The following is a 60,948-nucleotide window of genomic DNA, read 5'->3' on the forward strand; positions in this document are numbered from 1 at the left end:
TGTGCCAGAGGTTTTATCAGCATAGACATTAAATAGCTGATCAATTTTTTCGAATTCCTTCGATGCAGCTTTAGTTGAACCTGTCCAGAAACAAAAGAAGTATATTAAACTATTCAATAACATAATCAATTTCATTAATTACACTCAAATTAAAACCTAGTTTCAAGCACAAACCTCACCATACTTATATTTAACTACTACTAAACAAAAAACTAAAGTATATACATCCAAGTTCCAGGTAAAGATTTCAGCAGAGCAGTTTTGGCTACATGCAGCGTACGTACTATATAATCAAAACAGCAGGGCATATGATTCGTGTGCTGTATGAAGCCAAAACTGCTTTCTTAAAATCATTACCCCAAGTTCCTCCAAACTCAAACAATCACAGGAAAAATCCAGTCTAACCCATCTATCCGAGTAATTCCTAAGCCTACAACGAACAAAAGAGACTTCAAGCGTTTCACATGTACGGCGAAAATCTAGGTTTTAGCAAAATAGAAAGAGGAGAAGAGAATATACCGGCGGCGGCGGAGGCGGAGCTGGATTTCCGGTTAGAGGAGCGCCTCATCATCGCTGATTTCTAGAAGAATCGGCAAATCGGATCCTCGATCAAGCGAATTCGAATCCGATTAGTAGTAGTAGTTCTTGCCTCTTCTTCTTCTTCTTTTTCTTTTTTCTTTATCCTTTTTATATTTGCTTTGTTTGTTTTGTTTCTCGGCTGCCGCGAATCGAACTGGAGAACCGAGAGGAGCAGGAGGTTATATATATATATATATATATATATAACAAGCGTTAAGCGTTAAGGTTCAATATATAGAATAATATGGTATTTTTGATTTCTTTCATAATCCTAAAATAGTTATTTTTTTTAATAGCCTTTTATATTTTTTATTCTTTGTATTTTTCTTCTGATTTGGAAAAAAATCAAAATTAAAAAGTAGCAAATCTGGCATACCAATTTATACTCCTATAATTGCTTTTTTTTTATTAACTAGACTTTTATAATACTTTTTAAATCAAGCTTTTATGTCAGTGTCTTCTATAAGAGGTGCATGCTAAGTTATAAAATTTCTCAAAATAATCTGTTGCTTTTAATTATGATTTTTTTTTTTTTTTTTGTAATCGTAAGAATAAAATATTTGTTAAAAAAAATCCATGATTTTCTATTTCCTTGCTTTTTGGGCTGGAAGAAAAGTACAATTTCATTTTTATGATAAGCCTAAACATAATATCAGAAAAGTCCATATATATATATGAAGCCCAACAATTAATGCTCAGTGTCTCATGGCCCATATATTCCGAAATACTTAATGGCCCATCACCGGGATAACTTGAAAAAGGCCCAATGTACTTTTGGGTTCGGTACTGTCTGTGACTGGGCTTTCATAAATGCATCAAACTGTCAAAGGTTGAGATTAAATTTTGAACATTGGATATTCCTTGCGCCGTTCCGCTAACTTTTGATGTCAATTTGATCATGTTTATTTAAAATTATTTTGGGTAAAGAATCCGGTACACCCCGAATCTTTTAGATGTTATTTTTGAAAATTAAATCTACGATCTCTATAGACAGACAGAACTCATATCATTGTATTAAATCTGCAGTTCAGTTACTCATGTTTATAATCCCCTGAACTCTTGCTTTATAGTTAAAATATATATAGGGTCCAGCTAATTTGCTGCCGGCAGCATTTTAGCCGGAGGTGCTGCCGCCCTTTTTTATTTTTGTGATGTCCAAACAACAAATTCAAACCATTAGATGTTTAATCTATATTATAATATACTTGGAGACCAAATTTTACATTATTTGGAATTTTTTTACTATTTATTAAGCTAGTTTGAAAACCGCTGATTTCAGTAAATTTCTGCAGCATTGAAATCAGCGGTTTTCAAACCAGCTTAATAAATAGTAAAAAAATTCCAAAAAATGTAAAATTTGGTCTCCAAGTAGATTATAATATAGATTAAACATCTAACGGTTTGGATTTGTTGTTTGGACATCACAAAATAAAAAAAAGACAGCAGCACCGCCGGCAGAAATGCTACCGGCAGCAAATTAGCCACAGCCTATATATATATATATATATATATATATATATATATAATCTCCTACTCCAGTTCTCCAGTTCGATAAGGAAGTTTGCTATATAATGAAAGACACATGTGTAAAAGAAAATAAAGAAATGCTTGCTATTATTCAGCATTGTCCAAGAGTCAACGAAATACCAATTTCATCCAACGATCTAACTGGTAACATGATTAGTTGTCAGCATGTCAGTGCATTGACAAATTAATTATAAATTATTTATGATCATTTTTGCACAAAAACATTTAATAATTTTTCCTTAAGAATTGATTATTGGGAAAAAATGATTGATCATGCCTAGCAATTTTTAACATGTATTACTTTTCTCCTTTTCATAAAAATTATTGCTTTCCTTTAATAATTGGAACCAACAACAACTAATTAATGAGCGTCAAAGTTCTACTTTCTAATAAAGGCCAGAATTTGTTTGGATGAAGATGCCCTTTAATAAAGTAACACTAATGGAATTCATCTTTATTCGAGATGTTGTTTTGATTCCGTTTAAATTGTATGTAATACTCTAAATCACAATATTCTTAACTACTTTTTCTATTATCAAAACACAATAACTTTCTCAAGACCCACAAAACTCAATTAAAAACATCATAATACTAACTATATTTGTTCTACCTAGATTTATTAAACATATAACTCACACTAACTTATCAATGACAATAAGATTCTAAGCATATAAGTTCTCTTGACAAGCATGTTTGGATCACAACGCCTCTTGTTTCTTGGAAAACTCTAACATAAAAGTTATTATTATTTTTTTTTTGTGAGACAAAACATGGATCTAGCCTTCCAAATTTCAATGTTCATAGGAGCCTCCCAATCTGGATTTCAAACTAATGATCTCGCATACGGATAATATTGTCTTTTGCCACAAGATCAAATGCTGGTTCTTCAAAACATGAAAGTTGTAGAATATTTTGTAAAGTTTCAACAGAACTTTAAATTACATTACTTGCATTGGAGCTCCTATTGAAGCAGATATGGCCAAAATACAATGACGTGTCATCCTGAAGCGTCGACGACATTTCGTGTGTTTTTTACTATGTCATTCTGTTATGTTGAAGCATCCCAAACATATCATGGCCTGTTGAAGCATTCCAGATAGTATTATAGCATGTTGTTGGAACGGTGAGACCTATCAGTTGAAGGAGCATCGTAACGATATAATTTAAATGATGTTAAAGACTACATGCTTTACTATCTTAATATCATATTTTGGAAATTATAAAAGCCGGTAGTACTAGATTCCTTAAAAAATATATATATAAAATAGTGAGTCAAATGGAAAACACGAGGCGAATAATAGAGAGATGAAGAAGAATATATTCATAGAAATGCAGAGGTGAATATTCGGATATTTGTCATAATTGTGAATGCTTGTAAACCAACATTTCGCAATCTATAATTAGTTGAAGTATATATTAAGTATTTATAGTGGAACTATTATTTAGAAATTTTTTATTTTATTAAACATGGGAACGATGGATGCATGTGTATGAACACGAACAAAATATGGCCGGAGTTGGAAAAAATGCTATGTAGGATAGCTTTCGCTATAGCTATGCTATTCACGATTGCTTTTTTTTTTTTAACCTTCCCGCGATGATGCGATAATCACTATTTATAACCTTGATATTAATGTTAACTTGATTCTAGTTTGCTTTTTGTGTCTAGAATATTTGGAGTGCGTATCCTCTGAGATTTATCAAATTTTACATGACCGACGTGTCCGGTGTTTATCCGGGGATAGCGTAGGGGATCAATTGCTTTGAAACTGATCAAATGGATCAATATCATATGGATCATCAAGTTGGAAAAACCTTTCATCAATTTCAACATTTGTTTCTGGAAGTTCTGATTAAACTATAAATGGATTTTAAAAAAAAAAGAAGACATTTTAGCAAACCTCCAAGATTCCTGGCGGTTCTATTCAGAAGTGAACCGCCAGGTAACTTGGTAGTTGGAAAGTTTAAAAATAAAATAAAATTGAGGGCATTTTTGCAAATTTTTTTAATTGAGGTATTAAAAAGTTGGAATTTAGAATGATAAATATGAAAATTCAATGTTTTTAGACAAAACTGTTTTGTGAACAATTCATTTATCTACTTGTAAATTTACGAATAATTTAGAAAAGTTTTGAGGCCATCACTGGAATATATTAATTATGTAAAGTTTATTCAAGAAGGTTGTTAGAATCCTTGAGGACATGTTAATAAACCTTCTCATCAACTTTACAATCCGAAAACTACACGATCCAGATGCAAATATTAAAAAAAAAAAAAAAATTCCAAATCAGATACAATTTGTGATTTAGTGAGTTTTGAAGGAACTAACTTAGCTTTTAGTTCATTCTTTGTTCTTAATTAGATCTTTTCTAGTCTTAATTCATGTTCTAAGGAATCTTGCTATATAATGAAAGACACGTGTAAAAGAAAGTAAAGAAATGCTTGCTATTATTCAGCACTGTCCAAGAATCAATGAAACACCAATTTCATCAAACGATCGAACTGGTAACATGAATGGTTGTCAGCATGTCAGTGCATTGACATATTAATTATAAATTGTTTATGACCATTCTTGTACCAAAAAAATTAATAATTTTTCCATAAAAATTGATTCTTGGTAAAAAAATGATTGATCATGCCTAGGATTTCGCAAATTAAGAGTATTTTAATTGCAGTAAAATCTAGCTAGCAAGTTTTAACATGTATTACTTCTCTTTTTCATAAAAATTATTACTTTCCTTTAATAATTAGAACCAACAAGAACTAATTAATGCGCGTCAAAGTTCTACTTTCTAATAAAGGCCATAATTTATTTGGATGAAGATGCCCTTTAATAAAGTAACACTAATGGAATTCATCTTTATTCGAGATGTTGTTTTGATTCCGTTAAAATTGTATGCCATACTCTAAATCACAATATTCTTAAGTACGTACTTTTTCTATTATCAAAACACTAACTTTCTGAAGACCCACAAAACTCAATTAAAAACATCATAATACTAACTATATTTATTCTACCTAGATTGAGTAAACATACAACTCACACTAACTTATCAATGACAATAAGATTCTAAGCATATAAGTTCTCTTGACACGCCTTTTGTTTCTTGGAAAACTCTAACATAAAAGTTCTTATTTGTTTTATTTAGAGAAAGACAGAGATCTAGCCTTCCATATTTCAATGTTCATAGGACTCCACAATTTGAATTTCGAACTCATAATTTCCCACACAAAAAAAATTGCATTTTGTCACTAGATCGAAGAATTGTTCTTCAAAACATGAATGTACGTTGTATAATATTTTGTAAAGATTCCACAGAACTTTGAATTATGTTACTTGGAGTTTCTATGAAGAAGTATTGACCAAAACACAACAAGGTGTCATTTTGAAACATATTATTTAGACGGTGTCAAAGACTATACATGCTTTACTATCTTAACATCATATTTTGGAAATTATAAAAGCGCCGGTAGTGCTAGATTCATTAAAAATAATTAAAAAACTAGTTTGTCTAATGAAAAACACAAGGTGAATATTAGAGAGATGAAGAAGAACATATATTTAGAAATGCAGAGGAGAATATTCGGATATTTGTCATAATTGTGAATGAAAAAAATAAATCTAAATGCTTTTAAGCCAACATTTCTCAATCTATATTAATAATAGAAGTACAAATAAGTATTTATTGGCATTAGTTACACATTTTAATTTGGAGTTTTAGTAGATGGATATTAAGATAGTGTTTCTAAATGATGACATTAATGAAACAATTTATATGGTGTAACTAGAAAACTATGTGTCAGGAGACGCAAAGTCTATGGTGTGCAAACTTAAGAAATTCATCTATCAACTAAATAAAGTGTTTCAACAATGGTATTGCAAAATCATAGTGAGATTATCTCGTTTGGTTTTGAGATAAATTTATTGAATGAATTTATATACCTTAAGTTTTGTGGGAGTGAGTTTGTATTTCTGATTTTATATGTGGATATCATATTGCTTGTCAATATCGATATAAATATATTGCAAGAAACTAAAAACTTTCTAATAAAAAATTCAAAGATGAAAGATTTTAGTGATGCATCATTTAGCCTAGGGATTGAAATATTAATAAGGGTTAAGATCAAAAAGTATTCTAAGATTTGATTGGAGAGAATTATTTATGTAAAAATTATTAATCTTATAGGTATAAATACTCCTATTCTTAGATATAAATGCTTCTGTGGATGAAGATTAATACTTTAGAAGAAGAAAAATCAGTGCTGGAGCTTTTGTGATTCCGAAAATAGTTATGAAAGTTAAGTGTAAGAATAAATTATCAGGATCCTAAAGAAAAACACTTATTTCTTTGTTTAGTAATCTTGGATATAAATGTGATGTTTTATATTCCAAGACTACTTAACAAAGACTACTAAACAAAGAAGTAGACTTCCTATATTTTTCTTCCTTGGCCCATGGTGGTTCTATCGATCTCCGTAGTCTTCATACTGTTGTTAGCATTAGTTTGGCATTATTTTTTTGGTTTCATATATAATATTATGGTGCTGTCGTTGGTATCAGAAAAAAGGAGGAAGAACAAAATAAGTGACTGCTGAATGTCTCTAAAGACACACTAATTTATCTGTATTCAACACGAACTGATGCAAAAGAAAACGAAAAAAAAAAAAAAACCAATTACGAAATAATGCCATCTGCTCAAGAATGCAATATGGTTGATTAAATTGTGCAAATTAATTAATTAAGGGTCGGGTAAAATCAACCGAAAAGAGGTTTCGCAATTCTGTAAGATTTTTTGTGCGCATGAATTCTTTTTTTTTTTCTGTGCTTTAAAGTTAAATATGCAATAAATGAATAAATAAATTGAGCAGTAATTCACCTCTTCACCAAAAGAATATTTTGTTAATAATTTACGAAGAGAGATATTTTGTTGATTTGAAAAAAAAAAGGAGAAAGAGTATATTATCCTATTTATATATATACTGTCAACAAGACTAGATAAGGGACACCGCCTCCATTATTTAGCACCATCCATTCATACCAAGTTAAGAGAACTTGATAAGCCAAAAAATGGTGCAGGTAACGCAATCCACTATAGTAACCCCATCAGGTGAAACCCCAAAGCACAAAATCTACCTTTCGAACCTTGATATAGTTGCAGCTCGTGGCTACACACCGACGATCTATGTGTACCCTTCAACCGGCAAACAAGATTTCTTTCCCGCTGAGGCATTCAAAGCCAGTCTGGCCAAGGCACTGGTGATCTTCTACCCACTGGCCGGTCGGCTGAGCCGAGACCCAGAGACCAGCAGACCAGAGATCGACTGCACCGGAGAGGGAGTACAATTTTTCACGGCTGATTTGGACGCAACGGTTGATGATTTCAAGGATTTCACACCGTCAACAGAGATGAGGAAGAAGCTTGTACCGGTGGTCAATTCCGCAGACCCTCCTTGCATCATAATGGCGATCCAGGTTTGTTCATATATGATACTTTCTACTTCCTTTTTTGTTCACCTTTTTTTTTTTTCTTTTTTTTTTTGAACAAACACTGCCGTAAGTATCAGTGTGCCAGTAATTAGTAATACAACTTGTAAGTTAAGTGGTTCATATTAATGGAATGGACAATCTTGCTTTGTTATAAAAAAAAATAGTAATACTAGTCTTTGAAATGTATTTAGATGGACTTTCATATATGGTTTGGAAAATCGGCCGATTCCGAGTTGACTCGGCCGAGTCGGACCGGAATCGGCCGGAGACGATCTGATTTTTTCCGAGTTAACTCGGGTATATAAGTTATATACAGAAAATTGACAAAATTGAGGCTAAATCGAAACAATGAACTGAATTTTCATTCATTCTCTTCTTTCTAGAGCAGAAGTACATTGTTTTAGTTATTCAATTGGACCAATTTTGGAATTTTTTGCAATGACAAGAGATGATTTGGGGAAATCGCGACTCAGAACGGAGGAGGAGGAGGTTAAATTCTTATAAAATATTGAATAGACTTGGTGTACGTATGGTATACTGTATTGTTTTGAAAATATAACATGGTTTACGGTGGACCATGTTCAAGCCGATTATAAAATATGAAAGAGTGAAATCAGCGGATCGATGCACAAAATGTCATATTAAGCACTAATGCTATTTTTTCGTTTATACCAAACTTACTATTAATAAATGCTGTCCCATTTAATTTAATATTGATCATGCTATTAAATAGACAGTGATTTATTTTATTATTATTATTATTATTTGACTAAAGTAAATAGTGCATATAGTTGTTGACAATAGTAATTTATTTTATTTTATTTTTATTTTTACTTAAGGAAAATAAAATATTAATTGTTTATGAAATAAAATATTTTCTATGAAGATAAGTTAATGCATATAAAATAAAATATGGAAATGTAAAAGTTAAAATTAAACAATTTATTTGTCTTTTGTGAATTTATTAAGCTTTTTTATTATTTTATGGAATAGTCTATTATATTTAATTTCTAAATTAGATAAATATTAATTTTATAAGTAATACACTATAAATTTGATTGTTATCCGTTCAAATTTAATTATTATGAGGGTTATAATGTGTTATTTGACAAATTTAGTACAAAACGTGCTTTTGGTAAAAAAATCCGAGTTTCCGTTTCGATTCAGCCGATTCTGACCGATTCACCTGATTTCGATTCCCCAGTCAAATAACCAATTCCGAGTTTCAGAACCATGCTTTCAGTGTTGTTTAAATTTTCTTGCCTGAACGTCCGTCTATATATTGTTCATTAATTTCTTGATTGTTTGCATTTTTCCTCAATCTTATTAATGTTAATTATGTCTTGTTTGTTAATTTTTTTTTTTCAGTTTTTATTGTTTGTTTGCACTTCTCCACGATTTTCCTATGTATGTATATGTATGCAATATTTGTTTAGTAATATATATAAATGTAACTCACCAATCTGTTTTTTCTTCTTTTGCAAAGCAGATGACTCGCCTCAGATGCGGCGGCATAATCCTTGGCTTTGCAAACCACCATTACATCATTGACGGCCGCAGCGTCATCCTTTTCATCAAGACATTATCTTCCTTTGCCCGTGGCGACGCAAGCACCATCCCTACTCCCTTGTTTGACCACTCCCTCCTCCGGGCCCGCTCCCCTCCTTCTGTTTGCTTTGACCACTCCGATTACACCCCAAAAGTTAATCAATCCAAAGGTCCGTCAAACACCTCCTCGCAGGTCGTATGTTCCAATCTCAAACTCACCAAAGAACAAATCCACTTATTGAAAATCCTCGCGGGAGGAGAGAGGGTTTCTACTTTCCGTGCAGTAGTTGCACACTTGTGGAAATGCACCTGCATTGCAAGGGGACTGGCCTCTGATGTAGAGACCCAACTCATCCTGCCTGTTGACATAAGTGGCCGCTTCAAGCCACCACTCCCCGTAACTTACTTTGGTAACACAACGGTCCGTACCAAAGCTGTAGCTAAGGTCAAGGACCTTATGTCTAACACGCTTGAATTCACTGCAAATTTAATACAAAATGCGGTCGACAACATCACTGACGAGTTTGCAAGGTCACTTATCGACCACCTGGAGTCAACAGATTTAGAGGTTCTAGGCAAGAGTAGTGCAATGAGTAACACGAGCTTGACGGCAATAAGTTGGCTCAGTTTTCCCATGTATGATGCTGATTTTGGTTGGGGTGAACCAACACTAATGGCACGTGCCGAGATGTACGGAAGTGGGTTCCGGCAATGGATGGCAATGAGTTATCTATCTAGGGTTCCGGCAATGGATGGCGGGATATCGATGATGGTCGGACTGGAGCCTGATAGCATGCAATGCTTCAAGAAAATATTGTACGACGAGATTGAGGCTCCAAAGTCCTACTAGCTACATTATGCACGCAGCCTAATTTAGGCTAGAAACTGTGTACATTATTGGGCTCCTTTCGGCCTTGTACCTATGTATTAATGGAAATAAAAAACCGAATAAACTGAAATATAATCTGCATTGTATTTCTTTTTTGGGAAAATTTCTAGTGTGCCCATGTACAATTTTGAAATAGCCAATTTCCCCATCAAACTACCATAATATCCAAAATCTCCATCGAATCTTAGCTTAAAACTTGAATTGACCAATATGTCCTTCAATTTTAAATGGAGGTCTTCTCTACTCCTAATTATCTTTCTTCTCTATACTTTATATCAGATATTTACTCCAACGGTAGTTTCCTCTCATTCCTTCCCTCCAACAACAGTTCTCAAGTCCTTTGTCATTCTCTTCAATATTATTCTTTTTTTCTCCGTCGATTTCTGGTAAAAGGGAAGTTTCAGTATAACATCTCCAGCATATCCTGACTACTATAATACCACGCAAATATTTTTGAGATCCAATCCTCTATTTGTCCAGAGAGAATCTGGACCGTTGATTTCATAAATCTCAGCCGCTCATCAAAACAGATCTCAATCTCAGCCTTTAATAAATAATTATGATTTTATACACCTGTTTCATGTTGTCAAACGTGTAGAAATCTAACTTTAATTAAAATCATATCCACTACATGACATAGTAATTCAAGGATCTCCACGTGTTTTGCTTTCTCTCCACGCTCTCCACGCGTTTTCCCTTCTCTCCAATCTCCACGCGAATACCCTTTCATTTTCCGACGACGCCACACAGAAGAACTCTTTTGGTTGTCCCGAAAGCCACAAAAAAAAGAAAAAAAGAAAAGAAAGAATAACACCGCCGCACCTCCGGTTCTTCGATCAGAGAGGGGCAATTTGAATTTCAGGGAGGGGCAGAGGTTAGAAAAATATATTTTTACAACTATTTTTGAAAATCTAGGGAGGGGCAGCTGACCCCCCCTGTGCTACAGTGGATCCGCCCCTGCTTTCATACACGATGCCCATGGACACATTTGCTCAACTGTGTGTCATTAGCATTTCCAAGTATGCATAGTGGCCTTTTCTATAGTAGTGAAGTATTAATTTTTTGTTAATGATTAGACCCAACAACTAATTATATGCGTCAATGTTTTACTTTCTAAAATTTTTCCTGAAGATTCCCACTAATAAAGTGAAACTAATGGAGTTCATCTTTATTCGAGATGTAGTTTTGATTCCATTTAGCCGTTCAATATTCTCATCTACTTTTTCTATTCATAAAACACACTAAATAAGTTTCTTCGGAAACACAAAAGACATTTCAAAACACCAGAATATTAACCATATTGTTTCTCCTTGACACGTCATAAGTTCTCAATCTATTAGTGGAAGTTTGAAGTACAGTTGAATTATTATTAAGGAAACAAGGTTATTTATACTTTTTATTAAACATGGGTTCAACGCATGCATGTGCTTATACACACAACGAAATTACTACTGCGTGGGGCTTAATCAAGGTTTAGGGTTTAGGTTTTAGGGTACTAAACTTAGCCATTGGAAAAAGTTTCTCGAATTATATTTTAACTGATATAGCTACATATATCATAGTTGGGAATAAATCTGCTACAATCCTTCATGAGTGAATGGTAACCCAACAATCTCTCCTTCTCCGAATCCAACTATTGAATTGTTTCGAGATATGTGCACATAAAAGTTCTGAAGAAAGTTGCTTTGAGATTTGTTCTTAAAAAAATAGATGGTTGGATTCAGAAAAGGAGAAATTATAGGGTTACTATTCACTCCAGAGGATTGTAGCAGATTTATTTCCATCATAGTTTCATTATACTAAACTGACTATATTTCCATATCGGGTTGACACGTGTCGTAAACAATAGCAACAGTGAATTTGGTGAAGATTCGTTCTGTAATGAAGTGAAATTACTGGAGTTCATCTTTATCGCAATGTATTTTTGATTCCACTTAAATTGAATACAATACTCTGAATCACTTAGCCGTTGGACCATTAAATATTATAAACTACGTTTTCAATTCTCAGAACACACTTGTTAAAGATATATTCATTAAAATTATTGAAGCGGGTAGTTCTAGATTCATTAAAAGAGATGAAGAAAAAGATTTATTTAGAAATTTAGAAGAGATTATTAGGATTTTTTGTAATTTTTGTGACAGAATTTTTTTTTTTTAAATGCATGCTTGTTTGCCAACATTTCTCAATCTATTCTTTAAACTTCGGATCGATTGATGAATGCATTTGTATGAACACGGTGAATTTAATATGTTTTCGGGTATTGATCCCCGGCCAAGTCCCAAGTCTTGGTCTTTGCCATGGGATAAGGTTTCGATCCCATTATCCGATGTTGTATCCACACACGACACATATATTCCAACTGATAGCAACTACTCAACTTTGGAATATGAAGTTGTGCATATGTTTTATATATAAAGATCGTCGAAGGGCAGTAATAGAGCATCCATCCATTGATAGAAAGTAGATAAAACATTAGTGGATTACTTTTTAATTTATATGATGAGCGAAACAAAAAGGAACACTGTATTGCCAATGATATTAATCCAACTTCTCCTCCTGCAGTTGAGAGGCACTGCATTAGCGAAGAACACCATCGCTCTACCTGGATGCCCAGAAAGCTGCGGTGGAATTCCCATCCCTTACCCTTTCGGCATTGGCCGAAACTGCTCCCTGTCTGAAAAATTCAATGTCGATTGTGAAATATCTTCTGATAACCTACATAATGACTCAAATCCATTCCTTGAAATTAATTCTGAGGTTGAGATTCTGAATATAAGCCTGTCATTGGGCCAGGTACGTACAAAGAATGTTATATATTCACAGTGCTACCCCAAAGATTCTCACGTAATATATTATCATGGCCTTAACCCAAATAGTCCAGCAGGCTTGTTCTATGGTGACACACCATTCCAGCTCAACACCGAGAAGAACAAATTTACAGTCATTGGGTGTAATACACTTGCCTTTCTTCGTCTTGACTCCCATAGTAATTTCTCAGTAGGGTGCCTTTCTATGTGTGATAGCCTTGATACCCTGATTCACTATGGATCCTGCTCTGGAATTGGTTGTTGCCAGACAACTATCCCCAAAGATGCACACCGGTTTGATGGTGACTTTGACCCATCGTACACCAACTCGGAGGTATATAACTTTAGCAAATGCAGCTATGTTATGGTGGTGGAGGAGGCTGAGTTCAAGTTTAATACCACCTACGTCACCACTGATGAGCTGAGTAATGCTACTCTGCCAATGGTGTTCGACTGGGCCATAGGAAACACGACATGCGAAGAAGCACAGACTAACAAATCGTCCTATGCATGCATTAGCAATAACACTGCGTGCAGAGACGGAGGTCGTGGTTATCTCTGCAATTGCTCCGATGGTTATCAAGGCAATCCTTACCTTCATGGAGGGTGCCAAGGTCTTTCGATCTTTAACTCTCTCTTGCCCTTTATCTCTTTTTTAATTTTTTTTTTCATCTTTTATAATCTTTGTGGTGGCTGACACGCCGAATGGCAAGGCAAAATTGGCCGATTCCGAATTGACTCGGCCGAGGCAACCCGGAATCGGAGCCGACCAAGCCGATTCTAATCTATTCATCCAATTCTGATTCCACAGTTAAGTGACCGATTCCGATTTTGCCTTCTATGCTGTCCAGCATATACAAAAAAATAAACAGAGAGAATTCATAATTATGCAGGCTTATAGATGTTGTGTCATATCCATGCAGACATAGACGAATGTGCCAACCAAAATGCATGCACCAAGCCAGGAAAATGTCACAATTTACAAGGAGGATATCGGTGCTCTTGTCCTTCCGGTTGGCGTACTAATCATAACAATCCAAGAGAATGCAATCTCAGCATCGCACTGGTTATAGGTATGTTATTACTTTTTCAGGATAAATAACTTTCATCAAGTTTTGAATGTTGTTACAAGTATATAGAGAAGGTTAGAGAGCAAGGATTGCTTTTCAGGATAAATGAAAAATAAATACAGTTTGCTGAAACCATAGTTCAAAAAATCGGCCGATTCAACTTGGAATCGGACGGGACCAAGCCGATTTTTGTCCGATTCTCGGGTTTGTGCGATTTTTTTCAAAAAAAATTGATGAACAGTGACGGAATTGGCCAATTTTCTGATTTTCCGGCTGAGTTACACCGATTCAAGTCGATTTAAAGCAAATTGAGCCGATTTAAAGAAAAAATATTTTCAATCTACTAACCTGTGCCGATTCAAGGCGGAGGAGAAAGAGGAAATAGGGTCTATGCGATTCTTGGGTCTGTGCAGCAAAAGTATATTGTTTTAGTACTTTAATCGGGTCAATTTTGAATTTTTGCAATGTCAGTCGAAGAATTTGAGGGTGTGGCGAAAGGATTTGGGAGAGTCGGTACATAATTATAAAATATTGAATAGACTAGGTGTATGTGTGACGTACTACTTTGTTTTGGAAATATTAATGGTTTATTGTGGACCATGTACAAGCAGATTGTTAAATAGAAAACAACTATTCTGAACGCATATTCAGCGCTAACATATATAGTATGCTAACATAGTATTTGTTTTATTAATACCAAAATTAATGAAAACATTTAATGCCACATTTAATATTGATTATGCTATCTAAGGAAACATTTTATGTAATGGTACAAATTTGGACAAACTCCTTTAATTTTGTAAAGATCACAATTAAGGATAGGAAAGTTTTGTTACTGTTATCCGTTTATACAAAATTAACCAAAATCATTTTATATATTGATAATATTTACTATTTTTGTATTACAATATAAAATACTTCAACAAATTTACATATTATTTAAATTATAAGAACAGATTGAATTACTGTGTATAATCATACTATATGAAATTAATTATCTGCAAAAATATTATTAATTAATTTTATTATAAATGCTAATATATTTTTATTGTATTATATTATAATAGTGTATATTTTAGTGTAATCTTGTTTTAACATTATTTTATGAAAAATTATTATTTTTATTAATTTTCTGATTTTTTAGTACAAAATAAGTTTCTGTCAAAAATATCCAAGTTTCCGATCCGATTTAGCCGATTCCAACCGATTCCAACCGATTTTTCCGATTCCAATTCCATGGTCAAGTAACCGATTCCAATTCCGATTCCGATTTTCAGAACCATGGCTGTTACTATATTGCCTACATAGATTGAGGCGGAAAAATCTGATCGCAACAACCCATCTGACACACTCGAAATTTAATCATATATTTTTTCTTGAAAAGTCACTCACCCAAAGTCTGAATTACAAAATTTGGGGTCAAATTAACTTTCCAACCATCAAACAGCAATGCCGTGAACACAATTATAGCAACACCAAGCACCATTAGCTCTTAAAGTCTTTGCATGATCTCTCTCCAGTGCCTGTTTAGAGACATAAATAATGTTACACTTTTTTGGCAGTGTAGCATTTGGAGACTGGTAACTCTATGTGCCACTTGAACCTGCAATTTAGAAATTCGAACACTTATTTTTACCATTTTGTTCCAAAAACGACGTACTGTTGTTAATATCACAAAAAACAAATAATCATATCAACAAAAAAAAGTTTACGTTGACAACAGATCATTAACAATTGATCTATCAGATCGTCATTTGTTTTCTTTTCTGGATTGAGTGAGCTAATGAAAATAAAATAGAAGTTCAGTTACTGATAGGATCGAGTTATGCAACTCCTTTTAACGTAGCGCATAGTTTAATAGTTTAGTCACCTATGAAATAGTTCATATATAAAAGGATGGAAAATAATTATTCCTTTCTTTCTCTAACTTGCTTTATTTATGTATGCAGGTACGACGATAATGCTGGGATTTATAGCTGCTTGTAGCATTATTTTAGTATATTTTGTTATAGCCAAGCGCATCCAATTGTTTGAAAAGAAAAAACAGGAAAAGTTAAAACAGAAGTTCTTTTTTCAAAATCGGGGGTTATTTCTACAACAACTACTTGCTTCAAATGAAGATACAACCGAAAAAATGAGAAATTTTAGATTACAAGAGCTGGAGAAAGCAACAAACAATTTCGATAATGCACTCATTATTGGTCGGGGAGGTCATGGAGAAGTTTATAAAGGCATTTTGTCCGACCAACATGTTGTGGCCATCAAAAGGTCCAAAATTGTTGATCGGACTGAAATCGATCAGTTCATAAATGAAATGGTCATTCTCTCACAAGTCAACCATAGGAACGTTGTCAAACTCTATGGGTGTTGCTTAGAGACCGAAGTCCCATTGCTTGTTTATGAGTTCATTTCAAACGGCACACTTTTTAACCATCTCCATGTAGAGCGACATTGTTCCTTGACATGGAAGCATCGGTTAAGAATTGCTCTTGAGGCTGCAGGAGCAATTTCCTATCTTCATTCATCAGCCTCTATATCGGTATTTCACAGAGACATAAAATCGTCAAACATTCTATTGGATGATTATTTCACAGCAAAAGTGTCAGATTTTGGGGCCTCAAGATCTGTACAAATAGATCAAACGGGCGTGACCACAGCTATCCAAGGTACATACGGGTATTTAGACCCCGAGTACTATAGCACTGGCCGGTTAACCCAGAAAAGTGATGTCTACAGCTTTGGTGTCATTCTAGCTGAATTGCTAACAAGACAAAAACCACTAATCTCCTCTAGGGTGTTTGAAGGAGGTAGTTTGATTGCATATTTTAATGCTGCTATGAAAGAGAACCATCTCTTTGAGATTTTAGATCCCCAAGTTGTGAACGAGGGGCACCGAACAGAAATCGAAGCTGTTGCCAACCTTACAGAATTGTGCCTGAGATTGAAAGGAGAAGAAAGGCCAACTATGAAGGAAGTGGAGGTACAGCTTGAGGTATTGTGGCAACACAACCGACATCCAAAACATCCATCAAGGTCTCAAAGTTTGGATAATAGGCAGCTTATGCTACATGACGACAACACAGAGATTGATGCAACGTCCATCCAATGTAGTTTCGATCAAGAGCCACGGTCATCATCAGATTTTCCTCTCAGTAAATGAACTCTTTTTATTATAAATAATGTCAGTATTTATCCAATTTTAGTTACAGTGTAAGTTGCTCATTACTTCATAATTGTAGTTCTGTATCTTTTCTTATATTCCTCAATAAATTGTGTATTATTGTAAATTTTTTTCTTTCTATGATACTATTGATGTACTTATTTAGCTAATGTAATTTGAATATTTTGTTTGAGTAATTTTGAATCTTATTTATTCTGGAGTGTATCTATTCCTAATTATTTATCAATAATGAATTTTAAGCAATATTAATGCTACAATATAGTGGTGGATCTGTAATAATTCAGGCTCGGAGCTTAACCCCACAAACTCCAATTTAGCTTTAGTTCATTCCTTGTTCTTAATTAGATCTTTTCTAGTCTTAATACATGTTCTAAGGAAGCTTGCTATATAATGGAATTAAGACACGTGTAAAAGAAAATAAAGAAATGGTTGCTATTTTTCAGCACTGTCCAAGAATCAATGAAACACCAATTTCAAAACACGATCGAACAGGTAACATGATTAGTTGTCATCATGTCAGTTCATTGACATATTAATTATAAATTGTTTATGACCATTTTTGTACAAAAACATTTAATAATTTTTCCTTAAGAATTGATTCTTGGGAAAAAAATGATTGATCATGCCTAGGATTTCGCAAATTATGAATATTTTAATTGCAAGTAAATCTAGCTAGCTAGCAAGTTTTAACATGTATTACTTTTCCCTTTTTCATAAAAATTATTTCTTTCCTTCGATAATTAGAACCAACAACGAACAAATTAATGCGCATCAAAGTTCTACTTTCTAATAAAGGCCAGAATTTATTTTGATGAAGATGCCCATTAATAAAGTAACACTAATGGAGATCATCTTTATTCGAGATGTTGTTTCGATTCCGTTTAAATTGTATGCAATACTCTAAATCACAATATTCTTAACTACTTTTTCTATTATAAAAAAACAATAACTTTCTAAAGACCCACAAAACTAAATAAAAAAAAAAAATCAAAAACTCTTAACCTACAATTCTCTTGAAACGCATGTTTGATCACAATGACTCTTATTTCTTGAAAAACTCTACCATAAAAGTTATTATTATTTTCTCTTTTGAGAGAAATCATGTATCTAGCCTTCCAAATTCCATTGTTCATAGGAGCCTCCCAATCCGGATTTCAAACTAATGATCACCCATACAGATAATATTGTCTTTTGGCACAAGATCAAATCCTGGTTCTTCAAAACATGAAAGTTGTGCAATATTTTGTTAAGTTTCAACAGAAATTTAAATTACATTACTTGGAGCTCCTATAGAAGTTATGGCCAAAATACAATGACGTCTCATCCTGAAACATCGGCGACATTTCGTGTGTTTTTTACTATGTCATTCTGTTATGTTGAAGCATCCTGGACGTATCATGTCCTGTTGAAGCATTCCATATAGTATTATAGCATGTCGTTGGAACGGTGAGACCTATCAGTTGAAGGAGCATCGTAACGATATAATTTAAATGATGTTAAAGACTACATGTGCTTTACTGTCTTAATATCATATTTTGGAATTTATAAAAGCCGGTAGTACTAGATTCCTTAAAAAAATATAAAATAGTGAGTCAAATGGAAAACACGAGGCGAATAATAGAGAGATGAAGAAGAATATATTCATAGAAATGCAGGGGAGAATATTTGGATATTTGTCATAATCGTGAATGCTTGTAAACCAACATTTTTGCAATCTATTAGTTGAAGTATATATTAAGTATTTGTAGTGGAACTATTATTTAGAATTTTTTATTTTATTAAACATGGGAACGATGGATGCATGTGTATGAACACGAACAAACTATGGTCGGAGTTGAAAAAAATGCTATGTAGGATAGATTTCATTATATCTACGCTATTCACGATAGTTTTTTTTAACCTTCCCGCGATGATGAGATAATCATTATTTATAACCTTGATATTAATGTTAATCTTGATTCTAGTTTGCTTTTTGTATCCAGAATATTTGGAGTGTGTATCCTCTGAGATTTATCAAATTTTGTGTGACCGACGTGTCCGGTGTTAATCCGGGGATAGCGCAGCGGTTCAATATTATTTGTGCTTTGAAACAGATCAAATGGATCAAATCATATGGATCATCACGTTGGAAAAACCTATCATCAATTTCATCATTTGTTTCTGGCAGTTCTGATTAAACTATAAATACATTTAAAAATAAAAAAATACATTTTAGCAAACCGCCAAGATACCTGGCGGTTCTATTCGGAAGTGAACCGCCAAGTAACCTGGTAGTTGGAAAGTTTAAAAATAAAATAAAATTGAGGGCATTTTTACAATTATTTTTAATTGAGGTATTAAAAAGTTGGAAATTAGAATGATAAATATAAAAATTTAATGTTTTTAGGCAAAACTGTTTTGTGAACAATTCATTTATCAACTTCTAAATTTAAGAATAATTTAGAAAATTTTTGAGGCCATCACCGGTAAATATTAATTATGTAAAGATTATTCAAGCAGGTCGTTAGAATCCTTGAGGACATGTTAATAAACTTCTTATCAACTTTACAATCTGAAAACTACACGATCCAGATGCAAATATTAAAAAAAAAAAAAATTCCAAATCAGATGCATGCAATTTGTGATTTAGTGAGTTTTGAAGAAACTTTCTTAGCTTTTAGTTCATTCTTTGTTCTTAATTAGATATTTTCTAGTCTTAATTCATGTTCTAAGAAAGCTTACTATATAATGAAAGACACATGTGTAAAAGAAAATATAGAAATGCTTGCTATTATTTATCACTGTCCAAGAATCAATGAAACACCAATTTCATCAAACGATCCAAACTGGTAACATGATTAGTTGTCAGCATGTCAGTGCATTGACATATTAATTATAAATTGTTTATAACCATTTTTGTACAAAAACATTTAATAATTTTTTCTGAAGAATTGATTCTTGGGAAAAAATGATCGATCATGCCTAAGATTTCGCAAATTAAGAATATTTTAATTGCAAGTAAATCTAGCTAGCAAGTTTTAACTTGTATTACTTTTCTCTTTTTCATAAAAATTATTACTTTCCCTTAATAGTTAGAACAAACAATTAATTAATGCGCGTCAAAGTTCTACTTTCTAATAAAGGCCAGAATTTATTTGGATGAAGATGCCCTTTAATAAAGTAACACTAATGGAGTTCATCTTTATTCGAGATGTTGCTTTGATTCCGTTTAAATTGTATGTAATACTCTAAATCACAATATTCTTAACTACTTTTTCTATTATCAAAACACAATAGCTTTCTGATGACCCACAAAACAAAACTCAATTAAAAACATATAACTCACACTGACTTATTAATGACAATAAAACTCTAAACCTACAAGTTCTCTTGAAACGCATGTTTGATCACAACGACTCTTGTTATTCAGAACTTTAGTGATTAAACCTTCACAAATATGATGGCTGAAAACAAAATGAAAAGTAGAGTGAAAATGAAGAGACAAAGCAGAAGGTGAGAAGGTGAGCACAGCGAGGGGGGCAATTGGTACAACAAATTAATTTTGAGCAGACTTGGTTGAAAAAGCGAGAACAAAGACTACACAGTTTGAAACTATAAATTTGTGTTTGAAGATTAGTGATAACCATACAAATTGAATACTGAACAGTGCATGTTACGAATGTTGGTGACAAACCATGTACCATTATGTACTATCATTCAGTATTATAAAACTGTGAACAAAAATTGGTGACTTCCATACACGGTTTGTTACTAATGGATCGTGTGGGTACGTATGAGCTTTTTTCACGCAAGCACCTCTTATTACACTGTTAATGTGCATTTTTTTCTCGTCCATGTATGATATACCGTATGGTCACATTTTCTGTACTAGTGTTCCAAGCTTAGTTATGACAAGTACATTTTTTTTTGGCATCACATGTTTTTCATTTTAATTAGAAAAAAATCTCTATGATTTCCAGTAGGGCCCACAAATGACTCAGCTTAGACTAGTATACGAGTCTAGAATTTTGTCTTGCAGTGTTGAGATAGTCCAGAGATGCGCGCAAACGAAATTTCAAGGATAACCTAAGGCATTAAATTCAGCTGACATTATTTGTGGGTAATGAGATTCCTTTCATTTGGACAGATGATTCAATTTTTTTTTTACTTCTTTATTGATAGTGTGGTAATTAGTATGAAGTTACCTGACCTGAGGTCGATGGTGTATATCTATCTCAAGTTGGTGAATCAAATTTTTATTTTTCTTAAATATTGAAAAAATTTGTGAACATTGTGTTGGGGTTAAATCTAGAAATGCAGAATACCTGTACACCCCGTACCAACTACAAGAAACAAGCAATAGACCCAATAAACCGTATACCAAGTATAACTGAGAAATTAGAGACAAATGTAACTTTGCATAGAACCAAACACCAACAATAGAGAAAAGATGTTACCGCGAGATAGATTGAGTCCAACAAGCATATGAGAGAACAAAAACAAAGATAAGGTGGTTCGGTCGAGCCTACTTCACCGGGAGAAACACGATCAACAAACTTCACTGTTAAACAAGAAATTACAAGGAATACAAGCAAGAGCAGAACTAGAAAACTTCATAATAGAGGAGGTTGAAAATTAAAATGCATAAATGTAGCAAATGGAATTTGAACCCAAGACCTCATCTACCGGATAAAGTTCTAACCACTAGACAACAAGTAAACATTTGGTTATTATTGAGAGAGGTTAGACTATATAAAAAGTTCTAAAAAAATAAAATTTAATTAAATTTCAATAAATATAACTAAAATTTTAAAATCATAGGGGTGGCTTAGCCACCTTTCTAATACACTAAGATCCACTCCTTGATACAAGAGTGTTTCAATTGTTAGCACAAGCAATCACTATATCTCATAATCTCTCTTCCTTTCTTTCTCTCTTTCTCACTTTCTGTCTTGCACAAGGAGTAGCCACCACTAATCAGCTTAGATCACAAGAGATATAAAGAGAACAGTGAGGGAAATTGGACGGGACTGATTGGGCCTAATAAACCCAGCACATTGATGAAAAGTGTGCTGCGATTATTATTACAAACTAGTAACATTAAAAGTAGTTTGGAATAATTAAAACGAATAAAAAGCAATATTGACTCGTCATTTTGATAATCTTGGTCAGTCCATTATTAAGCGCGTCATTTTGAAGAGGTCATTTCGGAAAGCCGTAATTCATAAAGACTAGCAAATAGGGATTTAGAGTTGTGGTCCACTAAATAATTGACTCATTAATTTATTCAATTATCCACGTGCAAATATATTCTTTATAAATAGTGTCGAAATGCTGTAATGTGACATCGATCCATTAATATAAACTAGAAAAAATATTAGTAGATTTCCCGTTTATAATGGCGGTGGCAATGATAGTAACCCAATTTCTTCTCCTCCTCCACTTCAAAACTGCTGAATCTGCGAAGAGCACCTTTGCTCTGCCCGGTTGCCCAGACAACTGCGGTGGAATTCCCATCCCTTACCCATTCGGCATTGGCCGAAATTGCTCCCTGTCTGCAGAATTCAATGTCAATTGCCAACCATCTCATGATTCTAACACTACTATAATTCCTTTCCTTTGGGGTTGGAATTACCCCATTCTGAATATAAGCCTGTCCTTGGGCCAGGCACGTGTAAGCTTCCCCACAGCATCTCGCCAGTGCTATAATAGAAAGGCAAAGAAAGAGCAGGGCATGTGGTACGAAATAGACACTAGTGACTCATCATTCCGGATCAACACTGAAAAGAACAAATTTACAGTCATTGGGTGTAATACGCTTGCCTATCTCCGTCTTGACTTTACTACTAATTACTCAGTAGGGTGCCTATCTTCGTGTGATAGCCTAGATACCCTGAATAAATATGGATCCTGCTCTGGAATTGGTTGTTGCCAGACAGCTATTCCCAAAGAAACAAACAGTTTTTATATCCATTTTGATGATAGATACAACAACTCGGATGTGTATCATTTCAATCCTTGCAGCTATGCTATGGTGGTGGAGGAGGCCGAGTTCAAGTTCCGAACCAATTACGTTACCACTATGCTGAATGAGCATGATATCGATAATAAACTATGGCCTATGGTGTTCGACTGGGCAATAGAAAACACGACATGTGACATAGCACTGAAAAACAAATCCACCTATGCATGCAGAAGCGATCACAGTAGCTGCTTTAATGTCAGTGGTGTCGGCTATCTCTGCAACTGCTCCGTTGGTTATGAAGGCAATCCTTACCTTGATGGAGGCTGCCAAGGTCACACACTCTCTCTCTCTGATACAGATGCATGCACAATCTCACTCTCTCGTGCTTGTGCTTTCTTTATCTTTTATTTTTATTTTTACTTTTTTATAATGCCAGAGTTGGCACCCTCAACGATTGCCTATCATATTAAAAAAACATAGATTATTCATAAATATGGTACAGTAATATGTAGGCATCTAAGATAATGTGGCATATATTATCTCTTGCAGACATCAACGAATGTGTCAACCAAAATGCATGCTCCAAGCCAGGAAAATGTCACAATTTTCAAGGAGGATATCGCTGCTCTTGTCCTATCGGTTGGCGTAGTAATCATAACAATCCTGGTCCGGCAGAATGCGCTCTCAACATTGCACTAGTTGCAGGTTTGTTATTACCTTCTCAAGATACATAACTTCCATGAATTTTTGAAAGTTGTTACAAGTATAGAAATAGAGCCAAACGAAAAAATTATTAATACCCTCAAAAATGAAAAAATTATCAAATTTGCTCTGATCGCTCAAACGTGGGATGACCAGCTTTATTCACCAGCTGCCCCGTCTTTGGGCAGTCACCTTCTTTTTTATTTTTTATTTTTTATCAAACCAGCCAGTGGCAGGGCAGTCAGATACAGTATTTTTTTTTAGAGACCTTAATAATTTATATAAATAAAAATGAGAAATAAAAAATATTCAATTTGATAGCAAACATTCATTTCGAACAATTCTTTAATTTATAATCTTAACAATTTTGAAAATCTTTAAAAAGAAAAATTTAATTTAAAATCTGATGTTATAGAAGACCTATATTATCCATATATCATGTCTATAAAAAAAGAAGTAATGAGATTTTGTACATGCTTCACTGTATGCCAAATGATTTGGGATTTTAGTGATTTAAAAATAATATTTTTCTTATTTTACAAGTCATCTTTTCTTCAGTAATTTGTTTTGGAGACGGACCGAAATTTTAACAAAATTATCAAAATTATAATGATTAAAGACAGTTGGATAAGATACCAATCTATCTGTGATAAAGTTAGTTTATTTTTTAACATAACGATTCATTTTCATCTCTTTTTTAGCAAGAGTATAATGTTATGAGCGAGTTAATTTATAGCTCCGTCGATGGAAAAGTAGCATACACTACTAGAATCTATTTTATATTTTATTAAGGTGGATATGATAACTTAACAGTGTTGGTGTTCAGGGTAATAATTCTCTGCAAGATAACCATTGTCCTAGGGATAACTTACCCGGCCCGACATTAGTCATTTCTTTATCCATGGTTTTAAAACAAATTCTAGTGGTACTAATTTAGAATAACAATTTAATACATTCTAACTTTTCAAATATGAAAACTAATTTGAGCCGCTATCATTTCTTCGGCTGCCTTCTGTAGACTAGCTCCATGCACTAGTTAAATTTCATATTTTCGTTGATTTCGTACTTCCGTTAATTCTTTAATGTTATATCGGTCAAATTTTGTTGATTTCATATTTTCGCTGATTTCATATTTTGTTGATTTCAATTTTAAAAACAAAATTATATCACAAACGTGAGGAAAATTTGTCAACATCCTAAAATATAACTTTTTTATTTACAAAATTATATCACAGGCATGCAAAACTATACCGCATATCAACAAAAAAATATTTGAAGTCTAGTAGTGATTCTCCATCGTGTTACAAAAACATTTGATCGTCCCTGCCGAGGAAAAAACCAGCAATCATTAAACTTCCACTATTTAATATTATAATTAATTAACATCCAGGTATGTGAAACTTTTAAGTTCTTTCGATTGACAATCGACATATGCCTACTTAAAAATATTGAATAAATGCAACACAATTGACGTCTACAACAATGTAGGAGAGAGAACCTTGACAGCTTCTGTCAAGTTCTCACAAAAAACAATGTAGGAGAGAGAGAAACAACAATGTGACATTCCACTCAATAAAAAGAGCGAGGGAGAGGGAGATTGATCAAGGTCTAGGAGCATATCCAAATGTTTAAAAACAGAAGTTCCATAACAGGTTCCCTTTAATTGAAAGCTAAAAGATAACACATATATACCACAAGGTATGACATTGACCAAAAATGAAGTTATATACATATACAAGTATTAACTAGGAGCAATAATTATAAATATTCCAACAGAAGATTAAAGCAAGTCTACACTAAATAATGTAGGAACTGCTGCCGGTATTGCTGCTTTATTATTTCTTGGGGTTGCCATATATGTGTTCCGGGAGAGAAGAAACCTTTCAAAATTAAAAGAGAAATACTTTCAACAACATGGGGGATGGATTCTGTTGGAGAAGATTAAATTAAACCAAGGGTTTGGTTTTACTATCTTCACGAAGCAACAGGTAGAACAGGCAACAAACAATTTTGCCAGTGCAAATATTCTTGGCTATGGAGGCCATGGCACTGTCTACAGAGGAACTCTAAGAGATCAAACAATTGCCATTAAAAAGTGTAAGATAGTCGATGAGAGAAAAACGAAAGAATTTGGAAAAGAGATGCTTATTCTCTCACAAATTAACCACAAGAACATTGTAAAAATCTTAGGTTGTTGTCTAGAGGTCGAGGTTCCAATGCTTGTATACGAGTTCATCCCAAATGGTACCCTATATCATTATATCCATTATAAAAAACAAGGATCACATATTTCTCTTGAAACCCGTCTAAGGATTGTGCATGAATCTGCAGAAGCACTTGCTTACTTGCACACTTTTGCATCACCTCCAATTATCCATGGAGATGTGAAGTCTGCAAATATTCTTTTGGACCAAAATTACATGGCAAAGGTGTCAGATTTTGGAGCCTCAATACTTGTTCCGACAGATGAAGCACAATTTGTTACACTTGTACAAGGAACGTATGGGTACCTAGATCCAGAATACATGCAATCTGGCCAACTGACAGACAAGAGTGATGTGTACAGCTTTGGTGTAGTTCTGTTGGAGATTCTAACCAGCAAGCCTGTAGTTGATTTTGATGCACCGGAAGAAAAAAAGAATCTTTCGTCTCGCTTCCTCTCTTGTATGGAAGAGAACAAAATGCAAGAGCTTCTAGATGATGAAATTAAACATGAAGATGATATGCAATTAATCAAGGCAGTTGCTGAACTGGCTAAGGAATGTCTAAGTATGAAGGGGGAGGACCGACCTATGATGAAAGATGTAGCCGAAGAACTTCTTCGAGTAAGCAAGCTCAAGCAGCATCCTTGGGGCCAAGAGTACAATACCGTAGAAACAGAGACTATGCTCAGTGAACGATCCCAACCTGACATAGAGATTGAGCATACAAGCATGGAAGTGGAGGAGATCATTTCCATCGGTCGTTAATTAACGTTCATTTCTTCAAGTGTTGTCCTCACAATAACGCATACATCTCTTGTCCTATTTATGTCGGCTGTGTATTTTATTCTCAGTAATTTCTCATTATTATCAAATTTCTCATTATGTAGTAATTTGACTTTTTGTATTGTATCGTATTAGGTTGTTCCGAATGCTTTCTCTTGTATTTTATGGCATTGTATTGTATTATGTTGTAACTTTTGATTTTCTTCCTGCTTGAGTTTGTATAATTCTGTCATCTTTCTTCCAATGTATATAATCATATTAGGTACCAAGATATGTAACTGGAAATAAAATTAATCCTAACAAAGACTACTTCTTTACTAATATGGTATTATGATGTAATGTGATTGCTTGTTACCCTTGCACAGAAGTATCCTTGAGCAAGAAAATATCAGATTTCAAGCTCTTCGAGTGGACTAGTAGTGTTATTAATTTTCTTAGGTGAATTACTGGAAGGGATGGATGTAAAGAAGGGTTTGCTTTCTAGGAGGAGAAATGGGAATACCATATTACTGTAGACAACCAAATTCAGTCGAGTGCTATGGCTATTAGATGTAAATGAGACGTGTTATCATTTGGCTTTCCATAAACCTCTAAGCCAACCTATTTCAATTCCTGTCAAGTAAAATTCAAAGTTCACAATATAGAGAATAAAAAATAAAGGTATTGAGTAGCTGAGAGCTTATACTACTACATATCCAGTAAGGGAATTGTGGGGAAAAGGATAGAAATAAGGTTTTAAGTAGCTTGTAATGATTTTATTTTTTTTGTATTGATATAGTATTGGACTATACGGCCTTTTCATTCGAAAAAAAATGAGGATCGTAACTAGAAATTTTCAAATATCAAAATCTATGCCATCTGACAAACTTTTGTATAAGTTAATGCTTGTTGTTTTGGTTTCTATTGGAACAGATTAGATGTGGAATTAACAAAATTCATTTTATAGTAACTCAGATTGAAGGGGGAAAAGTTTACCAAAAATCTGACAAGGCAATGTCAAAGACCGACCTAGTTTGTAAATATGTGATGTAAGGAACATGTCCCTATTATCTAAATAATTGTTTCCTCACATTTTCTTCTATTTGATTTCAGAAAATGGCATGCTTGTAAGTTATTTTGGTTTTAATCATCCTCAAATGAGAATTTAAACTGTACTGCAATACAATCCTACTAGAATATATTTATCTTTATACTTTTTGGTGCTTAATAATTTGTAATTTGCTGAAATTTTACTTGGAAATAGCTATAAATTAGGTCCTACTTAAGCTCCCAAAAGAAGCATTTATTGTTTGCTCCTATTTCCGGTCAGTACGAGATGGATGAAATGAGGAAGATAAACACAATAAGGTTGTTACGGTTGATGTTATTTTTGTGCTTTGCAATCTATATGAAGTTGTACTATGTTCATGTTCTTAGTTTATCATTGTTTGGTGGATATAATCTGTATTGCTTTTTAATTTGTATAATAGGATCTGATATGTTACTGTGATTAAGATAAGAGATATGCTTAACTTACGGAGTTCTGGTCAAAAATGCAATTTAGTTTGGATTTCACATCTATTTGCTTCAATAGCCAATAAGTGATGCATTCTCTTTTTCTGTCTCTCTTTTTTTATGCTTTATTCTAAGTAAATAGATTCGTTCTCTCTTCTTTTTCTTTATTCTTTGCTCAAAGGAGTGGCCAAATAGAACTTTAATTAGTGGAAAGTGGAAACTATATTCCACTAAAACGGGACATGTTCTTTGCTTCTCCTTTTGATTTCCTTAGTTGCATGAAGATATTGTAGTTCACTTTTTACTGTTTTCAAGTGCTTCTCTTAATGAGGCGATTTTGACATCAAACTTGAACTTCATATGTTGATATGGCTGTCAATCTGCAAGTACATTTTCATGTAAAGATACTGTGAAATGATTCAGATTAACTATTTAGACTTTAGAAACGATAGAGATGCAAATTTAGTTTTTCGCAAAAATAAATAAAAGAATGTTGGAATTAGGATAATTGAAGGAGAGATGGTATGGAAAAAAAAATACACTCTCCATCTTTCAAATATTGGTATCTTATAACCTCCAAAATAAACCACAAAAATGGTAAAGAATAGTAATCATCATTGCTCTTATTCCACCTTCTCTCCTTCCTCTCATGAATATTTTGAGCCTAAACTTAGCCGACAAAATATACTTGTTTCAATGAAAATCTGAAATAGGGCTTGACTGTAAAATTACCAATGAGACAGAGAGACTGACAGATAAGGATTTTGTATGGTTTGTGTTGCATCGAAAAATACCTAATGCTAAGAAAATATCCTCAATAAATAGATAACCCAGATTTTCTTCTGCTATTTTTTATTCATAGCGAGCAATTGTTACATTCAATCTGGGCAATTGTTACATTCAATAAATAGATAACCCAGATTTTCTTCTGCAATTGTTCGATTCAATATGAACTGTACATATTAAACAACCTTAAGTTAGTGTAGGATAATCTTAATTCTATACATCAGCTATCCAGACACGAATTGTGGAAGATGCGGATATGTGCTCTAAGAATAAATAGATTCTGTCTTTTCCTTTCTCTCACTTTATTTTTATGCTTTTCTCAAAGGAGGGCTAAAGTGGACTTCAATTGGTGGAAAGTGGAAACTATATTCCACTAAAATGGGATATATGCTTTTGCTTACACTGATTATTATCTCCTCTCTCTTTTTATACCTAACTTTTTTTCCCATAATTGTACCTAACTTTTTTTTTCCCATAATCTAAACTAGCTTTGTCACTCACTACGTTACACCACACAAAATTTACCAGAAAAATTTGAAACTCACTCAATTGTGCCAGAGGATTTGTCAGCATAGACATTAAATAGCTGATCAATTTGCTGATCAATTTTGTCAAATTCCTTCGATGCAGCTTTAGTTGAACCTGTATAGAAACAGAAGATGTATAGTAAGATATTTAATATCCAAATCAATTTCATTAATTACACTCAAATTAAAACCTAGTTTCAAGCACAAACCTCACCATACTTATATTTAGCTACTTCTAAACAAAGAACTAAAGTATATACATCCAAGTTCCAAGTAAAGATATTAACAGAGCAGTTTTGGCTACATGCAGCGCACGTACTGTATAATCAAAATTACCAAATTACCAGAGTAGATATGGGTAAATCTGCTTCAATAGCTGCTTCTGAGCTGTACATACTCCAGATTTTCTTCAGCTATTTTTTATGCATAGCCAGCAATTGCGACGTTCTATCTGGGCCATTTGATTTGATCGATCGGTCCAGCCCGATTCAATATGAACTGTATAGATTGAACACCTCAAGTTAGAGTAGGATAATATTAATTCTATACATCAGCAGTTAGGTTGCATGGTTCGAACTCATGTGGGATGACTCAGCTATCCAGAAACAAATTGCTGCAAATGAGGCTATTTGCTCTAAGAATAATAGATTCTTTGTCTTTTCCTTTCTCTCACTTTATTTTTGTGCTTTTCTCAAAGGAGGCTAAAGTGGACTTCAATTGGTGGAAAGTGGAAACTATATTCCACTAAAATGGGATTTGTGCTTGCTTGCATTGATTATTATGTCCTCTCTCTTTTTCTTTCCATGTGTTTATTCTATGCTTTGCTCCCGAGCATCTTTTCTATTTTTCCCTTTTCATTTTCAAATATAATAGTGGCCCCACTAAAATCCTAGTAATCAAGGAAACAAACAATTCAGACCCGATTGTCATCACATGTGCCAAAGGATGCTATAATATTACTTCGACACCATCTCTTTAGTTCGAAAACACCAATTTTCAACTATCCCCATTAATTCCAATCTCCCTTCCTCTAACAACTAACTTCAGCTCTCACTCAAACAAACATGGTGATGATACTCGATGCCTTCCTATCAAAGTTTAGCGCATTTCTCGGTCAAATGGTGAACGATGAGGTGGGCATGCTGCTTGGCATCCCTGGCCAGATTGAGAAGCTCAGCGAGACCATTCGTGACATTCAATGTGTCCTTGCCGATGCTGAGAGAAAGCAGAGGAAGGGCAGTTCCATTGAACGCTGGCTCATGCAGGTCAAAGATGTCATGTATGATGCGGATGATGTAATCGACCTCTGCCAAATCAAGGCAAAGGAGAGCCTTGCCAGCTCCAGTTTGTATTCCTCTTCAAATGCTCCCTGTGGCTTCCCTTTTCTGTCTTGCTTCCGCAACCCCTTCTTTGCTCATGAGATTGGTTATAAAATCAAGGATATCAATATGAGGCTAGAGGGGATAGCCAAGAGAAGGGCTTATCTGGGTTTGGCAGAATCAAAAATCTTTCCTACTCCTTCCGGTCGAGTCCGTCAAGTGGACTCAATCATCAACCGCAAGACTGATCCCTCAATTGTTGTAGATGATATTGTGGGAGAAAAGATTGAAGAAGATACTGAGATGCTAGTAAACTTTCTAACCGAAGAAGAGAAGGGGGTGAGAGAAAATGTTTGTGTTGTTGCTATTGTTGGGATGGGCGGAATAGGCAAGAGCACTCTTGCCAAAAAGATCTTCCGTGATCTGAGAATTCAAGATGAATTTCCGTTAAAAATTTGGGTATGCATCTCAAAGGAGGTGAAAGTAGTAGAATTGTTGAAGTGTGTGATCCGTGAAGCAGGAGGTGAGCATGGTGATGCCAATGAAAGATCAGAGCTGGTGCCTTTACTCGAGACGCTCGTCAAGGGAAAAAAGTTCTTTCTTGTTCTCGATGATGTTTGGGAAGAGAGCCGAGCAGTTTGGGACAGCCTGTTGCGGACTCCCATGAGTAGGGGATCACATGGGAGTAGGTTACTCGTTACCACTCGAGATGAAAGAGTTGCGAACAGAATGAGGACAGCAAAATCACATCGAGTGGAGAAGTTATCAACCGAAGATGGCTGGTCCTTACTAATTAAACAGGTATTGCTGAAACTAAGATGCCACTTTATATTTTTCTCCTAATTTAAATTAAAATTAGATGTGCTAACTTGTTCAGGTTTTCTCTATTTTTGTTCTTAACTGCATCATATTTTTTTTCTTGACTTTTTGGTATTTGAAGCCGCAGGCCCGACTAGCTTTTCTAAAAGTATAGTTTTACATGTACTTACAGTCAAATATAACATTCTTTATAATTTTCCAACACACAACATTAGTTTTCAATCATTGCAGCTAAACTAGGTTATTCATTTACTGTAAAATTCACCGTTTGCTAATGGTGGAGGGTGTTGGGTAATTCTCTAGACTAGGAGGTACATTTTAAAATTTTCTAGTCATCTAGAGATGATCTTACGATAGAACATGCAATCAAACCCAAACAGTTTAGGGATCGTGCCACACGCATGATCTAGCAAAGTGTTATAACACATACCTCTCCAACAAGTGGAGGGAGACAGTTGCCAGCTCCATAGTCACCTTGATTAGTCGCCTCGCTAGTTTCCCAAACAAAAAACCTCAAACTTCGTATACCATGGTTTAGTCGAGAAAAGAGGAGATCGAATGCTAGTTGTACAATCCTTTTTCCTTATGAATCCTTGAGCTTGTCTCACGACTTCACAGCTAGTTGAATCGATCTAACGCAAGCTCGTTCAAAGCTATCAACACACGCCTAAGTGCTATTCCAAATCTCAACTCGAAAGGAGGTAAGGAAGAGGCTCAATCAATCACAAGGTTGATTGGCCTCCTAAGAGCAACGATGGTGATCAAGAACAGGCGAGATGATGCGGCAGTGACACTAGGCACTCGGCCACGTGAGGAGGAGCATCCACAAGTCTGAATCTGAAAATAGATCAGATTACATCTCTTCAAATAATCAAGTCTAGCTCGATCTAAAAGAAGCGGAAATAGCTGACCCGAACCCGCATGACTTGGGTGGTTCGGTTATGGGAGCGGCGCACGGCCTAAAGGCGGCTCAAACAAGGTGGGCAGCGTCGAGTGAAGGCACACGACATGGTCTAGATCTGATCCACATCTTCATCTAGGCGAACGGATCAAGATCCCCAAGCTTCAAGCCGATCGGACCTCCTTAGGGCGATTGGTTTCGGTTGAAGCGGCAGCTGGTGGGTAGAGCGGCGGATCGGCTTGGATCAAGGTGAGGTCAATGTGTCCCTTATGGTCCCCACTATGACTTTTTCTCCAAGCAAACACTCATCTCTTCATTATGTTGACCAGGTCAACATAACTCTCATCCTTTGGTCAATCTCGTAGTTGATCAAGTTCGACTTTCGTCAATCTTCCTTCTTTTGGCCATATCTTTTGATCTACAAGTCTGTTTCGCACATTTCGCATATCCATCCTCTATAATTTGATACAATATAATTGACCAAAATAGCAGGATTAATTTATATCATATAATCAAAACACTATTTGTACAACTAGTTACAAATTGCTTTGATTATGTGCTCATATCTCTCGTAGTGTTGAATTGTATAATAGCTCATATTATTTGATGAGGAGGGCTCAAATGCCCCCATTGCTTCATGCCCCAATAGTATTCCAACATCTTTCTCTTCAATTTCAAAGTTCAAATGGACAATCCGAACTGCTCAACATGATATCCATATTAAAATATGATAGGAAACCAAATTTTATATGTTTTGAATTTTTTTACTATTAGATCCAAATGGAGTACATAAAATAAAATAAAAAAAATGCATCTTACGTTTATAAAAAAAAAAATGAGCTGACTTCAGACCATTATTTCCAGTTGTTGGGGAGGTGAAACAATTATAGCTCATATAGAAGTCAAACACTTCGATCCGAAGAAGGAGAAACAATTACCCACCTTAATCCTAAGGACCATTCTATGCAAAAATCAACTCAAAACTTCAATAACTGCAGTGTGGAACTTAATACTTGATTCGATAGAAGATACTATGGAACAAGTCGATCTCTTGATAGATCACCAACCATCTCCGTGAGCACGAGACTTATTTCTAATCGCAAGTAGCCCTTCTTTCCGTGCTTGTCACGTGAATATGTTTTCCAAGACTACAAGACTTTCCCTTGATAAACCCTCCAATTTCCTTATGGATCTCTCCAATATTTTCTTAGATGGTGCAAGAAATAGAGAAGGCCACAAATCTGTATTCTATAATGTATTTTCAGTTTCAGTGTGTTGGATTCTGATGTCTTGTTCCTTGGGGTCCAATAACCTTGAATAAGGAAACAAATTTTGGCAGCACACCTGCGGCCAGCACTAATTTTGTGTGACAAACACTACCAAAGATACACATGAGAACCAACATACATAAAACTTCAAGAGCATTGTGCGGACCGCACAACTCTTTGGAATTCGACTAACTCAATCTGTAATTTCTAGATTTAATTGTGCAACCCACAGGAACTCACGTGTAGCTTGTAGGAATCCTCATGCGGCCTGCACAACTCTCTAGAAATTGCCGGATCTACTATGTATATATGTGATTCTCCTTAATTGCAAATCTCACAATTAGTCTATCAATGATTTGAGCTTTGTCCATATAGGTCTACACATTCATGGACCACATCCTAACGAATACATTGATTGTCAAATATTCTTAAACCATAGAGATTAGTTTAGTAGGACAATCATATATGACTATATACAATTCATAATTATATTACATATATGCTCAACTTTGGATACTATGATCCAACAATTCAAACTATAGTTGTTTTACACATATCTAATGATCAGCATATGATTACAACTGTATCACAACTAGTGGCCTAATTTGAACTTAATTCTTTAATATTTATAGCTGAATTTTTTTAATACAATTGGCGTTAATTTTGAAGACTTCAGATATAAAAATAATCGAAGTTACTAACTTCATGTTCATATCATTATATGATAGGTACTTCCAAATGGGATTGACAGTGAGATTCAAGAACTGAGGGAAATTGGGATGCAAATTGTTGAAAGATGTGATGGTCTGCCCCTTGCCATTAAAAGCTTAGGAGGTGTACTTTGCACAAAAGGTAACTCCAGAGAAGATTGGCAAGCAATTCTTGGAAGCAACGTGTGGTCTATGGATGGACTACCAAAAGATATCCATCGTGCAATCTATTTGAGCTACGAGGACCTTCCACCACCTTTGAAACAGTGCTTCATCTATTGCTCCCTCTTTCCTCAAGATTTTGGGTTTTACAAATTTTCTTTAATCTATATGTGGCTAGCGGAAGGCTTTTTGCAAGATAATGATGATTTCTGGGAGTTAGGAAATGAGTATTACACTGAATTATTGCATCGCAATCTTTTGGAAGATACCAAGGCATACTATAATCAAGGAGAATGCAAAATGCATGACCTTTTGTGGTCTTTTGCCCGTCAATTAGGGAAAGATGAGAATTGTCTATTACGAGGGGGCCAAGCTTTATCTAGGTCTGACAGTTCAATGAAAGTACGAAGGCTATCAATAGAAGGAAATGAGGTAAACATTGATGTCATTAAAAAAGAAAAAGGATTGAGAACATTTATTTCTTTTGAACACAAAATTCCACTCGATGAACTGTGTAAAGCCTTTACAAACCTTCGCACCATAGATATCGGTCGGTCCAAATCCAATTTGTTAAGCCTACCTGATTCCTTGTGTGACCTTGTGCATCTAAGATACTTAGATGTGAGTAATTCAGAGTTAGCATGTATTCCAAATTCCATAGGAAATCTAAGAAATCTAGTATATTTTGGTTGCTTCTGCTGCAAAGAGTTGTCACATGTTGCACCAAGCATTGGTAATCTACGGGAACTGAGGCATCTTGATTTTCGGCATACAAAGGTGGAGGCAATCCCAACGGCATTAAATAATCTAGGAAAGCTCTCCCATCTATTTGGCTTCGTGCCATACAAAAATAGTTTGGAGGGATTTAGTAGCCTAGATGGGTTAGAATCTTTATCAAATCTCATTTGTCTTACGCTAGAGAGATTGGAGAGAGTATCTGATAGGAACATAGCAGAAAGAGCCAACCTTAGAAGCAAGAATCTGTTGCGTACCTTATACCTTAGGTACACCTCATTGGGCTCGGAAGAACAACTTTCCCAAACTAATGAGAAGAGGAGAACAATAGAGGATGTTTTAAATGAGCTTTGTCCTCCAAGTTCTATACATTGTGTTACAATTGAGGGTTACTTTGGTAGATACCTTCCTAATTGGTTGAATTTGGGAGCAGCCCTTCCAAATTTGCGAGAGGTTGAAATTTGTGATTGTGCTTGCTTTGAGGTGCTGGCCATGTTAGGCCAACTCCCCAACTTGTATAGACTTCGAATAAAAGGTGCATATTCAGTCGTGAGGGTGGGAGAAGAGTTCATGCTGGGAGATATCAAAAGCAGAGATCCAGTAGTCCATACAATGAGTTGTTCTGCTATACCGGCTTTTCCCAAACTAAATGATCTAACCTTTAATGGGATGCCCAATTGGAAAGAGTGGCAGTGGAATGAGGGACAGCCGGCCATGCCGAAGTTGAAGAAATTATTTATTTCAGCTTGTCCCCAGTTGAGATCTCTTCCAGAGGGTCTTTTACTCCATGCTACTTCTTTGGAGTACCTGAAAATATATGGTGCTGATAATCTGATTACCATAGAGAATATCCCATCACTCAAAGATATTCGGGTTCTTAGAAACCCAAACTTGATGAGGATTTCAAATTTGCCCAGCATCTCGCATATTAAAATCGAAGACTGCCCAAATCTAAGGGATGTTATGAACTGTAACTCTTTATGGACCATGGTGTTAGGTGATTATAAAATAAAATGCCTACCAGATTACTTGACGACCTTAATGACACATAAGCTGATAATTGGGTGTCATGAGAAGCTGTTCCTGAACATTGCAAACCAAAGAGAAAGTTGTTCTGAGTGGCACAAATTCAAGCACATTTCCAAGGTGAAGATTCACACAAGGGATGAATCCCTCCATGCTACCTATCAGAAGACACCATTCAGTTTCACCACCAATGCCAGCACAAGCTCAGTTCAGATGAACTGACAAGAAAAGTAGAAGCTTGATCTTGGCATATTTATTCAGGTATATTGTTCCTCTGCTTGGTCTAACTAGCTTTATCATATCATGTATTCTATTGGGATTTCTGATTCATTTGTCATATTTATAAAATGTCCATGATACTTCTATTGCATCTGGGTAGCCAATTATATGAGCTAATTTATTGTTTTTATTTCGTGCTTTATTTGATTGCAAATTCAAGAGATCTTTTGATAACCCATGGAGTATAGTACTAATAATTTAAATTGGTCTGGTCTGTTACTTGGTATGTACCATTAATACGTCGGAATCACTGCAATTTCCATACATTTGAATAAGTCTGGTCTATTACTTGTCCTTAAAAAAAGAAACTTATTTTTTTTAAATTGTTTGTCATTCAAGAAAAACATTAATTTTCCTTACCTAACAATAGGAATAAACTCTTTAAAGGAAATGAGTATGCAACCAATAATATTAGTGTACAACCAATAACACATGTTTGTTACCATAACATGTCAACCTCATTGATACTAGTTTCAAAATTCGAAACCCTTATCAAGTCAATTTAGACTGTAATTGATAGATCATACCACATAATGGATGGATGTAATCCCAGGAAACCACTTTAATTTTGCTACGATATATATATCTTCACCCTTGTTTTGTGTGTTGAGTTAAGCTATAAGTGAGAAATTAGGATATCTAAAGCTAGGTAGTGTAAATATAAAGTTCCATAAAAGAAACAAAAAAGAGATTAAAGACTTAGAAGACTTGAGTAATTTAATTTGAAAATTTATCAGCCTAATATAATTACTGTGGAATTAAATTAATTCACAATATACAAAAAGTTCAATAACTGAAATTTCTGACCTATCTTCTGTTTGAGTTTTGTAGATTTTGCAATAAAAAGGAGTCAAAGCTTGAGAACTGCACAAGAAAAGCAGAGGTGGGGGTATCATGAAACACACATAAAGGAAATTTAATAGAAGGGCTATATATATTTCTTTGAAATGTTTATTCTGATTTGTTATTCCCGTTTGTAATTATTTGGCCAGGGTTGTGCCTTCTAAATTTTTCATTTGTCATTTTCTTTGTTTTTCCTTTTTCGTATTTGTATGTGAAAATGGAGTTTGTAGCAACTCTTAGTTGTTTTTTATTTATTTTTTCTTTTGTAAATAAACACCTTTGCAAAAATAGTGCTTGCCTGCCAGTAGAGTTATGTAAGATTTAGTTTTTCAATTATTTTCCATGCTATATATTTTGTTGTCATGTTGACTAAGGATTTACTAGATATCAACTCTTTGAAAGAATTTTTGAAAAGATAATACCGGTGATATGCGTCTTTGCAAACCCAGTATTATCTTTTCTCCGTATACCATTTTGAAGGCTTTCACATCCTCTCATACCGAAATTCAAAGTATATATCTTAGTTGCAAAGACACATGACAGACATCTTGTTGTGTGCCGGGAAAGGAAGTCAATGACCATGACAAAAAAATACGTCATATGGGTCTGTCCAAACTGCGAGACACACAAGAAAGCAGCATACGTCGCATCAAGTTGTCAATACAGACAAGCAGGCAACAGACATACTCACAAAGGCATTGTCACGAGGCAAATTCGAGCTATTCCAATTAGCACTTGGCAACTTTTGAATCAAGGGGGAGTGTTAAAATAATTGATCAAAGTTTTTTTTTTTTGAGGGTAAGGTAGCAACTTGCTGTCTTACGGATTTTCATTGATAAAAGAATATTTATAGGCCCAAGTGGCCGGTTCAATTAGCAAAAAAAAAAAAAAAAAAAAAAAAAAAAAAGAAGAGAGAAATTCATTTACAACTCGGTCGCCTACTATTGTTAATTTACATCTCGTCTTCAACATTTTTTACTCCATTGGTGAACTTCGCCGATAGTTTCTCTAGCCAGTATCAATGTTGGCTTGGACTGTTGGGAAAATATCCTTATGTTTCGTTCGCGCCATAAGGCCCAAGACACGCCGCCCAAGCAGTGTCCCACACAGTTGTGGTGTATTATGAGGCCTCAATTGCCATAGCTGAATGTGGTTTAATGCAGCGGGAGGTATGGGCCCAAGCTGCACTAACAGGAACAGGGTCCACCAGAGGGCCTGAGCGTAAGGGCATTCCCATAGGAGATGGTCTGCAGTCTCCATAATATCTCGTCCGCATAGAGTACAGCCCGAGATGGATATGCAACCCCTCTTTAATAAAATCTCTCTCGTCAAAAGTTTATTTTGCAACATTACCCAAAGAAATACTTTTACCTTGGACGGGTCCTTGATCTTCCATAGTCTGGTGTAGAAGGGGCATGTGACTCCACTAATATTGTGTAGTGCTTTGTATGCTGATAAGGTTGAGAAAAATGTAGATGCCTCCCACCTCCAAGCATCCGTGGCCGAGGTGGAATCCTGAATCACCGAGACATTATACTAAATTGATCAAAGTTGCTGTCATTAGCATTTTTTAAATCAGTAGTCAGAAGTAGTGGTTTGACACTACCCCAGGCGGGCAGCCCGTGCCCTATGCCCGGAGTACCCGTGCCCGAGCCTGGGTATAGGTCGGGTAAACGGGTACACGGGTAGGGGCATAAAACGGGCAGGGTACGTCTTTTCGGGAAAAGACCCGACCATACCTGTATACTCCACAGCCCTACCCAGACCCGCTGCCCTTACCTAATTTGACCAGATTTGACCATTTTTTTTCAATTTTTTTTTTAAAATTCAAATTTTAATTTTCAATCCCTCCAAACAAAACTCTATAAATAAACCCTCATCCCTCACAAATTATCACATCTCTATCTCAATATTTTCATCTCTCATTCTTTCAATCTCAATCTCAATATTTTCATTATTCTCTAATTTTAATTTTATAGTTTAAAAAAATATAGTTGTTAATTTAATTCATTTTACAAATACGCAAACGCAAACGGAATTACGAAGGTATTCTCGAAGATTTTCCTGCGATATTAAAGGTTACATTTATTTCATGTTACATTAAATTTTGTTAGACTGAAATATTGAATGTTAGATTTATTTTTGTAGAGTAATTTAAATTGAATGTTATATTTAGTTTATGCTAGATTTATTAAATGTTAAGTAATTAGATTTGTTAGATTTATTTTATGTTAGGTTTGTTAGATTTGTTATGTAATTAGATTTGTGAGATTTATTTTATGTTAGATTTGTTAGATTTATTGAATATGTTTAGTAAATTGAGATTTATTTTGAATATGTTAGATTTTATTTTTGAAATTCGGATTTATTTTTAATATGTTAAAAAAATAGGTTAGATTTATTTTTGTGAATATGTGAAGTAATTAGATTTGTTTTGAATATGTTAGATTTATTTTTCAAATTGTTGGATTTATTTTTAATAGGTTAAAAAAATAGGTTAGATTTATTTTTGTGAATATGTGAAGTAATTTTATTTGTTTTGAATATGTTAGATTTTATTTTTGAAATTCGGATTTATTTTTAATAGGTAAAAAAAATATATTAGAATTATTTTTGTGAATATGTGAAGTTATTAGATTTGTTTTGAATAGGTTAGATTTTATTTTTGAAATTCGGATTTATTTTTAATAGGTTAAAAAAATAGGTTAGATTTATTTTTGTGAATATGTGAAGTAATTAGATTTGTTTTGAATATGTTAGATTTTATTTTTCAAATTCGGATTTACTTTTAATAGGTTAAAAAAATTGGTTAGATTTATTTTTTTGAATATGTGAAGTAATTAGATTTGTTTTGAATATGTTAGATCTTTTTTTTGAAATTCGAAATTATTTTTAATAGGTTAAAAAAATAGGTTAGATTTATTTTTGTGAATATGTGAAGTAATTTGATTTACTTTGAATATGTTAGATTTTATTTTTGAAATTCGAATTTATTTTTAATAGGTTACAAAATGTATTAGAATTATTTTTGTGAATATGTGAAGTTATTAGATTTGTTTTCAATAGGTTAGATTTATTTTTGAAATTCGGATTTATTTTTAATAGGTTAAAAAAATAGGTTAGATTTATTTTTGTGAATATGTGAAGTAATTAGATTTGTTTTGAATATGTTAGATTTTATTTTTCAAATTCGGATTTACTTTTAATAGGTTAAAAAAATTGGTTAGATTTATTTTTGTGAATATGTGAAGTAATTTGATTTACTTTGAATATGTTAGATTTTATTTTTGAAATTCGGATTTATTTTTAATAGGTTAAAAAAATAGGTTAGATTTATTTTTGTGAATATGTGAAGTAATTAGAATTTGAAAATAATTAGAATGAGAATTTGAAAATAAAATAAAATGAGTCGTGTAAAGAAATAAATAAATACATTTGTATTGATATACACTATTTGATATTGAACTATTCTAATTTTAAAAGTCGATTTATAAACACGTAATAATATTCGTACAACACCGTCAAAAAAAAAAAAGAAAAAAAAAACACAAAAAAAAACAGAAAAAAAAAACAAAAAGAAAAAAAAAAGGAACCTGCCCGGCCTGCCCCTACCCAGACTGCCCTGCCTCTGAAGGGTACGACGGGCACGGGTATAAGACGGACAGGGCACAGTTTTTTAATAAAAACCCATGATGCCCGGCCCGTGGTACCCGTCTACCCGTGATATCCGTGATACCCGTACCCGATCCCTACCCGTGCCCGTCTCCGGATATGCCCGGCCCGCCCTGCCCCTATCCGACAGCAATACTCTAGTCAGAAGCACGACGTGTGTCAATGTAACACTATGAAAAATTTTAATTTAAATTTATAATTAAAAGTAATATACGAAATGTGTAGATATGTTTTTAAGTGAAAAAGGTAATATTTTAAAAGTAACTTTTCATTTTATTTAACAAATCGATAAGATAGTTAAGTTATTTAAAAGTGAATCATTATGAGATTCTCTAGATATCAAACTGACTTATATAGAGTGAATATTACTCATCAGATTTCTGAAATATTAAAGAAACAAATATTTGAAAATTATTAGTGGTATGAGATAGATATATGTAAACATTTATATTGTACAAGCTTCTTTTATGTAATTTTGGACTAATTTGCAAAGTTTGAAATTTTAAAGGTGAATTATGTGAAAATGCCAAATTAACAAAGTACAAAAAGAATTTAGAAATTGATCAACGTGGCTTTAAATCCACGTGGCCCATGGTGGTTCATCCCATTTTAATTTTCCCTTAACTAAGGGTCTCTCTGCTCTCTGTTTTCGAAAGAAAGAAAACAAAGAAAATGAAAATGAGAAAAAAGAAAAAGAAAAGAATGAATCCTCTTTTTCTCTTTCGTGAGCCAACAGAGAAGAACTTTCTTGTGACATTTCATGATTGGACTAGTAGTTTCCATTGCTGCTTATTGTTGGATTCAACGTTGACATTAGGTATTTCTTTTCTTCATATCTATTGTTCTTCTTTCAAACTCGATTAGAGTTTTGGTAAAATTCTGAAATTTAGCAAGTTTAAGCTTGCTCTATATGTGAAAAGAAATGAAAATAATTATTGGGTTATTAAAATATGAAGGAATATTGAATTAACAAATTGATGAGGGCAAGCTAAAATATTGTGTAAGTTTAGTTCAAAGTATGTTTAATATAGTATTTTAATTGATTTGCCTATGGTTCTTTGGATCCATGAGTTCTTCAATCGGATTTGAATCCAATAATTGTTATGATAATTTGATTCTTTGTTTATGGTTTAGAACTCAACCCTAGATGTAACTTTTGGTACCAAGCTCAAATGGATTGTATACTAATTGGTGTCAGTTTACTCTGGTTAATGGTGCACCTTTTTAATCTACTAGGGCTTGTTTGCAAAAGAAATGTAATTAAAGTAGAATGTTGAATTGGGAAAATTTTCAGAATTATAATTAATACCTATCAGAGGGGCCTTGGTGTAAAGTTACATATATAATAAGTTGTTATACGGAGACTTTGTAAATGAGAATTATAAACAGGTTTTTAGTTGGCCATGTAATTATTTTTATAGAAGAATAACACCATGACTTTGGATTCAGAATCGAAAATTCGAATTGAACTTGTACTGGACTGAAAATAGATAAATAAAAAGAATTAACAAAATGATTAAATAATAGATCAAAAGAGATCGTTATTTGAAATGTATAAGGTTGGGGGTCTTATAAAAGTGTCTAATTACATGTATAATAATTTAACTGATATTATAGGGTATCATATGACATCGAAACTAAATATATTACTGATTAGAATGTGCATATTATTGTTAACATAGGCATAATTATGACAAAGATTGATGAGACAGAATGATCAGGAAGAACAGATTGCTATAGATTTCACCTATTGCCCTACGATATCAGGTGCGAGGTTATTGGATTAGTCTGAGATTCATGACTAGCAATTAAATCGTAACTCGCTGTGCATTTTGAATATTTGATTGACTGCATTGATTGAACTGTTACATCATATGCATAGCCCAATACAATTGAAACTGAATTACAGGTAAGTCTGTTGACTGTCATGTTGATATGGTTTATCGATTCGTTGATTCTTATTGTAAATGATTGATTGAGACCACAGTGACTGAATTAATTGAATATGAAATACTGTAATCCTTGAATCTCTATATAGTGGAGAAAAATGATTAATATCGTAAAGTCTAGGTAGCTACTAGACTTTACTCCAGGACCCTTAAGCGAATATGGTGAATGGCCCCAACTGAATCCAGTACCGGTTGGATAAGGGATATTGAATAAATGTGAATTGTGACTGTAAAACTAATGAACTGTGGTAACTGTCTTATCATTGATTTTCTTTCCGATAATGACAATATTGTGATATTGATTTCGTATGGTTTCCGTTAATCAGGTGTCAGGATAGTTAGAATGGTATAAGCCCTGACACGACAAATACATGTTATAGTATCTTTCAGTGTTACCAGACTAGAAATTGTAAAGTTAAGAAACCAAACATTACCAGACTTAGCAGTCCTAAAGATTAGGTCCCAAATGTTACCTGACTTATGGTTTAAAAGATTTTGACCCAAACTATTTATTCTGATAAGATCCTTAGAGTTCTGATTTATTTATGTGATGTTTGTTGTTCAATTGGATATTGTTATTAAGCATTTGCATTCGTCATTATGAAATGAACTGTTTGTTTCTCGTGCGGTGATTTCATTCTGAATATGGATTTCCTTCGAATCCAATAATTTGAGTGGCAATCAGCACTGAGAAATAATTTATTATTTCTCACTCGTTTTCCTTGTGGGTTACAGGTTTATTATACGAAGATAAAGAGCACTTCAGGATTATAATTGACAGCAGGGCCACCTAAAGGTATGGGATTTGGGTTTATTATATCTGACAGGGTGCAGAGAATATATCTCTAGTATCATCCACTATAAATGTCAGGTAATTATTGTTAATTATTTGGGATGTGGTAAAAATATAATGGATGATATTGGCAATGTGTAAAAAGATCCATGCCTTATGTTAAATTAATTGAATGGTAAATAGATGCGGCTGCATCTTCGCACCTCCGGATCGGGGGTGTGACAGTCAATTTGTATAATTAGCATATTTCTATATTTAGCGGAGTTAATTCAGGCAGTATGTATCAATTTTAGAACATTGTGGAGGTAGTGGAGGTCTAAAGATATATTTTGTATACTAATTTTGTAAGCATGAGATGAATTGTAATGAAAAAAACAGAGAGTTAATGAAATAGTTTCTGATTTTGAGCAGTTTAGAAAATTGTAACACCGTGAAAATAAAAAATAATAATAACATAAAATTTTAAATGCAAATTGAATTAAAAGCCTAATTGTTAAATTAAATTGTATATATATATGTATATTCTTCGTTTAGTAATATCAAACAAGTGGAGGGTCTATTTTGAAAAATGTCCAAAATGCATGTAAACAATTCAACCCTCTCTCTCTCCCTTCGTTGCTCCCTTGTGTGTTTGCTGCCAAAAGAAAGAGAAGGAGAGATCATCTCTTCTCTCTCAAAAATCCACCAAGAAACCTTGAGAAATTGAAGAAAAGAATGGAAATTGTTGAGAATCTCTCTTTCTAGTGGCCATCTAGCTTCCCCATTGGTACTCCCTTTCTCTCCTCTCTCATCAAAAATCTGAATTTTATCTCCATTGCTAGGGTTTTGCTCAAATCTGAAATATTTGTATAAATGATGAGTAATCTATCTCCATTATGCTTCTAGGTTGTTAATTTAGTGATTCTCTTCTCAATTCTATCTTAATCTTGATTTTCTATCTAGGGTTTGGTTCAAATCCGAAAATTAGAGAAATATTTTGATTTGTCTAGTCTAATCCAACAAACAAAGGTGTTGATTGGTAAGTTCTTCTCTCACTCTCTCAAAATCTGAAATCAATTTGGTGTTGATCTCTTTTCTTTGTTCTTTCTTTTGTGTATGGTGATAATTAAACAAAGTCATAATATTTTTGATGAAGTGCTAATATTGTCTCCGAAAGGCTTAGTATTTATTGTGTATGGTGATAATTAAACAAAGTCATAATATTTTTGAGGAAGTGTTAATATTGTCTCCGAAAGGCTTAATATTTATTGAGAATGGCTGGATCATTTATTCCAAAATGGATGATACTGATTGAGAAAGTCTCTATATTGATTAGAAAAGTCTTCATATTAAATCAAAAGGGATTTTAAATCGGAAGGCTATTAAATAGGTCTCTTTTCTTTGTTCCCTCTTTGGTGTATGTTGTTGCTCAATTGGAATTCTAAAAGGTGAACTTTACATATTCTATGATGTCCAACGTATTGAATCAAAATAGCAAGTGTTGATGAACAAACTTGATTTACCATTAAATTTGTGACTGCACAGTGGGCAGATTTTTAGGCTGATTAAGAAGCTAATTTGAATGGGCAATTCTAAATCATTTTGGACAAATGAAGAGTCTATTTGATGCGTCTCGGAGTCTAGTTTCTAGTGGTTCAAGTTTCAAGTTGTTTGGAGTTTCCTATAAAAAGTTATTGCAGTTTTAGTAACCAAGGGTCAGAATTTAGGGCTGCTGTCTATAATTCTGTTTTTCATTTATTTTGTGTTCTTGTTTACTCTTTCTCCAATAGCGCTCTCTATTTTTAACACCAAGAAGGTGGATACAAAGTTATATGGATTATGTTAAGGAAAGTATATAGAAAATAATATCACTCAAGTAAGCATATCAATTGTCGAACAAATATTGAATTAAGTATATATGTTAATATAGGTGTAGGCTTGGTTGAGCAAGATTTTGCGGGATCTTTCGAGACGTCCGAACCATAAGTGCAAGATACGCTCTTCATAATCAGGTGCGGGGGTTCACGGGATCTGTTTTGGGGTTTATTCGTAGAACTAAATAACGGTGCATATTATTATATTTATGTTGATTGCTTGATTTAAATAAACTGTGCATAGCATGTTGAATCTCTGATTGAAAGCATTTGTTGCCGCATTGCATTAATTGTGATATTAGTGTAATTGAATTGTATAACTGTTATGATTCTCATGTTGGTACGGTTTATCGATTGTTGATCTGTCGTTTTGAATAAGTGAGTGGAACCACAGTATGACTTGGATTGATTGTGTGAAGTGAACAGTGTATCATAGTGGAAAGTCTAGCTAGCTACTAGACTTTCATCCAGGACCCTTATGCGCATCTGGAGAATGGCCCTAGTGAACCCAGTACCGGTTGGGTAAGGGAAGTGCAGTGTAATTTTAGGTAGAACTGTGGTTCAGTGATTCAGTGAAAGTGTCAGTGATTTCTTTTTGAGAAAAGTGATATTCTGTTGCATATTCGCGGAATATGTCCGTGTATATTTTAAGTGATGAATTGATGAGATTGTATGACTTGAAACCAGAAAATAGAACTGTTAAGCCGGAGGTGATCGATAGTTGATATCTGTACCTCATAACCGGACTTATATATATAATATCTGTGAAACCAAATCTTTCTGGAAATTCGTTGATTGATGTTGATGAGATGTGAATTGAAATCCGTTTGAATCTATTCCCGGTACATGTGCATTTATTATTATTGGTGAATAAATAAATAGATACCCTATTGCTAGTGTATTTAGTTCTGGTGATGGATTTCTTACAAATCCAGTAGCCCTAATTAAATTCCGCACTGAGGAAACGGATGACAAGTTTTCTCACCTCCCATCCCCCTCGGGGAATTTTATTTGATTGAATGTGTTTCAGGTAAACGCGAGTAAAAGGGACTCGAGCTCTACAAGTGAGGCATAATCCGAATAGATTTAGGGTATGCCAACTCAATGTGTCCATTTTGGTGTTTGATTAAACCATCGCATGGTATTTTGTTGTATAGCCTCTTATCGGACCATGTCATGTTGATTGTAACCCTAAATACGACCTAAATATACATACTTTATGTTAATATAGATTATTATGTTTTAAATGTGCTTGAAATGGTATTGGAAATGGGTATTATATGTTGTGAGTATATGTTGAAAATATATAAATCATATTTGTATAAATATGATTTTTGACTACTTAAATGGTAAGTTAGATTGGTTGTAAACCGTTATTATGTTAGGTTTACATCGTACTTGCCTTGTGAGTATATAGGAGACTATATATTCATGGCGTGACTGCACGACCCCATGTTTCGGGGTGTGACAAAAATCAATTATTTATTTGTGTGAATCATAAAGCTTTTTTTGAAATAATTACAGTTGGTCTAATGAAGCCCTCAAAGTTTTTGGTTCAAATAAACGATCTCTAAAACTTTTTAATCTTAGTAATTAACGTTTTTAAAAATGAAGGTACGATGATGGAGGCACTAAAATGAGAGGCATTTGAACCCTCCTCTAGTTCCATTCAGTTCTTAATTAGTTGGTTGCTTGGTTAACCACTAAATTAACATTATAATATGTGACTTTAGAAATATCACAAGGAGTAACGATAACATGAATATCTATATAAATAAATCGGTCCTTTATATGACCTAATGTTTTAATGTTTCCAAAAGATAACATAATTTATGCATTTTTTTTATGAGTCTGAAACAGAGAGGAGCGGGAGATTATATATATAAACTATAAAGCAAGCGTAAATAGAAGTACAGCATGGTATTTTTCTGGAAATTCACAATTATATAATGATTAAATTTTTTTTTTTTTGGTGAAATTACACTTTCATATTACATTTGAAATCTAGCTTTATAGAAGTGAAACTATCCAAAGAATGGGTTCAATTTCATGTTTACGATAGCCCCTAATTAATATAAAAATCCGAAAAAAAGATGACAGATTAGGAAAACTGTCCACATACCTATAGAAAAAGTGGCGAATATATTAAAGCACAATATTTTCTCTAACATTTTCATAAGAGTATACCTAAAACCTGATAAGGCACTGACAAGGAACCAGGGATGATGCGGATTCAAATTTACCTAAAAACTGATAAGGCACTGACAAGGTACCACCGGTGAGTATTTTTTGGTAGAAATAAAAAAAAAATTCTCAGGAAAATGATTGATTGCTTTTTTCTTTGAGAAGTGCAATTTCACCAAAGAACATGCTAATGAAACCGCACCAATGTTGCGGTCTCATTCGTTTACGGATAAACCTATGGTCAATATGGGGTTTGACAACTGAAAACAAGGGATAAATCTTTGGTGCCAGAAACATGCATCTGGTGTAATTGTATCATTGGTGCGGTTTCATCAATTTTTCAAAAGAAGAATTTTTTTTCTTTTTCCCTAGAATTAAATTTGAATTTAAAAACAAAAATCACGAGAGAGAGTTGATTCTATAGATTCAACTGCAGATTAGATCAGGAGTCTTTCAAACTGTGTGAGATTGTTCCTTTGGAATATTTTCTAAAGAAAAGTCATGTGGCCTTCAGGCGATAAATATAATCTTAATTACGAACTTTATATTGTAGTATAAACAATATGTTACAAACTTTATGTAGTAATTTTTTGTTGCTAGCCCCTGTGATATTTCTTAATTTCGTACTTTTAAACAGAGAATTGTTATAATTATTTGAATTCATATATTTTCAATTGTAAATAGAGGATCGAGGGTTCCACTTACATCATTTTTTGGTGACACCGGATTACATTCTATATTTTCAAAGTTTTCAAAGTTCAAACAGTCTATCCAAAACATTCAACATGATGGATATATTAAAATGTACTTGCACATCAAATTTTTTTTTTTAATTTATTTACTATTTATTAAGTATTTTACAAAATCGTTATTTTCAGACCATTGAATTTTTGTACCCATTTAATAAATAGTAAAAAAAATATAAAAAATATAAAATTTGATATGCATGCATATTTTAATATATCCATCGTGTTGAACGGTTTGAATCGACTGTTAGACTTTGAAAATATTGAGTGTAATCCAGTGTCACCAAATAGTGAACTATTTAAAAGTTCATCATTGACAATAGTGAACTATTTCCAAAAAACATATATACATCACTACTTGTAAATAATAATTATATTGAAATAAATTTATTTCAAGAATGTTCCTTAATTTCGCCATTATGATCATGGTCCCAAAATTTTTATTAATATCCAAAATATTTAATTTTTTTTTCAAATTCTACCTGCTTTTCAGTGAAATTTCAGAAAATACCCAAACCAATGAGAATCTCACCGGTTCTATAATCTCTTTCCGGTGAGATTCACACCAGTTTTTTGTTTTTTTGTTTTTTTTACAAAGCATAAATTTTTTATTTTTTATTTTTTTTGTATGAAAATATTAGAAATGTTTAATATATTTCTTTGAAAATAGATAGAATACAATATAATTTGATTTATTATAAACACTGCGACCAATAACCCGAATCAATATTTTTTCAGGTAGGATTTTTCGCGACTATAAGAAATATGCTTCGAATTTGAGTTATTGATTGCGGTTTAAAAGTCACTTCTAGATAATACAAGAAATATTGTGTTCTTTCTAGTACATTTAATTTCTATAAAGTTGTATCTATTTTGAAAATTATTTTTGAATAACAATCATTAAATAATTTAAAGTTTTTGTTTTTTTCAAAAATAGATACAACTTTAGAAATTAAATGTACTAGATGAATGATAATATTTTCTGTATTTACTTAGAAGTGACTTTTGAACTGGAATCAATAACTTAAAATCCAAGCATTTTTATTTTTTATTTCCAATAACACAAAGAAATATATTAATTTTTCTTACCGCCGGAAAAAGTCCGACCTGAAAAATGTTAATCCAGGTTATTTGTCGCAGTCATTCTAATAAATCAATTTATATTGTATTACATCTATTTTTAAAGAAATATATTAAACATTTCTAATATTTCAATACAAAAATTAAATAAATTAAAAAAAAAACTGGGTAGAATATTTCAATACACAAAAAGATTATAGAACCGGTGAGATTCTCACTGATTTGAGCATTTTCCAAAATCCCGATGCAAAGTGGGTTTAATTTGAATTTTTTTAGTTTTTTTTGGATATTAATAAAAATTTCGGATCATGGTCTGTTTGCTGAATTGTAAGGTTTTTTCAAGCTTTAAATTTAAGTTGACTTGAGGAGGTGACTTCATATATTCACTTTTATTAATTGTTGTCCATCTGACTTTTGGTTAATGATGAAAACAACCAAGAAAATATCTCAGATGCATGTTGATGTTTGAATGAAAATAAATTATCGATAAGGTGACTTTTGATTCGAATTTTTTTATTGACAACTTGAAAGGAAATTTTTTGTAAGATATTTTCTTCTTTCAGTTTGAATTCAACAAGTAAATTTAACAACCCAGTTGTCTTTAATACAAGAACGTTACTTTCAAAGGCTCCACGCACACAGTTCCAGTCAATACGTGTGCGGTTGATAATGAACGTATGGACATTGAGATTGAAAACAAAATAGTCATAAATGTGTGGCTGATTATTTTTCAATTATTATTACAAGTAAACATTGACTCTTTCCAAATAGTGATGTATATGTGTTTATTATAATACTTTTTTTAACAGGTCATCATTTTGGAAAAAGCCTTGAACTGCAGTAATGGTGCACATATTTTGTTGGTAGAATCTAGAGAAAATATATAGTGATTACTCAGTAATTAAGGCTAGTTATGAATATGATGAAGAAAACAAAAAGAAACTCGTTGCAAGTAGTACATACCTTATACAGTACTTTGGTGACAATGATACTAACCCAACTTCTCCTCCACATCAAAAGCACTGAATCTGGAAGCATCATAGCTCGGCCTGGATGCGAAGAGAGCTGTGGTGGAATTCCCATCCCTTACCCTTTCGGAATTGGCCTAAATTGCTCCCTGAATGATGCATTCAATGTCACTTGCCACACAACTTACAACAATGGTACACCTACACCTTACCTTTCCAGTTCACCAACTGACAATAATGGTGCACCTACACCTTACCTTGTTTTTTTTCCGATTCTGAATATAAGCCTGTCCTTGGGTCAGGCACGTATCGGCAGCCTTGTAGCTTCGCAGTGTTATAACACCACGGCAAAGAAAGAGGATTACAATAATTTGGGATATTACTTTGGTGAGTCAGTCTGGCTGAACACCGAGAAGAACAAGTTTACAGTCATTGGGTGTAATACTCTTGCTTATCTTGGCCTTGACTCGAGTACTAATTCCTCAGTAGGGTGCCTTTCTTCGTGTGATAGCCTAGAAATCCTGACTAAGTATGGATCCTGCTCTGGAATTGGCTGTTGCCAGACAGCAATCCCCACAGAAACATCTTACATTGACGTCTGGTTTGATGAGAGGAGCAACAACTCAGAGGTGCATAATTTTAGTCGTTGCAGCTATGCTACGGTGGTCGAGGAGGCTGCGTTCATCTTCCAAACCACTTACATCACCAATGAAGAGCTGAGTGCTCTTGTGCTCCCCAAAACTAATGGTGTTCGTCAACTGGTTCGGTATCAGTCTCAATCACTGCCGGTGTTGGTCAACTGGGTCATAGAAGGCACAACATGCGACATCGCACAAACTAAAACATCCTCCTTTGCATGCAGAAGCAATCATAGTATTTGCTTGACATTAACTGATCATGGTTATCTCTGCAACTGCTCCGATGGTTATGAAGGCAATCCTTACCTTCACGGAGTTTGCCAAGGTCTTGCTCTCTTTTATTTTTATTTATATTTCTATTGATCTCTTTTATTTTTATTGTTACTTTTTTATAATCCCTGCGGTGGCACCCACAACAGTTGCCCATCATATTAACAAAACAGATAATGTGGCATATACTAATTCTTGCAGACATCAACGAATGTGCCAACCCAAATGCATGCTCCAAGCCAGGAAAATGTCACAATTTTGAAGGAGGATATCGCTGTTCTTGTCCTTTCGGTTGGCGTAGCAATCATAACAATCCTGGTCCGGGAGAATGTGATCTCAACGTGGCACTAGTTACAGGTTTGTTATTACCTTCTCAAGATACATAACTTATAACTTCCATGAATTTTTGGATGTTGTTACAAGTATAGAAATAGAGAGAGAAGGGATTTTTTTTCAAGATAAATATCGGCCACTTAGCTCGATCGACGCCGCAAAAATTTAATCGTACCTATACAATTTTCTTAAAAAATTACTCACCCAAATCCGATTAACCCCTACCTCAATTATTTTGTTGAATGCAAATGGGACAATTTGCTAAGAATCGACGGACTCAAACATGTAGATTTTTTTTATATTAATGTATTTTAAATAAAACCAATAGAACAAAACCAACGCCACTGGTACATTTTTCTCATTTATTCCCCAGCGAGCCCCCACAGTTCCAAATATTATCGAATCAACAATTGTCGTTTTCTCAATTGTCACAATAAATGTTAGAAGTTCCAGAAGTCAATCGTTGATTCGACAAATTGCTGTTATAAATACTACCTCTTAATTCTCACACAATCTGTCGGATCTGGTCAAATCGTGGCATGTTAACTCGATCCATAATGTACATCCATTTAATTTAAACCATTTTTTTATTGGAGTACTGTCAATAAAATACTTATACCCATTTATCATATGTATTTATCGTATTCAATAAAACGGGTATGAATAAGGGTACAAATAAGAACAACTTTATATCCTTATAATGTGTAATGTAATGTACTACATGATAAATTTTTTGGTTGGTGTAATTATATAGGGACAAACTAATTAACCCCCCCCCCCCCCCCCCCCCCCTTCTGCCAAACTCAATCCTCGTTCCGAAACTATCTTAGCGTTATGCCCATTCCTTTAAAGCTATATCTACAATCTTTTAAAGTACTACTTTAAACATAAAATCTAACTAGTTCAACTTATAAATATTTTATCTCACAATTTGTCTGCAAACCAACAAAAAAATATTTCTTTCACCCACTTTTTTTTTCCTCCAATAATTCTCGTCTAGTTTTCCAACGATCTATGATAAATTTTCAAACTAAATTTCTCTTTCAAATTAGATCAATGATGAAATACTTTTGAGTATATTTGTGACGTTGTTTTATTTTTTTATAGTAAAAATCCGTAGGAACTTTAAATTTTGTTTCTCAAGCCTTTAAATCTATGTATACAGCCATTTAAAGTATCAGTGTTAAGCCTTTAAATCTTGCATTAAAAAAAAATTATAGTCAAGTCTTTAAATATTTTGTTTCTCAAGCCTTTAAACATTTGTCTACAACTCTTTAAACTACTCATGCCAAGTCTTTAAACCTTACATGTAACTTATCAACATTTTTTGACAATAAAAGTCCGTAGGCACTTTAAAATTTATTTCTCAAGCCGTTAAATATCTGTCTATAACTCTTTTTAGTATCAAGCCTTTAAGCCATATATGTAACTTATCAATAGTTTTTTGCAGTACAAGCCCGTAGGCACTTTAAATTTGGTTTCTCTAACCTTTAAACCTTTCTCTACTACCATTTAAAGTATGCATGTCAAACGTTTAAATCGTACATGTAAGTATATTCCTTATCAATTTTGTTTACAGTAAAATTTTATAGGAACTTTAAATTTTGTTTGTCAAGTTTTTAAATATATGTCTACAACTCTTTAAAGTACTTGTGTCAAGCCTTTTAACCTTGCCAGTAACTTATCAAAGTGCAGTATGTATACATAGCAAAATGAGCCTTTAAACCTTTGTGTGCAAGCCTTTAAAACTAGCATATCAAGTTTTTGTGCATAACATATCTCCAGAAAAAAAAATAGCGACACTAATATAACTCCAAAGTATAAGATTTTCATAGTTTTAGACTCACAAAATTCATCACAGGTTGTCGGGATAATGGACGATAATGATCGGAAGAAAAAAGGGGAGCCGTTGAAAGCTTGGGGGACAAAACATTTTCTCAATTATGTAATTCGTGCTATTATAACTATTGATTATAAAACTTGATTGATAACTACCGCTGTCTACCCTAGCTGTTATATAAGTGAGCTGCTAGAATTATTGTTATATAATGTTGTAATTTTCAATGATAATTGCGAAAATTTACTTGCCAAACTTCAACTTCTATTATTACAAAAAGATCTAATTAAAAATTATTCGACAATATTAATTTTGATATTTACTGGTTTGCTATTTATAAAATAAAAATTGCTGAATTAAATATTTTTAATGTACAAATAACTAAGCATGTCTGCTCTTATGAATATTTCATACGAAAAATATAATTTATATATCTGTTTTATAATAAAAGAACATTAATTATCAAAATTAAACTGTAACAAAATTATATTTTATTATTGTGTAATATATAATGTTATGAGCGAGTTAATTTATAGCACCGTCGATGGAAAAATACCATACACTATCAGAATCTATTTTATATTTTATTAAGGTGGATATGATAGCTTAAAAGTGTGGGTGTTCATGAGGGTAATAGTTCTCTAGGAGCAATAATTATAACATATATACCACAAGGTATGACATTGACCAGAAATGAAGTTAGATACATATATAAGTACGTATTAACTAGGAGCAATAATTATAAATATTCCTACAGAAGATTAAAGCAAGTTTGCACTAAATAATGTAGGAACTGCTGCCGGTATTGCTGCTTTAATATTTCTTGGGGTTGCCATATATGTGCTCCGGGAGAGAAGAAACCTTTCAAAAGTAAAAGAGATATACTTTCAACAACATGGGGGATGGATTCTGTTGGAGAAGATTAAATTAAACCAAGGGTTTGGTTTTACTATCTTCACGAAGCAACAGGTAGAACAAGCAACAGACAATTTTGCCAGTGCAAATATACTTGGCTATGGAGGCCATGGCACCGTCTACAAAGGAACTCTAAGAGATCAAACAGTTGCCATTAAAAAGTGTAAGATAGTCGATGAGAGCAAGAAGAAAGAATTCGGTAAAGAGATGCTAATTCTCTCTCAAATTAACCACAAAAACATTGTTAAAATCCTAGGCTGTTGTCTAGAGGTCGAGGTTCCTATGCTAGTATACGAGTTTATCCCAAATGGTACCCTGTCTCACTATATACACGGTAAAAAGCAAGGATCACGCATTTCTCTCCCAACCCGTCTACGGATTGCACATGAATCAGCAGAAGCACTTGCCTACTTGCACAGTTCAGCATCTCCTCCGATTTTCCATGGAGATGTGAAGTCTGCAAATATTCTCTTGGACCAAAATTATATGGCAAAGGTGTCAGATTTTGGAGCCTCAATACTTGTTCCGACAGATGAAGCACAATGTGTCACTCTTGTGCAAGGAACATTTGGGTACCTTGATCCAGAATACGTGCAATCTTGCAAACTGACAGACAAGAGTGATGTGTACAGCTTCGGTGTAGTTCTTCTGGAGCTTCTAACCAGCAAGCCGGTAGTTAATTTTGATGCACCAGAAGATGAGATGAGTCTTTCGTCTCGCTTCCTCTCTGCTATGGAAGAGAACAAAATACAAGAGCTTCTAGATGATGAAATTAAAAATGAAGATGATATGGAATTAATCATGGAGGTTGCTGAACTGGCTAAGAAATGTCTAAGTATGAAGGGGGAAGAGCGACCTACGATGGAAGACGTAGCTGAAGAACTTCTTCGAGTAAACAAGTTTATGCAGCATCCTTGGAGACAAGAGCACGATCCTGAAGAAACAGAGACCCTGCTCACTGAACGATCCCAACATTCAATAGAGATTGAGCTTATGAGCAATTATTTTAATACAGATAATGAAGCGGAGCAGAGCATTGCCATCGGTCATTAATTACCATCATCTCTTTTCCTATTTATGTCGGTTGTATATTTTATTTTCTCATCATTATCACCTTTCTCATTATGTAGCCATTTTGGTTTCCTACATTGTATTGTATTGTATTAGATTGTGGGAAATGCTCTCTTGTATTGTATTGTATTGTATTGTATTGTATTGTATTATGTTGTAATTTACGATTTTCTTAGTGCTTCAGTTTGTATAATTCCGTCAGCTTCCTTCTAATGTATAATAGTATTGGGTTCCAAGATATGTAACTGGATATAAAATTAGTCCTACTCCTAATAAAGACTAATTCTACGATAATATGATATTGTGATATTGTAATTAACTTGTTTGTGACCCTTGCACAAAATTATCCCTGAACAAGAAAATATCAAATTTCAAGGCCTTAGTGGACTAGTAGTGTTATTATTCAGGGATCGATATTATTGAAAGGGATGGATACAAAAGAGTAGAGCGGTTTGCATTCTAGGAGCAGAAATGGGAACACCGTAAATCATACTGCACCTTGTGAGAATGGACAACCTTTATCAGATAGTAATTACCACCATATGTTGTGTGCTCAACAAACAACCATCGATCGGTCAGATGGGATTGATTACATAGACTCAACTGCAATTGTACAGTCTATATACCTCTGTATCCACCAGGAGACGATTAATAATACCATATACCTCTGCATCCAGCTACATGAATGACATAAGGACGATGTTGTATGTAAATTATTTCTCAATTTTGTGTTAAACACTGGTGTCTAAGACTTAAAGTGATCCGTTGAAATACCTTGTCTACTCTTTGTTCGTCTTAGAGAGAGAACAGAGAGAGTAATGTTTGGATGAAGAACGAAATAAGAAAGCAACAAGGTGGTTGACCTAAGATTTCCACACCAAAGGTAACAGTACCAGAGGCAACTGTATCGTACCAAGCTGACATGGTACAACACTAATGGGGTTTCTTTTTTTGCAGTATGGGCATAATTCGAAGCATACCTAAGTTGGTAATGAACATTTCTGGTTCTGACTCAATTTGCTAAAAAACACAATAACAATTTTTAAAACGAGACAATAACAATTTACTTCGTGCTGATATTTTCCTATAGCATAAATAAATAATAAAAATAAATACGTTTTTAAATTGTAAATTTTTTAGATGTAGCACTACTTTTACAGTCTGGGTCAATTCTGAAGCCATTTCAAAGTACGACAAGTCCCCTTTAATGAGCTTCCAAATTAAGCAACTTTCAGTACTGATATTTTTTTTGGATTTGTGAGAGCAGTACTGGCGTTTTTTTTTTTGAGAGAGAAAGATAAAAGTTTTAATTTTTTTAAATTTTAATTTGTAAAGTATTTACCCGTGCTGCAAAACTGAAAGTTGTTTTTCAATTTTATAGCTGAAAACAATCATATGCATTTAGTCTTGTTAGGTGAAGACCACATCTCTTTGTACAAGTTTTAAAGGAAAAAGTCGCATGTGCCATTATTATATCCTAAAAATTAAATAGTGCATATATCCTAAAAAATCCCAGTGGCACTTGAACTGCAAATTAATTATATGCCATTATTATTATTATTATTGGTTATATATGTTCATGTTGCACGATAGCAAAATGAAATATACAACTTCTGCTTGCTAATATTTTATATATGTTTTAAAATACACAATAACTGTTGAATATTTGATAATTAGATTTTGTTTTTCAATAATAATATGTCTAAGATTATCAATGAGTATATTCTTATAATTATCGTAAAAAAGAATTACCATAATTTATAATAATATTAATAATAATAAGTTAATGGAGTAATAAGTTCATCTTAAAATATTTTCCTCTCTCAATTTAAAATCGAAAGGGAAATTAGTTGCCAAGTATGGATCATTGACTAAGGATTTTTCTTTGATTTGACGCGGAAACATTATTTATTTTTCTTTTTATTAAAGATCTCCGGGACTATCATCAGGGTTCTTTTAAAGAGAAATTTAGATATATATCCATCATAACTTGTTCAATTAGATATTTCCCCATTAAAACTTTAAAATTAGTTATTTCCCCATCTAAATAGAACTATATTATAAATATACCCATATCTCAATTAAATCAACTAAAAATAATAATTAATAATATTAAAAAAAATAAAAAGGCAGTTATGCCCATCCCTCATCCCTTTCCAAATATGTCATGATGCTAGAGCTTTTTTTGCAAATTTGATAGTAGCTCAGATTTTACTATCCATTTTCTTCTTTTATGTATCTTACATGACAAGAAATTCTTGTAAATTGTTAGTCATGCTATGCATTTAATTTGTGAACTTGAAATTGATCGCAAGGATCTATTTTCTTATTTTGAAATTACCGAATGTAATGCACTAAGACATCTAACATTGATTGAGTTTTTGTAAACTTAGCTGCTATTTAGTTTTCTGTTTATACAACTTTTTCATATATTGCACAATTATGTGAGATGTTATTTTGCTTAAATACTCTGAGATATGTTGTTATTTAAGATCTGATTATCATATCTGATAATAACTATATTAGTAATTTATCCTGTGCCAAATCATGTCATGTGAAATTAGATGCCAAAATTTTTCCAATTACAATAACTTTTTAAAGTTTTATCAAAATTGAGGAGCATTGATCCATTCAATATCAGTCTCCCACATGCCATGGACCTAAGGAAAAATGTGGAGTTCGAGTTAGATTTTTAATCTATACCTTAGCTAACATTAAATTTTTCAAAAGTATTTCCTAACCAGTAAATCTACAAATAAAAAAACAACGGATGTACTACATAATGAATTGTATTAGAGCTCCAAAACCTGACTTCTCCATTTTCTGGTACATTTTTAGTTCTAATTCACAGCAATTTTGATCAGTCTAATACCAAAAATGAAAAATTGCAAAATAATTCAGGAAAAAAAAAAAAACGCAACTTACAGAGATATACAGTCAAAAGATATTTCAGCAAAAAACGAAAAGGTCATGAACCAAAATCCTAGGTTAGAGGAGTTTCATAAATGCACCAACAAATGGATCATAAAATGCGGTAATAAGGTCTATGGCTGAGGCCTGGAATCAAGCATAAAAGGCCCCAATACCTGCTTGAAGCTTGGTCTTGGCCTTGACGCTGATCAGAGTTTCATCACAAGAGAGGATCACTGCTCTCACCCTCGAGGATTCCTCCAACTCGTCTGGAGGAGGAACTGCATCTCCAGTAGAGGGACGAAAAAGGAGGGAAAGAGAGAGACAGTACTTGGTGTCAAAACAGATTGAGAGGGAAGGGATGAGGTATGGGTATAACTGCCTTTTTATTTTTTTATTACTATTAATTATTTTTTTAATTGATTTAATTAAGAAATGGGTATATTTATAATATAGTTCTAATTAGATGGGAAATAATTAATTTTAAAGTTTTGATGGGAAAATATCTAATTGAACAAGTTATGATGGGTATATATCTAAATTTCTCTTTTCTGAATTGATGTTTACCTACCATACAAATTTTTTATGCCTATTTTGATTTGCAACATACACGTACCTTACCAGGTTTATTAAATATAGATTTTTATAATGGACAGACTAGTTCGTTTGCCTTTCAATTACGCTTAATAATATTTATGGAAAAAGGTTTTGGATGCCTTTGTAGTTCTAGCCAGTCGAGGTCAAATTAACAAATTGAGATTTTAATAAATTTAATTTATCGTAATAAGAACTAACCCAGATCTGAAAAATTAGAATATATATATATATATATATATATATATATATATATATATATATAGAGAGAGAGAGAGAGAGAGTAAAGCTATCATGCTTTCCAAACTAAAGTGAGTGTTTTTATTTGTGCTCATATCTCTAGTTTCGAAGTCCAAATAGCTGATCCAAACCGTTAGATGTTTAATCTATATTAAAAATGTGCTTGGAGACAAAATTTTATATTTTTTTGGAATTTTTTTTACTATTTATTAAGATGGTTTGAAAATCGCTGTTTTTATTAAAATTCTGCACCATTAAAAGAGTATATGCTTTAATCTTAATATCATAATTTAAAATTGGTAGAAGCTTGTAGTACTAGATACATTAAAAAAATAAAAATAGTCAGTGTAATGCAAAGCAGAAGGTGAATAATGAGGAGATAATTAAGAAGAACATTCATTATTTAGAAATTTGGAGGATACTATATATATTCAAATATTTGTAATTTTTGTGATTGAAAAATAATCTGAATGCATGTACCACAACATTTCTCAATCTATTAGTAGAAGTTAGAAGTACAGTTGAATTATTATTAAGAAAACAAGGTTATTTATACTTTTTATTAAACATGGGTTCAACGCATGCATGTGCTTATACACACAACGAAATTACCACGGCGTGGGGCTTAATTAAGGTTTAGGGTACTAAACTTAGCCATTGGAAAAAGTTTCTCGAATTATAATCCAACTGGAGTAGAACTAGGGTGTTCTTAAGCTCACCAAAGTGTTCGGTGAACTTTAACTTCAAAACTCATCAAATCGGTTTAAAATGACGAATTCAAACCGTTGAAATCTGTCTACCTTACGATTGATGCGTCTACATGTGAAAATTTTAAATATTCAAATTAATTTAGTATAAAGTCAAACGGTTTAAAAACATTCAAAAAATAAATGCAGTAAAATTAAATTATTAATTTTCTAATTTTGACAAACGATACGAAAATATAGTCATAGTTTCATTGTACTAAACTGACTAGTAACAGTGAATTGGGTGACACGTGTTGTAAACAATAGCTAGCAACAGTGAATTAAAATTGTAGCGCACGAAGATTCCCTCTAATAAAGTGAAATTACGTACTGGAGTTCATCTTTATCGCAATGTATATTTTTGATTCCATTTAAATTGAATACAATACTCTGAATCACTTAGCCGTTGGACCATTAAATATTATAAACTACGTTTTCAATTAATTCTCAGAACACACAGACACACTTGTTAAAGATATATTCATTAAGGGAAAGGGGAGGTAGCACAATTGACTAGAAAAATGTGCTAGAGTTGTTGTACCTAAAGGTCGAGAG

The 60,948-nt window shown here is 33.5% G+C and overlaps 5 protein-coding genes across 7 annotated transcripts in view; 4 read left to right on the forward strand and 1 right to left on the reverse strand.

The window, feature by feature from the left end:
* Positions 1-752, reverse strand: part of LOC144546055 (defective in cullin neddylation protein (DUF298)) — a 3,631-nt gene extending 2,879 nt beyond the window's left edge. Inside the window, exons 1-2 of the mRNA XM_078294603.1 lie at positions 520-752; positions 1-80 (exon numbers count right to left, since the gene is read on the reverse strand). The exon at positions 1-80 is cut by the window's left edge and continues 5 nt beyond it. Coding sequence (XP_078150729.1) covers positions 1-80; positions 520-571 — 132 coding nt within the window. The 5' untranslated portion in view covers positions 572-752. The remainder of the gene's footprint in view (positions 81-519) is intronic.
* Positions 753-7,078: 6,326 nt separating this feature from the next.
* LOC144546347 (hydroxycinnamoyltransferase 4-like) lies at positions 7,079-10,140 on the forward strand. Its single transcript, XM_078294891.1, has 2 exons — positions 7,079-7,579; positions 9,084-10,140. Exons 1-2 carry the CDS (start codon positions 7,175-7,177, stop codon positions 9,990-9,992), a joined length of 1,314 nt encoding a protein of 437 aa, XP_078151017.1. The 5' UTR covers positions 7,079-7,174; the 3' UTR covers positions 9,993-10,140.
* Positions 10,141-12,489: 2,349 nt separating this feature from the next.
* On the forward strand, positions 12,490-26,932 carry LOC144546053 (wall-associated receptor kinase 5-like). Of its 3 annotated transcripts, none has more exons than XM_078294599.1 (3): positions 12,490-13,455; positions 13,765-13,914; positions 25,548-26,932. In XM_078294599.1, the coding sequence occupies exons 1-3, from the start codon at positions 12,531-12,533 to the stop codon at positions 26,705-26,707; spliced, it is 2,235 nt and encodes a 744-aa protein (XP_078150725.1). In that variant the 5' UTR covers positions 12,490-12,530; the 3' UTR covers positions 26,708-26,932. The 3 variants fall into 3 exon arrangements, with proteins under 3 accessions (XP_078150725.1, XP_078150724.1, XP_078150727.1); XM_078294598.1 differs by lacking the exon at positions 25,548-26,932 and adding an exon at positions 15,861-17,268; XM_078294601.1 differs by lacking the exons at positions 12,490-13,455; positions 13,765-13,914 and adding exons at positions 22,431-23,367; positions 23,586-23,741.
* A 3,483-nt stretch (positions 26,933-30,415) lies between these two features.
* On the forward strand, positions 30,416-38,327 carry LOC144546048 (putative disease resistance protein RGA3). Its single transcript, XM_078294594.1, has 3 exons — positions 30,416-31,652; positions 34,568-36,733; positions 37,583-38,327. The coding sequence occupies exons 1-2, from the start codon at positions 30,597-30,599 to the stop codon at positions 36,692-36,694; spliced, it is 3,183 nt and encodes a 1,060-aa protein (XP_078150720.1). The 5' UTR covers positions 30,416-30,596; the 3' UTR covers positions 36,695-36,733; positions 37,583-38,327.
* Positions 38,328-50,765: 12,438 nt separating this feature from the next.
* Positions 50,766-56,083, forward strand: LOC144546049 (wall-associated receptor kinase 3-like). Its single transcript, XM_078294595.1, has 3 exons — positions 50,766-51,802; positions 51,949-52,104; positions 54,708-56,083. The coding sequence occupies exons 1-3, from the start codon at positions 50,785-50,787 to the stop codon at positions 55,883-55,885; spliced, it is 2,352 nt and encodes a 783-aa protein (XP_078150721.1). The 5' UTR covers positions 50,766-50,784; the 3' UTR covers positions 55,886-56,083.
* Positions 56,084-60,948: the final 4,865 nt, after the last annotated feature.

Source organism: Carex rostrata, chromosome 29 (assembly GCF_964058835.1).
Source record: "Carex rostrata chromosome 29, lpCarRost1.2, whole genome shotgun sequence".
In the NCBI taxonomy this organism is placed as follows: domain Eukaryota; kingdom Viridiplantae; phylum Streptophyta; class Magnoliopsida; order Poales; family Cyperaceae; genus Carex; species Carex rostrata.

Bases quoted from the DNA above. Each gene is read 5' to 3' on its own strand.
- LOC144546347 (XM_078294891.1), top strand. From the start codon at position 7,175: ATGGTGCAGGTAACGCAATCCACTATAGTAACCCCATCAGGTGAAACC. The intron at 7,580-9,083 runs GTTTGTTCATAT...TTTGCAAAGCAG, and splicing joins GCATCATAATGGCGATCCAG to ATGACTCGCCTCAGATGCGG.
- LOC144546053 (XM_078294598.1), top strand. From the start codon at position 12,531: ATGATGAGCGAAACAAAAAGGAACACTGTATTGCCAATGATATTAATC. The intron at 13,456-13,764 runs GTCTTTCGATCT...ATATCCATGCAG, and splicing joins CCTTCATGGAGGGTGCCAAG to ACATAGACGAATGTGCCAAC. The intron at 13,915-15,860 runs GTATGTTATTAC...TTATGTATGCAG, and splicing joins CAGCATCGCACTGGTTATAG to GTACGACGATAATGCTGGGA.
- LOC144546049 (XM_078294595.1), top strand. From the start codon at position 50,785: ATGAATATGATGAAGAAAACAAAAAGAAACTCGTTGCAAGTAGTACAT. The intron at 51,803-51,948 runs GTCTTGCTCTCT...TAATTCTTGCAG, and splicing joins CCTTCACGGAGTTTGCCAAG to ACATCAACGAATGTGCCAAC. The intron at 52,105-54,707 runs GTTTGTTATTAC...TAAATAATGTAG, and splicing joins CAACGTGGCACTAGTTACAG to GAACTGCTGCCGGTATTGCT.
- LOC144546048 (XM_078294594.1), top strand. From the start codon at position 30,597: ATGGTGATGATACTCGATGCCTTCCTATCAAAGTTTAGCGCATTTCTC. The intron at 31,653-34,567 runs GTATTGCTGAAA...ATTATATGATAG, and splicing joins GGTCCTTACTAATTAAACAG to GTACTTCCAAATGGGATTGA.